At 64.2% G+C, this 54,057-nt stretch overlaps 3 protein-coding genes across 3 annotated transcripts; 1 reads left to right on the top strand and 2 right to left on the bottom strand.

The window, feature by feature from the left end:
• The first annotated feature begins 3,500 nt into the window (after positions 1–3,500).
• Positions 3,501–9,148, top strand: LOC114806201 (RIMS-binding protein 3-like). The gene is made up of 3 exons (XM_029049617.2): positions 3,501–6,141; positions 6,223–7,417; positions 8,430–9,148. Exons 1-3 carry the CDS (start codon positions 3,601–3,603, stop codon positions 9,059–9,061), a joined length of 4,368 nt encoding a protein of 1,455 aa, XP_028905450.1. The 5' UTR covers positions 3,501–3,600; the 3' UTR covers positions 9,062–9,148.
• A 12,579-nt stretch (positions 9,149–21,727) lies between these two features.
• TMEM191C (transmembrane protein 191C) lies at positions 21,728–28,153 on the bottom strand. Its single transcript, XM_039910081.1, has 11 exons — positions 27,958–28,153; positions 24,881–25,001; positions 24,735–24,785; positions 24,536–24,616; positions 24,378–24,434; positions 24,232–24,291; positions 24,076–24,140; positions 23,176–23,242; positions 23,018–23,067; positions 21,986–22,037; positions 21,728–21,955 (listed from the first exon to the last, which is right to left on the bottom strand). Exons 1-11 carry the CDS (start codon positions 28,110–28,112, stop codon positions 21,785–21,787), a joined length of 930 nt encoding a protein of 309 aa, XP_039766015.1. The 5' UTR covers positions 28,113–28,153; the 3' UTR covers positions 21,728–21,784.
• A 6,056-nt stretch (positions 28,154–34,209) lies between these two features.
• HIC2 (HIC ZBTB transcriptional repressor 2) lies at positions 34,210–53,456 on the bottom strand. Its single transcript, XM_039915062.1, is given in 3 exon segments — positions 34,210–35,103; positions 35,106–35,887; positions 53,391–53,456. Coding segments are annotated over 2 exon segments (1,626 nt in total). The 5' UTR covers positions 35,848–35,887; positions 53,391–53,456; the 3' UTR covers positions 34,210–34,219.
• Positions 53,457–54,057: the final 601 nt, after the last annotated feature.

The raw sequence follows: 54,057 nt of genomic DNA, 5'->3' as shown, positions 1-54,057 counted from the left end.
GCGCTTACTATGTGCAGAGCACTGTTCTAAGCGCTGGGATATACAGGGTAATCAGGCTGTTCCACGTGAGGCTCACAATCTTAATCCCCATTTTACAGATGAGGTAACTGAGGCCCAGAGAAGTGAAGTGACTTGCCCACAGTCACCCAGCTGACATGTGGCAGAGCCGGGATTCGAACCCATGACCTCTGACTCCCAAGCCCGGGCTCTTTCCACTGAGCCACGCTGCTTCTCTGGTTCACAGGCTCAATGGGAGGAAGGACAGAGCTTAACGCAACGCTTTGCACGCGGTAAGGGCTCAATAAATTCCATCGAATGAACAGGTTTGCCCCATTTTACAGTTGAGGAAACGGACACACGGAGAAGTCAATTGACTTGCCCAAGGTCACACAGCGAGCAGTTGGCAGAGCCGGGATGAGACCCCGTCTGTCTCCCCCGTGTAGACCGTGAGCCCGTCATTGGGCAGGGATTTTCTCTATCTGTTGCCCAATTGTACATTCCAAGATCCTCCATTCCTGGAGCGCATGACAGGGGAAGCCTGGGAGGCAGGTCGTGGGGTCGGGGGAGCGATAATAAGCAATAATAATAATAATAATAATAATAATGTTGGTATTTGTTAAGCGCTTACTATGTGCCGAGCACTGTTCTAAGCGCTGGGGTAAACAGGGGGGAATCAGGTTGTCCCACGTGGGGCTCACAATCTTAATCCCCATTTTACAGATGAGGTAACTGAGGCACAGAGAAGTTAAGTGACTTGCCCACAGTCACACAGCCGACAGGTGGCAGAGCTGGGATTCGAACTCATGAGCGCTGACTCCAAAGCCCGTGCTCTTTCCACTGCACCACGCTGCTTCTCAGCATGTTTCAGTGAAAAGAGCACAGGCTGGGGAGGCAGAGGTCATGGGTTCGAATCCCGCCTCTGCCACTTGTCAGCTGGGGGACTGTAGGCAAGTCACTTGACTTCTCTGGGCCTCAGTGACCTCATCTGGAAAATGGGGGTGAAGACGGTGAGCCTCACGTGGGGCCACCTGATGATTCTGTATCCACCCCAGCGCTTAGAACGGTGCTCGGCACAGAGTAAGCGCTTAACAAATACCAACGTGATTATGACGACTATTACAATGTCAGGCGAGCGAGCACGTGACAAGGGGGGGCGGCCACGTGCGGGGGGAGCACGTGACTGACGGAGCCCTCATGTCCCTCTCGCCCGCCAATCACGTGCTGGGGATGGGGACCACGTGACAGGTGGGGGGGGCGGCCTCGTGCCGGTGGGCGGGAGAACGTGCTAGAAAGGAGGAGCCCCACGTGCTGGCGTTGGGGAGCACGTGACAGACGGGGGAGGGGGAAGGGGGCTTCCTCGTGTGGATGGGCGGGGGAGGGATTACGTCACTAATGATAATCATTCCAAGCGCTTAGTACGGTGCTCTGCACATAATAAACGCCAAACAGATACAAATACCAGCGTTACTATTAATGAATACTATTGAATGAATGAATAATAATAAGGATGGCATTTGTTAAGCGCTTACTACGTGCAAAGCCCTGGGCTAAGCGCTGGGGAGGATAGTAAGTAATCAGGTTGTCCCACGTGGGGCTCCCACTTTTCATCCCCATTTGACAGACGAGGTCGCAGAGGCCCAGTGAAGTGACTTATTGATAATGTTGGTATTTGTTAAGCGCTTACTATGTGCAGAGCACCGTTCTAAGCGCTGGGGGAGATACAGGGTCATCAGGTGGTCCCACGTGGGGCTCACAGTTAATCCCCATTTTACAGATGAGGGAACTGAGGCACAGAGAAGTGAAGTGACTCGCCCACAGTCACACAGCTAAGTGGCCGAGGCGGGATTCGAACCCATGACCTCTGACTCCCAAGCCCGGGCTCGTGCCACTGAGCCACGCAAAGTTTCTCTAATTGGGGGGGGGGCTCCTCGTGGGGGGGAGGCTGCAGAGCACGTGACAGTTGGGGGGGGCCTCGTGCCGGGGGGGGGGGGCGGGAGAACGTGAGGGAAAGGAGGAGGTCCACGTGCCGGGGTTGGGAGGCACGTGACAGGCGGGGGGCGGGGCAGGGGGCGCCCTCGTGGGGATGGGCGGGGCAGGGAATACGTCACTAATGGGGGGAGCGGGGCCTCCGCGTGCCGGGGTTGGAGAGCACGTGACAGTGGGGGAAAGCGCTTAGTACAGTGCTCTGCACATAGTAAGCGCTCCATAAATACTGTTGAATGAATGAGAACGTGTGAGAAAGGGGGAGGTCCACGTGCCGCGCTGGGGAGCACGTGACAAGGGAGGGGCTCGTGCCGGTGGGTGGGGGAGGGAATACGTCATTAATGGAGGGGGGGGTGGGGGATCCGCGTGCTGGGGTTCGAGAGCACGTGACAAGCGAGGGGGTGGGGGCTTCGTGCGGGTGGGCGGGGGAGGGAAGACGGGAGAGAAGGAGCAGGCCCACGTGCCGGGGCTGGGGAGCACGTGACGGGCGGGGGGCGGCCTCGTGTGGGTGGGCGGGGGAGGGAATACGACACTAATGGAGGAGTTGGGGGGGATCCGCGTGCCGGGGCTCGAGAGCACGTGACGGGGGAGGCGGCCTCGTGCCGAGGGGCGGGAGAGGGAATACGTCACCAATGGAGGGGGTGCGGGGGATCCCGCGTGCAGCGGGGGCTCGAGAGCACGTGACAGGAGGGGAGGGCCTCGTGCGGGTGGGCGGGGGAGGGAATACGTCACTAATGGAGGGGATGGGGGGAATCCCGCGTGCCCCCGGCTCAAGAGCACGTGACAGGCGGGGGGGCGGCCTCGTGCCGGTGGGCGGGGTGGGGGGAGAGGGAGAACGGGAGAGAAAGGAGCAGGCCCACGTGCCGGGGCTGGGGAGCACGTGACAAGCCGGTGGGGGGCTCGAGCGGGGGGGGGGGGAACGTCACCAATGGAGGGGTTGGGGGGGGATCCCGCGTGCAGCGGGGGGGGCTCGAGAGCACGTGACAGGAGGGGGCGGCCTCGTGCGGGGGGGGGGGACGTGAGAGAAAGGAGGTCCACGTGACGGGGCAGGGGAGCACGTGACAAGCCGGTGGGGGGCTCGAGCGGGGGGGGGGGAGGGAAGACGTCACCAATGGAGGGGGTGGGGGGGGATCCCGCGTGCAGCGGGGGTCTCGAGAGCACGTGACAGGAGGGGGCGGCCTCGTACGGGGGGGGGGGGGGACGTGAGAGAAAGGAGGTCCACGTGACGGGGCAGGGGAGCACGTGACCAGTCTGTGAGGGGGCTCGTGCGGGTGGGTGGGGGAGGGAGAACGGGAGAGAAAGGAGCAGGCCCACGTGGCGGGGCGGGGGAGCACGTGACAGGCGGGGGGGGCGCGGACACGGCCTCGTGCCGGGGGCCGGGGAGCACGTGACAAGCCGGTGCCGGGGGGGGGGGGGGGGGGCTCGAGCGGGTGGGGGGGACGGGAAGACGTCAGCAATGGAGGGGGGTGGGGGGGGGATCCGCGTGCCGGGGCTGGGGGAGCACGTGACAGGCGGGGGCGGCGCGTGCTCGGGCGTGTCACGCGGAGCGGCCACGTGCGGGGGAGCGGTTGGGCGCCCGGGGTCAGCGGGAGCGGGGCGAGGGCGAGGGCCTCCGCCATGGCCAAGGGCGCCCCGGGAGCGGCGGGGGCCGGGGGGCGTCCGGCCCCCAAGAGGTCGGCGGGCCCCAACCCCCTGGCGCTGCTGGAGGAGCAGAAGCGCGAGGCCGAGGCGCTGCGGGCCGAGCTGGAGGCCGAGCGGGCCCGGGCCCAGGCGGCCCGCCGCCAGTTCTCCGCCGAGGCCCGGGAGCTGCGGGAGGCGGCCGAGCGGGAGCGGCAGCAACTGTCCGACCAGCTGCGGTCGCGCTGGGAGCGGCAGCGGGCCCGCGACCTCCACCGGCTGCAGGAGGCCACGCTGCGGGCCCGGGAGGCCGAGATCCGCCAGCTGCTGCGCTGGAAGGAGGCCGAGATGCGGGAGGTGCGGCACCTGCTGCGACACGAGCGCGACGTGGCCGTCCGCCAGGCCCGCGAGCTGCAGCGCCAGCTGGCCGAGGAGCTGGTCGGCCGCGGGCGCGGCGGGCGGCCCGGGCCCGGCCCCGACGCCCGGGACCCCGAGCCCGCGCCGGCCGCCGAGGCCTCGGCCCTCGGCGGCGGCCGCCCGCAGGACCAGGGCCCCGTCCAGCCGCGCTGGGAGACGGACGGCGAGCAGGCCGCGCGCATCCGACACCTCCAGGCCGCCCTGGAGCTGGAGCGCGGCCTCTTCCTCAAGTACATCCTGGAGCACTTCCACTGGGACCCGGCCGCCGTGCTGGCGCTCCCGCCCCTCGGCCCGGGCCGGGCCCGCCGAGGGGGACCGGCCCCCGGCGCCGTCCGCCCGGCCTCCGCCGCCTCCCGCGCCCTGGCCCTGGTCCGGCCGCGCCCCGGCCCGGCCCGCCGCCGCCGCCGCCGCTCGCTGGAGAGCCTCCGGGCCCGGCCCAAGGCCGGCAGCCCCGCCGCCGTCCGGTCCCGCTCGCTGGACAGCTGCCCGGGCTCCGGCCGGGCCGGGGACCCCCCGCGCCAACCCTGGGAGCCGCCGCGCCGCCGCGGGCCGCGCCGCCCGGGAGAGGAGGGCGAGAGCCGGGGGCCCCAAGCCAAGGGCCACCCCGACCGTCCCGACGGCCCCTTCGACAACGCCGCCCGGGCCTCCCCGGAGCCGGCCGACCGGCCGCGGAACGTGGAGGACGAGGTGCGGCGCCTCGCCGGCCTCGCCCGGCGCCTCGACGACCACGCCCGGGCCCTGCACGAGGCCGGCCTGGGGCTGCCCGGGCCCGCCCCCGGGCTGCTGGCCGGCGCGGCCGACCTGGACCTGCTCGCGAAGGCCTTCGCCCGCCAGCGGGCCCGGGACCTCGCCGAACAGGCCGCCGTGCTGCTGGCCCGCGACAAGGAGATCCGAGCCCTGCGGGAGGAGTGCGGGGCCCTGCGGGCCCGACTGGAGACGAGCCCGCCCGGCCCCGCCGCCGCCTCCGCCGCCCCGGACGCCGACCGCCTCCTCTGCGAAGCCCAGAAGGAAGTGCTGCGCCTGCAGAGGCAGGTGATGCTGCAGACCCTGCGGGGCCCGCCGCAGGCCGGGGAGCCCGCGACGGGGGCGGCGCGGGACGGGCCTCCGCCGGGCAGCCCCGACCCCGGCCCCGCCGAGCGGCAGGTCCTGCAGCGGGTGCGCTGCCTGGACCTGGAGCTGGGGGAGAAGCGGGGTCAGTGCGAGAGGCTGGAGCTGGACGTGCGGGCCGCCCAGGACCGCTGCCGCCAGCTGGAGGCACAGCTGCGGGAGGCGCTGCGGGAGAGCGCCCGCCTGGCCCGGGAGAACGCCCGCCTGCGGGAAAGAGCCCGGACCAACCACCGGACGGACGGCGGGCAGCCGAGCCGAGGGGCCGAGGGGCCGGAAGGCGAGGACGAGGAGGAGGAGCAGCAGGAGGACGACGGGGAAGACGACGGCACCGGCGGGGGAAGCCCGCCGGAGCGGGACCGGCCCCGGGCCCCCGACGGCCTCCGTGGGCGGGCGACGGCGGGGCCGAGACACCGGGCCGGCCCGGCCCACCGCGCTCCATCGCCGGACCCCGGGGCCCCCGCCGCCCGCGCCCCGCCCCCCACCAACCCCCGACTCGCCCCCGACTCGCCGGAGGGCCCCGGGCCCGAAGAGTCGGGGCCGGAGGCGAGGCGCCGCCGCCCCGGCTCGGCCCGGCTCAGGGTCTTCCTGGCCCGGCACAGCTACGACCCCTTCCTCGGCCCCAACGAGAGCCCCGAGGCGGAGCTGCCGCTGACGGCGGGCGAGTACATCTACATCTTCGGGGAGGTGGACGAGGACGGCTTCCTGGAGGGGGAGCTGATGGACGGCCGGCGGGGGCTGGTCCCCTCCAACCTGGTGGAACAGGTGTCCGACAGCGACAGGGCCTCCTTCCCGCCCCCGGAGCTCAGCGACTTCGCCGCCGTCTCCGGCCGCGGCGCCGGCCCCCTCGGGCCCTGGGACGAGTGCAACTACCCGGAGGACGGCCCGTGGCCCGAGCGGGCGCCGAGGGGTCCGCGGGTGCCCGCGGAGGCCCCCGGCGCGCCCTGCCCGCGGTGCCCGCTCCAGGCCACCCGGCCCCCACGCCGTCAGCCCGTCGGCGACCCCCGGGCCCGCGGCGAGGCGGGCCGGGCCGGGCGCAGGAGCCGGCTCCCCGGCCCGGTCCCGCGGGCCCCGGGTCGGCCCCCGGCCCGGCTCGGCCGCCCCGGCCTCTCGGGGGGCAGCCGGGCCTTGCCGGGCACCCCCGGGAGGCCGGCGGGCCTCAGGCTGTGCGGCGTCGCCGCCACCTCCGCCGAGATCACCTGGTCAGGCGACGGCATCTCCCCGCACGCCGTCTACCTGGACGGCGAGCAGCAGGCGCTGACCGGGGCCGGCGTGGGCGCCTTCTCCTTCCGCGGCCTGCGGCCCCGGACCCGGTACGGCGTCAGCGTGGAGGCCTGGCCGCTGGCCCGGCGGGAGCGGCCTCCGGCCCCCGGGCTGACCTTCACCACCCTGGCCCCCGGGCCCCCGGACCCGCCCCTGGCCGTGGCCGTGGAGCCGCTGCCCACGCCGGGGGCCGTGGCCGTCAGCTGGATCCCGGTGACCATCGACGCCGCGGGCTCGTCCAACGGGGCGCGGGTCACGGGCTACGCGGTGTACGCCGACGGCCTGAAGGTGGCCGAAGTGGTGTCCCCCACGGCCGGGAGCGCCCTGCTGGAGCTGCCCTGGCCGCACGCCCCGCGGCCCCCCCACGCGGTGTCCGTGAGGACCCTGTCACGCTACGGGGAGTCCCCGGATTCGGTGCCCGCCCAGATCCCCGCCGGCCTGGTGCCGCGCCCCCCTCCCGCCGCCAGCCACCCCTGGGAGTGGACGCCCCCGGCCCGGCCCGGCCCGCCGCCCCCGGCATCCCCTGCGAGACCGGCGTCCCCCCCGCCCCCTGCCCAGCTCGCCGCCCAGCCTCCGGTCCTGGTCACCGCCCAGCCCGCGGTCCTGCTCACCGCCCGCGCCGCTGCGGTCCAGCCCGCGGCCCACGCCACGGTCCAGGCTACCGTCTACCTGGCCGCCCGGCCCACGGTCCAGCCCGTGGCCCCGCCTGACGCCCAGCCCGCCGTCCACCCCGCAGGCTGGCCCCAGGTCCACCTAACGGCCCAGCCAGGCGGCCGGCCTGCGCTCGGCCCCGCCGGGCGCCTGGCAACTCAGCCCGACCCCCAGGCCGCGGTCCACCCCGCCGTCCACCCCACAGTCCGATCCCCTGCCCGCCCTGAAGCCCCGACTGACACCCGGCCGCCTGCCGACCCCACGGCCCGGTCTGCCAACCGGTATGAGGTCTACCCCGCCGCCCAGCCCGCGGTCCACCGTGCTCCGGCCTCGGAGGGACCCCCGGAAGTCGCCCCGGAGAAGAGGACGGAGACCTCGGCAGGTGAGCCTCGGGGCTCGGGAACGGGCCGGCGCGGAGGGCCCCGGGCCCTGGGCGTGGGCTCACGGTGACGGTGGCTGCGGGTGAGCGGGGCCGGAACCGGCCGGGAAGCAGAGCGGCCGCCGGCCCGGTCCCCGCGCCCGGCTCTGTGCCCGGCGAGGGCGTGGCTCGGCACTAAAAGCTGGGGAAGAGGAGAGCGTGGGGCCGGAACTGAAGTTCTTTCCTCCAGGGAACATCTGCTCCTCTCCGAGTGCCGAGCTGGTGCCTTCTATGCCTCGAGCTCGTCTGAGCGCCCGCCTTCCCGCCGGCCCTCTCCTGAACCCCAGCCGGCCTTTTTTCCCTTCAGTGGTATTTGTTAAGCGCTTACTATGCGACAAGCACCACTCTAAGCGCCGGGGTAGATACGAGTTAATTGGTTTGGATACGGTCCCCGTCCCACACGGGGCTCCCAGGCTAAGGAGAAGGGAGAAGAAGAGAAGGGAGACCCAGAGAAGTGGAGTGACTCGCCTACAGTCACGCAGCGAGGCGTTGGCAGAGCCGGAACTAGAACCTAAGCCGTGCTTGGCCTTCCCAGTGTCCTTTCGAGGGTCTCGGTACAAAGGCACCACCCCTCGAGCGGCTGCTTACTCTTCTTCTCCCTTCCCTTCCCGCATTTTTCTGATCTCTCCGGCTCCCCTTGTTGCCCGTGGGACTTCCCGGGGGTTGCCCGGCCTCCTGGCTCCCGCGGGCAGCCCCTCCTCTTCCTCCAATCCTGCTTCCCGTCGGAGGAGAAGGGCTGAGGGAATTTGGGTCCAACGGGAACCCCATCCGGAATCGAGCCCGGGAGAGGGGGTCGCGACGCCCCCCCCCCCCCCCGCCACCCCACCCCCCAAAACCGGGCTCGGGGGAAGGAAGCTTGGAGAGGAGATGGTCCTGCTGGAGAAGGACCCAGAGGAGAGGAGGAAGGGGCGAGAGCGAGGTTTGGAAAGCACATCTAAGGGCCCTTGCTAAGCCGGGCGCATTTCTGACCTTGTAGATGGCTGGGAGGAGGAGGAGGAGGAGGAGGAAGAAGAAGAGAAGGAGGAGGAGGAAGAAGAAGAGAAGGAGGAAGTGGAGGAAAGTCTGCGTGAAGGTGTTGGGGGCTCTGACCTGCACAGCCTGAAGGATAAACCGGGCAACCCAAGTGCTAGAGGTGGCGTTTTGGGAAAGAGAGAGCCCCAAGTCCCCGGCCCCAGAGGCCGCTGGGAGTGCCAACCACCATCGGGCCAGGAAACCCAATCCCCGGCGGAGAGCCACGGGGCCCAGCCCCCGGGATCTCCGGGAAACCCTGGCCCGGAGCCGGCGGTGGCCAGCGCCGCTGACGGTCCCCTGACCGCGTCGGACGCCCCCCCGGGGGCCGCCGGAGGGCCGGGGGCGGAGGCGGAGGGATCGCGCTCGGGAGAGCGATGTGGCCTTGGCTCTCCACGCGTTGGGGGCCCGGCGGGTGCAGGCCCCCCACCCGCCAGGTCCCCGGCGGCCACGGCGGCCTCCGGGCCCGGGAACGACCGCCACCCCACCGCCGCCGGCACCCCGGGCCAGCCCACCTCGAGCCCGGGGCCGAGAACCAGGAGGGCCCCTCCCCCGGGGAGTAAAAAGACCAGGGGGGCCTCGACCCCTCAGCCCTGCTGAAGGCCGAGACCCCCCGGACCGACAGCGAGGGGCCTGGAAGCAGAGAGCGTGGAAATCAAACAACCAATAAAACATCTTTCTTCCGTAGACGTCCCTCCTGTCCAAACAAACCCCTTTTGCAGGACATTGTTGCCGGGGCCCTCCGAGGTCTTCCGTGGGCAGGTTTTCACAGAGAAAGACTTGGAAATCGTACAACGGGGATGGGGCGGGTCCACCGGCCTAAAGGGGTCAGTTTGGGCAAGCTTTAGGTCACCTCTAGCTCAACCCCCCGCTTCCTGCCAGACACTCATCATCAGCGGTATCCATCGAGCGCGTTCTGCGAGCAGAAAGAACGCTGTAATGACTGCTCGGGAGAGGACGATACAACCGAGTTGGCACACAAGACCCCCGCCCACCAGGAGTTTACAGTCCAGAGGGGTCTGTCGGGGAGAAGGCAGGCGGCCAGCGGAGATGTCCTCTTGGGCTCCCGGGCCCCACCTACAAGGGCGCCGGAAGACCCCCAGCCGCGCGGACACGCTCGTGGCGAGAGGGAGCGAGGCCGAGGTGTTTTGGAGCGCGTACGGTGGGATACCAAGGAACGGCTGGTTGTGCCTCGGTGGCTTGGGGGTGGGGCGGTGGCTGGAGTGAGACGAGAGGGTCGTCTCTTGGGCGGGACCCCCGTCCCCCCCCCCCCCCCCGCAAGGCCGGGGTCCCCCTCGCCGGCCGGCTCCGTCACATCCACCGGGCACTCCCCAACACAGTCGCGGCCGCCAGCTCTCCGAGTTAGAGATGGGAGCCGTTGGGCTAAGATTCCCCCCTTCCCCGCCCCGCCCGGCCCCCTCCTCTGCCCACACTGTCCTGGAGCGCCCCCCACCCTGACCCCCCCCAAGCAGGTTCCCACCCAGTCAGAGTGAAACACTTTCAGAACACCCTTCCGGCCCAATCGCCGTTGGGACAAAGAGCAAGCCCCGATCTCGGACACGGCAGGGGATCCAGGGGAAGAGAAAAGGAGGACGGGGGCCGGACGGGGAGGAGAAAAGAAAGGGGGTGGGGGACGGAGGGGGAGACAAGGGGAGGGAGGGGTGGATGGAAAAAGAGTCGACCGGCCTGGACATCCAGCTGCTCGTGGGAAACGAGACGTGAGGCCGGCGTTCCTGCTCGTGACCCGGTGGGCCCTTCCAACTTTCCCGCAGGCCGCCGCCCGGGTTGGGACCCTCTGGGCCGCGCGTCGCCGGAGCCAGGCCTGCCCCAGCAGAGACTCCAACTGGCTGGCGAACGTGGGCGGTGACTTGCAAAGAATTTTTTTTATATGGTGTTCGGTAAGCGCTTACTACCTGTCCAGCAGTGTCCTAAGCATTGGGGTAGATAGAGTGAGGTTGGACACGGTCCCTGTCCCGCATAAGGCTCACAGTCACGGGAGGGAGGAGGGCTTTTGAATTCCCATTTTAGAGTTAAGGAGACGGAGGCGCAGAGAAGCTAATTGACTTGCCCAGGCTCACACAGCAGATGGAGAGAGCCGGTATATGAATCCAGGTCCTCTGACTCCTAGGGCCAGGCTCTCTCCACTAGGCCACACCGCTTATCAACGACGACCTGGCCGGGGATGGGGAAAGTTGGGCACGGGGCTTTGGTGGGGCCGAGGGAGGGCAGCCAGGGGAAAGAGCGTGGGGGTGGGAGTCTCGACAAATCATTTCATAACTGCCGTGGGCCTCAGTTTCATCATCTGTGAAATGAGGAGATAAGTCCCTGGTTCTCCCACCTCAAACCCGGGATGTGGTGAGAACAAGGTGAGGGTGAGTGGTGTGGAATAACAATAATAATGGTATTTTTTAAGCACTTACTATATATCAAGCTCTGTTCTAAGCGCTGGGGTTGATAGAAGCTAATCAGGTTGGACACAGTCCCTGACCCACATGGGGCTCACTGTCTTCATCCCCCTTTTACAGATGAGGGAACTGAGGCGCAAAGAAGTGAAATGACTTACCCAAGGTCACCCAGGAGACAGGTGGAGGAGCCGGGACTAGAATCCAAGTCTTTCCGTCTCCCGGGCCCGTGCTCTATTCACTAGGCCACGCTGCTTTTGCGAGAAGAAGCACCTTGGGGGAAAGAAAGGGTCCTCCAGATTCAATAACAACTCAATAATGGTCATGGCAGTTGTGGTAGTGAGTGCTCATCCCCTGCCAAACAGTGTATTAAGCGCTGAAATAAATACAATATAGGCAGGTGAGATACCGTCTGACACAGAGATCCATCTAACGGGGGAGCGGAAACGAGCCTTTCGCCTCACCTTCCAGATGAGGACTCGCGACCGTAAACCTGGGAACGTAACCACTTATTCCGGTGGACTGTGCTCTCCCCAAGTTTAGTACGGTGCTCTGCACACAGTAAGCTCTCAGTAAATGCCATCGACTGATCGAGGAAAGGGAAGCTCAGGAAAGCGACCCGACTCGTCCCAGGTCACAGAGCGGGCACATGGCACAGCCGGGATTAGGACCCGGATCTCCCGACGCCGGGTGTCGCGCTCTTTCCGTTAGGCCGCTCCGCTCCTCCGCAACGTTCCTCCTGTCGGCCGGAAAGGCGGTCGATCGGGCGAAAAGGGTCAAGACCGAGCTGCCTGGACAGGAGCGGCCCGAGACGGGGCAGGGTGGGGACTAACTGAACCGGGAAAGGGGTGGGCTGGGCAAACACCAGATTTTTGTTCCCTTAATCCCTCCCCTCCAGCTGGAGGGCGGCAGGTTCGGGCAAACGGGAAACGTGCCCTCTTCCCCGCCACACGGTGAGCCCAGGGAATGGGTTCAGCGGGGAGCCGCGCAGCCAGGAACACCGCCCGGTCCAGAGGGGCTCGGGGCGATCCGTGGATGAGCGCCCGTGCCGGCTCGCTGGGGGAGAGTTGGGATCGGGGAGGGGAAGAGTCAGGGGTGTGGGACGGTCTGCGCCAGGTCACTAGGGGAGAATCGGGGACGGAGAGGGAGAGTCGCGGGCGTCGAATGGCTTGGACGGGGTGACTGGGCTGGTCCGTGCTGGGTGACCGAGGGAGAGTTGGGGTGTGGACTGGTCTATCTCTAACCATCCTGGCGGCGGAGAGCGGACGTGGGTTGCCTCGGGGACCGGGTGGCGTTGCGCAGTCCGCGTTCCATCCGTAGTGGGGCTGGGATGGCGGGCGGCAGCCTCCGCGCCAAACCGGAGGTAAAACGGGACACGAGAGACGACGGTCGGGTGAAATCTGGGAAAGGAAACGGAAACTGTAGTGGGCACCCAGCCGACCGGCCAACTGCCCTGCCCTCCTCCCTTTCTGCTCTTCTCCATCTCTAATACTCTCCGACTCTCAGGCTCTGTCTCCTCTCCAATTTTTCTCATTTCCCCGCCCCTTCTCGCTAGAGCACAGGCTTCTGGAAATTAGAAGGCCCAGGGTCCTAATCCCGGCTCCTCCGCTTGTCTGCCGTGTGACCCTGGCCCAGTCACTTCTCTGGCCGCAGTCACCTCATCTGTAAAACGGGGATTATGACCGCGAGCTCCAAGTAGAACAGGGACTGTGTCCAGCCGGATTTGCTTGGATCCACCCCAGCACTTAGTACAGAGCCCGGCACGTAGTAAGCACTTAATCACGGCCACAGTTATTATTATTGTCGAGAGAGGTGGAGCGCCGTCCGACCTCCTCCACAGCCCGCGAGACATAGGCGACGCACACCGCCTCCCTCACTGTCTCCAACGTGGCCATAGGCGTCATTTACAGGCCAATCGTTAAGGGGTATTTACTGAACACTTACCGTGCGCAGAGCCCTGGGCTAAGCGCTTGGGGGAGTACAACAGAATTAGAAGACTCATTCCCTGCCCCCATTGAGCTTAGAGTCTAAGGGGCTCAACACAAAATGGCAAGATGGGATCGCAAACGACACAACCCTGGAGTCTTCCACCTCCAGTATAAAAGCTCTGTTCACCAGAAGCCATTCCTTTATTCAGTCGTTTTTACCGGGCACTTACTATGTGCAGAGCGCTGCGGAGCCGCTCTCTGGGAGCAGGAGTTCGGAGAGGGGCACGATCGGTGGAAACGGCAGCTCCATCGATCCATCGTATTTACTGAGGGCTTACCGTGTCAAGAGGACTGTACTCAGTTCACTTCTCTGTGCCTCAGTTACCTCATCTGTAAAATGGGGATTAAGACTGTGAGCCTCACGTGGGACAATCTGATTACCCTCTCCCCCAGCGCTTAGAACAGTGCTCTGCACATAGTAAGCGCTTAACAAATACCAACCTTATTATTACTAAGCACTTGGGAGAGGACAATATAACAATAAACAGACAAATTCCCTGCCCGCAATGAGTTCGTGGTCGGCGGGGTGGGTGGGGGGGAATAGATGTTAATGAAAATTACGGATATGGATTTAAGTGTTGTGGGGCTGAAGGAGGGGTGAAAAAGGATGCGGACGCAATTCCAAGGATGACACGGGAAGGGGTGGGGAGAGAGGAAAGGAGGGCTTAGTCTGGGAAGGCCTCTCGGAGGAGATGGGCCTTCAGTATGGCTTTGAAGGTGGGGAGAGCCCACGTCCGTCGGATACGAAGAGGGAGGACGCGGGCGAGAGGTCGGCGGAGAGACAGACGAGGTCGAGGTGGAGTGAGGAGGTTGGCATCAGAGGAGCAAATTGTGCGAGCTGGGCTGCAGCAGCAGAACATCCAAGTGAGTTCATTCATTCGATAGCATTTATTGAGCGCTTACTATGTGCAGAGCACTGGACTAAGCGCTTGGAATGGACAATTCGGCAACAGATAGAGACAATCCCTGCCCATTGACGGGCTTACTACAACGGGGCGAGGTGACCGATTGCTTTAAAAGCGACGGTGAGGAGTTTCTGTTGGATGCGGAGGTGGCTGGGCCACCCCTGGAGGTTCTTGAGGGGCGAGGACACATGGACTCAACGTTTTGGGGGAAAAACCACGGGGGCAGAGAGCTCGACGGGGACGGTAGGTGAGCGTGCGGGGCCAGGCCGGGGTCATTCCAGCGTGAATCCCACCGCTCGGCGAAGGGAGAGGCCGTGGATTCCCCCACACAAGACCCATTCCCGCCGAGACATCGCACCCCGTGGGATAAGCGTTTACCTCTTTGCCCGGTGACTCGCCTTGATGTCCGTCTCCCCCCTTCCAGACTGCGAGCTCATTGTTGGGCAGGGATCCATTCATCCAATCGTATTTCTTGAGCGCTTACTATGTGCGGAGCACTGGACTGAGCGCTTGGAATATACAATTCGGCCACAGGTAGCGACCATCCCTGCCCAATGACGGGCTCACAGTCTAACCGGGGGAGACAGACGGCCGAAAACAGAACAACATAAACACGATCAATAGAATCAAGGATATGGAAAGTGCTTGACACATCGAAAGCCCTTACACCATCATTATGACGATTCTGATGGTCTCTGTTGGTGAAATGGACTTTCCAAGCGCTTAGTACAGTGCTCTGCACACAGTAAGCGCTCAATAAGTAGGAAGGAAGGAGGAGCCTCGCCACCAGGGGGAGCCAGAAGGCAGGGCCTTGCTCGCTGGGTTTGGGCCCCAACTTTTGCCTTTTTCTTTTTAAAATTATTTCATAATAATGGCTTTGGTGAAGCCCTTACTCTGTGCCAAGCCCTGTCCTAAGCGCTGGGGGCAGCAGCGTGGCTCAGTGGAAAGAGCCTGGGCTTCGGAGTCGGAGGTCATGGGTTCGACTCCCGGCTCTGCCACTTGTCAGCTGTGTGACTATGGGCGAGTCACTGAACTTCTCTGTGCCTCAGTTACCTCATCTGTAAAATGGGGATTAACTGTGAGCCTCACGTGGGACAACCTGATCACCCTCTATCTACCCCAGGGCTTAGAACGGTGCTCGGCACATAGTAAGCGCTTAACAAATACCAACATTATTATTATTATTTTACAGATGAGGGAACTGAGGCCCAGAGAAGGGAAGTGACTTGCCCAGAGCCACGTGGCCGATGAGTGGCGGAGCGGGGATTAGAACCCACGACCTTTGACTCCCAGGTCCGGGCTCTTTCCAGTAAGCCATACTGCTTCCCTGCTATTTGTTAGGTGCCTACTATGTGCCGGGCACTCTGCCAAGCACCGAGGTAGATACGAGACAGAGTGGACACCGGATGGGACACTCCCAAGTGCTTAGTACAGCGCTCTGCACATAGCATGCGCTCAACAGATATCACAGATTGATTGATTCATTCAAATGTATTTATTGAACGCTTACCGTGTGCAGAGCACTGTGCTAAAGCGCTTGGGAGAGGACAAGAGAACTATAAGCAGACACATTCCTGTTAATTCTGTTGCTTGGGACACTCAAACCTAAGCACTCAGAGTGCTTAGGACAGCGCTCTGCACATAGCAAGCGCTCAATAAAATACCACAGATTGATTGATTCATTCAGTCGTAATTATTGAGCGCTGTGTATAGAGCCCTGTACTAGGCGCTCGGGAGTGTAGCGTAGAACAATAAACGGATCCTTTCCTGCAACCTCTCCTGTATTGGACACCCCCAATCGCTTGGAACAGTGCCCTGAACATAGTAAGCGCTCAATACATGCCACCGATTGATTGACTGGGGGAGGGGAGGCAGATCGGACACTCCGGCCATAAGCGACCCCTTTCCTCCATCCCGCGTCACCGAGGGAGGGGGTCTGCAGGCCTTGGGGGTCCCTGCCGTTGGGGCGAGGGGAGAGTCCGGGCCGGAGGGTGGGCCGGGGCCAGGGAAGGGGGGTGAGGCCCAGGCCGGTTTTACCACATTCCGGCCCCGAGGTCCCCAGGCAAGCGTGACCCCTGCCCTCCGCCGGGGCCGGGCACCGCCGAAGGGAGAGCAAACCCTTAACTTCCTCCTCCTCCCTCACCCACCCCCAGCCCCGATCTCCTTCCTTCCCTCCTTCGGTCACTCAATTCAATCGGTCGGATTTATTGAGCGCTGTGTCCAGAACCCTATACTAAGCTCTTGGGAGAGGACGACAATAAACGGACCCGTTCCCTGTCCACAACCAACTTAGGGTCTAGAGGGGGAGACCCGTTAACGGAAATAAATAAATGACAGAGATGGACATCGGTGCCGTGGGGCTGGGGGGGGGGAGGGATTTAGGGAGAAAGTCGGGGGACGCAGAAGGGAGTGGAAGAAAAGGGAAAGGGGGGGCTTAATCAGGGAAGGCCTCTTGGAGGAGATGTGCACGGTGGGTGGGAGGGAGAGGAATTATCTATCTCCTGTCCGTGCTCTCCTCCCCCACCCCTTCTGCCCCTTCCTCCCCCGGGGAACCGCTGAGCCCGAGCCCACGGCCACCAAGCCCACAGCCACTCCGGGCTGGGCGGGCCGGCGGGTGGACTCATCCACGGAGTGTTATTATTACGCTCCAGCACAGTTATCATCATTATCATCCGTATTCCTGCTGCTAGTGATCCTAACTGTGGGTATTTGTGCCGCTTCCCCGTGTACGACTGCGGACGCAGTTGTGCCCAGACACGTCCGCGTATACCTGAGCACGGGGGAAGGCACTGACGAGCACCTACGCGGCGTCTCGGGTTTATCAACCGCTTACGACAGCGCTTCGCATTCATTCAGTAACAGGTATTGAGCACTCGCCGTGTGCGAAGCTCTGTACTAGAGAAGCAGCGGGGCTCAGTGGAAAGAGCCCGGGCTCGGGAGTCGGAGGTCGTGGGTGCTAATCCGGGCCGTGCCACGTGTCAGCTGGGTGACTCTAGACAAGTCACTTCTCTGGGCCTCAGTTGTAAAATGGGGATTAAGATTGGGAGCCCCACATGGGACAACCCGATTACCTTGTATCTACCTCGGTGCTGAGAACGGTGCTTGGCGCATGGTGAGCGCTTAACCCAAACCATCATCATTATCGTCACCGAGCGCTTGGGAGAGTACAGTACAATAACAGACACATTCCCTGCCCCCAACGCCACTTGTCAGCGGTGTGACTGTGGGCAAGTCACTTAACTTCTCTGTGCCTCAGTTACCTCATCCGTAAAATGGGGATGAAGACCGTGAGCCCCACGTGGGACAACCTGATTCCCTTGTGTCTACCCCAGCGCTTAGAACAGTGCTCGGCACATAGTAAGCGCATAACAAATACCAACATTAATTAACGAGCTCATGGTCTAAGAGGGGACACAGTAAGCCATCGACTGATTGTTCACACAAGCGTGAACATTTGTGAGCACGGGTTGGGGCAGGGCGTGCGTGTGCACACGGGTTCCTGGTTGAGTCTTTCCCAAGCGCCTTCACACGACTCGCATTATCGGGTCTTCCCAAAAGGCCGGGGTTGGGAGGGGAAAATAACCGTGGTACTTGTTAAGCCCTTACCACGTGCCAGCCGCCGCGTTAAGGACGGGGGTAGATACAAGTTCATTACGTCGGACACGGTCCCGGTCCCCTACAGGGCTCACAGCTTCAGGTGAAGCCACTGAGGCGCAGAGAAGTGAATTGACTCACCTGAGGTTACGCAGCAGATGTGGCAGAGCAGGATTAGAACCCGTGACCTCCTGACGCCCAGGCCCCGGCTCGAGCCGCTACGCCGCGTTGTCTAAGAGAGGCCAGTGTTTCACCCCGCTGTGCAGAAGGGGAAACTGAGGTCCACTGTGGCTAAGTGACCTATCCAAAGTCATCCAGCCGCAGAGGGCATAGCTGAACTCTGATAATAATAATAATAGTAATTTTTTTAAAACCCCCAATAATAGAATTTGTTAAACTTTTACTCTGGGACAATCACTGTACTAAGGGCTGGGGGAGACACCAGTTCCTCAGGCTGGACTGGGACCCACGTGGGGCTCACAGTCTAAGTAGCGTGGCTCAGTGGAAAGAGCCCGGCCTTGGGAGTCAGAGGTCATGGGTTCAAATCCTGGGCTCAGCCACTCGTCAGCTGTGTGACTGTGGGCAAGTCACTTCACCTCTCTGTGCCTCAGTGACCTCATCTGTCAAATGGGGATGAAGACTGTGAGCCCCATGTGGGACAACCTGATCACCTTGTGTCCTCTGCAGCGCTTAGAACAGTGTTTCTTGGCACATAGCGAGCGCTTAACAAATGCCATCATTATTATTATTAAGTAGGAAGGAAAACAGGTATTGGAGTCCCATTTTACAAATGAGGAAACCGAGATACAGAGAAGTGACTCGTAGCAGGAAAACGAAGGAGCCGGAATTGGGATCCAGAGCCTGTAACTCCAAGGCCTGTGCTCTTTCCGTAGACCACGCCGTTTCCCGCCCGTTGGAAGGTCACCCGGACCATTCCCCCGCCTCCAGGCTGGATCACGTGGAAAACCCTCCTGGGCAGACGGGTACGTCCCGGCCCCGTGCAGCATTCTCACCTGTTCCCTGGCCGGAGGACTTACCTTAGGCCTGGCACAAAACCCTCTTCACCGCAACCTCAGGGTCTTCGGAGGCTTAACGAAGGCACATCGCTTCCAAGAGACCTTCCCCCGGCTTGGCCCTCGGTTCTTCTTCCCCCACTCCCCTCTGCCCCCGCCCCGGCACTGGGATTTGCTCCCTTGACTCACCCCTCCCTCGGCCCCTACGTGCCCAGCCGGAATTTATGTATTTATGTCTTTCTCCCCTGGTTATTCCGTACCCTCCCGGACGCTCAGTACAGCGCTAAGCCCACAGTAAGCACTCGGGGAGTACGAGCGATCCATTCAGTGATGCCAGTCCCCTCCCCCTGCCCGAATGAGGCCTCACGGCCTACCTGCCCCGGCTGGGGACCGGGCAGACGGTTGGATGGACCGGTAGCCATTCGGAGAGATGGGCCGGGAGCCTGGGAGTCAGAAGGACCTGGGTTCTAATCCGGACTTGTCTGCCGTGTGACCCTGGGCAAGTCACTTCACTTCTCTGGGCCTCAGTTACCTCATCCGTGAACTGGGGCTGTCGGCCCGATGTGGGACAGGAACTGCGTCCGACCCGATTTGCTTGTGTTCCCCCCACCCGCCCCGCCCGTAGTATTCATTCATTCAATAGTATCTACCGAGCGCTTACTATGTGCAGAGCACCGTACCAAGCACTTAACGGATATCACAATCATTATTACTATTATTAGGGGCTTCTCTCCCTCCCCACGTCAACCCAGGCACGGCGGTCTGCTGACCTCGGGGTTGCCATGGCAATCGTCCACCGGGGATGGGGCGGAGGGTGGCCGGGGCTAGGCAGAAGGGGTGGCGGGCTCTGGCAGGGAGGGTATTTTCTTCCCCACATGCCCCTAGGCCAGCAGCCGGAGCCCCCGCCTCTCCGCGTTGCCGGCCCCTTCCCCAGCTCCCTCCTCTCGGAGCCCGGACGCCCCCTCCCCACACCTGGACATCTCCCCCCCCCCCGTCGACCCCAAGTCCGGTGGCGCCCCTCCACCGGAGAGGGAGCACGCAGATGAAGGTCTGAACATCTGGGTGGGCGGGCGGGCGGCCTGGCGGGGAGGCCCGGGGCGGCCCGGTGCCCCCCGCCCCCTCCGTCTCCCCCCAGCCCACCATCACCAGGGTGGAGCCGCCCGGTCCCGGCTAAGCGGGAGGGGACCGCGGTGTTGCGGCCCAGCGGAGGCTCACGGGTGTCCATGGCAACCGCTGCCTCCCGCCAACGGCCCTACCGTGGCCTCCCCGACTCGGCCCGTGACGGGTCACCGATGGCAAACGCGCGGACCTTGAGGTGCGGGCAGGGGAAGACGGGGACCGCTCGGTCACCCACCTCCCCCTTCTCCACACGCGCCACACACGCGGACGCACAACACAGAGAAACAAGGTGTGACCTATCGAGACCCAGATGCACACACATGCCCTAAAACGTGCACACGCACTCACCAAGCCCCTCCAACACATACAGCGCGCACACACGGTCTGACATCGAGAGGCCCAGATGCGCACGCATGCCCTAAAACATACACACCCAATCACACATGCATTCACCAAGCCCCTCCCGACACACACACACACACACGATCCGACACATGGAGCCCGACATGCACACGCACGCCCTAAAACATACACACCCAATCACAGACACACTCCCCAAGCCCCCCAACACAAACACATACGCGACCTGACAGACCAATGGAGAGGCCCACATGTATACACACAGACACACACGATCTGACAGACACACGGAGACCAACATGCGCATACAAGCCCTGAAACATACACACCCAAGCACAGACGCACTCCCCAAGCCCCCCAACACGCACACACTCGTGCGACCTGACAGACAAATGGAGAGGCCCACATGCACACACATGCCTTAAAATATACACACCCAATTACACATATTTTCACCAAGCCCCCCCAACACACACACGATCTCGTGGTCTCGGAGCTGCCCCCCCACCCTGCCAGAAGCGGAACGCCCCCTCTCCGGTGCGCGATCCCCATACTCGCAGACACACAGACACTCTACCCCCGGGGTAAATGGGGTGGGGGGTCCTGAGCCCACCCCCTTCCTCCTCTCCCCAGACCCCTACACCTGATGAAAGTCCCGGGTTGGGAGGGATCTGTGCAGAGACCCTTCCCCACCTTGGAACCCCTCCCTGCCTCTGACCGAGGGGGTGAGAGAGTGAGGTGGGGGGTCTCGCTTCCTGGGCCGGGGCTGAGGGAGTGAAGGGGTGAAGAGGTGAGGGGGTTGCGGCCTTCGGGAAGACAGATGTGTGGGGGTCACATCTGGGGCGCAGCTCTCACCGCAGTGCTGCAGACCCAGGCCCCCAGATCCCCCCGCCTGCGTACAGCCCCCTCCCCATCCCACTCCACCCCGACGGGGCAAAGGTGGGCACCACCAAGTGCCCGGCGGGGCCGGCGCAGGGTACGTTGTACAGAGAGAATAATAATAGTAATAATTATTATGTTAGTATTTGTTAAGCGCTTACTAGGTGCGGAGCACTGTTCTAAGCGCTGGGGTAGACACGGGAGAATCAGGTTGTCCCCCGTGGGGCTCACAGTCTTCATCCCCATTCGACAGATGAGGTCACGGAGGCACAGAGACATGAAGTGACTCGCCCACGGTCACGCAGCTGACAAGTGGCCGAGCCGGGATTCGAACCCATGACCTCCGACTCCAAAGCCCGGGCTCTTTCCACTGAGAGAAGCAGCGGGGTCAGGGGGAAAAGCCCGGGCTCGGCAGTCACAGGTGGTGGGTTCTAATCGCCGCTCCGCCGCTTGTCTGCTGCGCGGCTTGGGGCCGGTCCCTTGACTTCTCTGGGCCTCATCTGGGAGATGGGCATGGGAGGCAGCGTGGCTCAGTGGAGAGAGCCCGGGCTCGGGAGTCAGAGGTCATGAGTTCGACTCCCGGCTCTGCCGCTTGTCAGCTGTGTGACCGCGGGCGAGTCACTTCACTTCTCTGGGCCTCAGTGACCTCATCTGTCAAATGGGGATGAAGACTGGGAGCCCCACGTGGGGCAACCTGATGACCCCGGATCTCCCCCAGCGCTCAGAACAGCGTTCTGCACATAGTAGGCGCTTAACAAATACCGACATTATTATTGAGACCGCGAGGCCCACGTGGGGCGACCTGATGACCTCGTATCCCCCTCCAGCGCCGGGCACGTAGCGAGCGCTTAAGCAACACCGTCACTATTAGCGGCGGGCAGTGTAGTGAGCGTCGAGGGGGTGGGCAAAGGGAGAGGAGCAGCGGGCGGGGATGGAGGTGCGTGTTTCCCCCCCGGGTTTCCGCGGCCCGCAAATGAAGAGGACGAGACTGAGGCGTGCGGGGGTCAAAGCCGCCGGGCGGCTCGTTGCGGGAGGGTCCGGGGGTGGGGGGTCGGGGGGCTCCCTAGGTGGGCAGCAGGCGGTGGGCGCGCAGCTCCAGGGCGGGCGACAGGGCGTAGCGCAGCTGGCGGAGGGCGGCCGGGGGGAGGCGGCGCGCCAGGGCGCGCGGGAGCCCCGGGCCCGGACCCATCAGCACGAGCAACAGCGGCGGCAGCGCCGGCAGCAGCAGCAGCAGCAGCAGCGGCACCAGCAGCAGCAGCAGCACCGGGAGCAGCAGCAGCACCGGGAGCAGCACCGGGAGCCGCCCGCACAGCGCCCTGCGGGACCCGGACACCGCAACGGACGGTCGGGCGGCCGCCAGGGGGCGCGCGCGGGGCAGGCGGGAGGAAGGGGCGGGGCCGCCAGGGGGCGCGCGCGGGGCAGGCGGCGGGGGGGGCGGGGCCGCCAGGGGGCGCGCGCGGGGAAGGGCGGGGCCGCCAGGGGGCGGGGCCGAGGACCACGAGGGCCGGGGCGGGGCCAATCAGGGGCGGGGATAGCGGTCTGGGGGCGGGCTCAAAGGCATCAGGGGCGGGGCTAAAGACCATAAGGGGAGCTACGACCAATCAAGGGGCGGGGCTAAAGGAAAGGAGGGGCGGGGCTTAGGGCGGAGAGGGCGGGGCTAGGACCGGGGAAGGGCGGGGCGCGCGCGGAGCAGGCGGGAGGGGAGGGGCCGCCAGGGGGCGGGGCCGAGGACCACGAGGGCCGGGGCCAATCAGGGGCGGGGATAAGCGTCAGGGGGCGGGGTCAAAGGCAGGGGCGGGGCTAAAGGAAGGGAGGGGCCAAGGCCAGGAGGGGCGGGGCTAGGGAGCTGCGAGGGGCGGGGCTAAGATCGGAATGCGGGCGGGGCTGTGACGTATAGGGGAGGGGCTAAGGACCAGCGAATGGGTGGGACTATGACCTTAGGGGGAGGGGCTAAGGACCAGCCAGTGGGCGGGGCCATGACATCTGATGGAAGTGGCTAAGGGCCATTCAATTGCCGAGGCGATGACGTCTAAGGGGAGGGGCTAATGACCAGTCAATGGGCGGGACTATGACGTATCAATCGGGGGAGGGGCGAAGGACCAATCAATGGGCGGGGCTATGACGTCTAAGAGGAGAGGCTGAGGATCAGCGAGTGGGCGGGGCTGTGACGTAGGAGGGTGGGTGGGGGCTGGTGGCCCCGCCCCATCCTCTCCCCCCCCATCTGCAGCGGGTCGTTGGGGGGCTCGGGGTCGATGGGGAAAGGCCCCTCCCCCCTTCCCCCACCCCCACCACGCACCTGAGTCCGGTCAGCGGGCTGCCCCCTCCTCTCCCTGGGGTCCAGCACTTCTGCGGGGGAAAAAACTGGGGGGTTCTTTTGGGGGGGGGGATGGGGGGAAGAATTGGGGGGGATGGGGGGCAGGGGTCGGTGCGCCCCCCGCCGGGCGCTCCACTCACCGGACTGACCAGCACCACCTCCTCCATCAGGGACCCCCGGGGGGTGGGCAGCGGCCGCTCCGCCCTGCTGGGGCGGGGGGGGGGGGGTCACTGACACGACCCCCACCCCCCATCCCACCCCTCCACACCACTGCCCTTGATGCCCCTCCCCCCTTCTAATTATGATCATGTCGGTATCTGTTAAGCGCTTACTATGTGCAGAGCACTGTTCTAAGCGCTGGGGGAGACACAGGGTCATCAGATTGTCCCACGTGAGGCTCCCAGTCTTCACCCCCATTTTACAGATGAGGGAACTGAGGCCCAGAGAAGTGAAGTGACTTGCCCAAAGTCAGCTGATCGGTGGCGGAGGGGGGATTAGAACCCATGACTTCTGACTCCTAAGCCCGGGCTCTTTCTATTGAGCCACGCTGCTTCTCTGGACTGTAACCCCGTTGCGGGCAGGGATGGCCTCTCTTTAGTGCTGTCCCGAGCGCTCAGTACAGCGCTCTGCATACTCTAAGCGCTCAAGAAATAGGACTGAATGATTGGAAAAGGAGGCACCAAGCTGTGGGGGGGTGGGGGGCGTCTGGGAAGAGGGGGCAGGGAAGGTGCCTCGAATGATGTAGAGTCCTCTACCGAGCGCTGCGCACAGTGCTCCGCACACGGTAAGCGCTCAATCGATGGGAGTTGGTTCATCCGTTCAATCGTTACTGAGCGCCTACGGTGTGCGGAGCACCGTACTAAGCGCTCGGGACGTGCAATTGGGCAACAAAGAGAGACTGTCCCTACTCCACAGCGGGGAAACGGTCTAGAAGCGGGGAGACGGACGGGAAAGAGGACAGAGCCCGGAGGCGGGCATCGATAGCGGGGGAATAGATAAAGAGAATTCGAGCTATAATAAATAAAATTGGAGAATCTTACGGATCCTCGGAGCCGTGGGAGGGGTCCCGGACGTTCGCCATCTCCACCACTTTGGCCTGCAGAACCTGGGGTGGGGGGGACGGTTTCAGTAGCCCCCCCACCCCCCATCGCCCATCCCCGCCCCCCCATCGCCCCCACCCCGAGCCCGGCTCCTACCCGCAGAGCCCCCGCCTGCTCCTGGAAAGTGGCCATCGCCTCGGCCCGCAGTTGCCGCCCCTGGGGAGGTGGAGGGGGGTCGTGGGGTGTGGAGAAGCCCCCCGGCGATGAGCCCAGACGCCCCCCGCCGCCCCCAGCCCCCTCACCTGGTGGATGCGGGCCTCCCGCCCGGCGCACTGGGCCTGCAGCACATCGAGGTCCCCCTGCGGGCGGTGGGGAGGTCGGCCTCGGCCCCGCTGACCCCCGGGACCCCCGGGGACCCCCTCCCCAGGTGCCCATGTCCCCTGGGGCCCAGGTCCACCACCTGTAGCCGCCGCAGCTGCCGGCTCAGCCGCCTCCTCTGGCTCGGGTCCTGCGGGTCCTCTCCGCCCGCCGAGTAGAAGAGCTGCGAGGGCAGGGGGCACGGGGCTAGGGGCCGGGGAGCCGCGGTTGCCCGGCCTGGGGGAGGGGAGCGGGAGGACCCCCCCCGCCACACCCCCCCCCCCCATCAGAGCCGCCCCCACCTCACTCTCCAGCTGCTCCTCCTCTGCCCGGAGACCCTCCTGCTCCAGCTCCTGGCCAGGGCCGCAGTCAGAGGAGAATGGGGAGGGGGCAGGGCGGCCAGCCCCCTGCCCCCCTCCCCACCCCCGATCTACCGCCGCCCCCTCACCAGGCTACGGCGGAACCCTTGGGCCCGGGCAAACTGCTCCAGATGGTCAGCGTCGGTGGTCCCGGAGTCGCCGGCCTCGCCCCTCGGCCGACTCGGGGTCTGGGGCAGCCTCCTCTGTAGGCTGGACGCAACACGCGCCGTCACGTTGGGGGGGGTCTCGACCTGAGCTATGTGGTGAACGCCCACTGTGGGCCGGGGCGCTGCTGGGTGCAGAGGTCGGTACTCCCCCCAAATAGCCGCCCGAGGTCCGGTCGTATTTGGCCTCCTCCCCCGGAGGCCACGGGATCCTATTGAAAGGCCGCCGGGATGGCCCCAGTGGAAAGACCCCGGGGACCTGGGTTCTCATCCCGGCTCTGCCACCTGCCTGCCGGGTGACCCTGGGCGAGTCACTTCCCTTCTCTGGGCCTCCGTCACCTCATCCGGAAAATGGGGATTAAAGCTGTGGGACCGGGACTGTGTCCAACTCGATGATCTGTATCTACCCCGGGGCTCAGTACAGTGCCCGGCACGTTCATTCAATCGTATCTATCGAGCGCTTACTGCGTGCAGAGCACTGTGCTAAGCGCTTGGAAAGTACAAGAGAGCAATAAAGACTGACCGATCCCTGGCCAGGGCGGGCTCGGAGTAATAATAACAATAATGATAATATCGATGGTGTTTCTCAAGCGCTTACTATGTGCCAGGCACTGTACTAAACGCTGGAGTGGATACAAACAAATCGGGTTGGACATTAAGTCCCACACGGGGCTCACGGTCTCGAACCTCCGATGAGGGAACCGAGGAACAGAGAAGTGAAGTGACTAGTCCAAGATCACACAGCAGACAAGTGGCAGAGCTGGTCTAGAAGGGGGGGGGGAAGAGACATCGATACAAATAAACAGGCATCGAGAGAAATAAATAGATATAAAGATATAAACAGAAGTGCTGTGGGGCGGGAAGAGGGCACCGGGAAAGTGCTTAACAAATCCCACTACAAAAGAAAAAGCAGAGGAGAAGGCCTCAACCACGGAGGGAACAATTTAAAGACGGTGGTGAGGGAAGCCGGGGTGGGTGAGTGCCAATGTTTTTAGAAGGGGTGGGTCAGAGGAGCAGTGGAAGGACAGCGAATTTTGAAATTTTGAGATCTTTTGCAGAGCGACGGCCCGGAGGGATGAGGACATAGGTGGGGTTGAGGAGGCGGGTGAAGGATCAGGCTTTGAAGAGCTGGTGCCCCTTGGTTTTGATTCTGGCAACCGAATATTTGGCAAGATGACGGGGGTTGAGAGAGGGGGAAAGGTGGGGGCACTGAGGACTTCAGGGAGGGGTTAAAGATCTAGAAGAATGGGGGGGGGGGGGAACGACGACGGACATCTGAGGGCGAGGTGCGAATTTGTCCCCTCCTCTATTCTCCAACTGCCTTCACTTCTTTTGCACCATCTAATGTGGTGTTGAAGAAGGCCCCCCGAAGCCAAATGGATTTTAGAGCAAATTGTCTTTACAGCTTCCATTGTTCGCTCCTAAGTGATTAGTACAGTGCTCGGCACACAGCGGCTGCTCGATACATATAAACGACTGATGGAGCCCAAGAGGCAAGTTGAGAACGTGAAGGGAGAAGAGCAGGTGACAATGAATTTGAGCTCCATCAGCGGTAGTTATTGAACCCCTCCCCTGCTAAACCGGTGGGAAAGTCCAAGACAACAGAGATGCTACATCAGTTCATCGATGGTATTTACGGAATTCTCGCTGTGTACCGGCCGTGTGGCACCGTGGAAAGAGAGTCAGGGGATCTGGGTTCTAATCCGGCCTCCGCCACGTCTATTGTGGGACTTGAAGGAAGCACTTAACTGCTCTGGGCCTCAGCTTCCTCCTCTGTAAAATGGGGATTCGACGTCTCCCTCCCTCCTAAAAGACTATCATTCGAACTGTGTCTTCCAAGCGCTTAGGACAGCGTTCTGCACACAGTAAGCGCTCAATAAATACGACTGAAATACGACTGAATGAATACAGAGCCCGGCACTAACTGCTTGTTAGGAATACAACACGGTGGGCAGACCCGTTCCCCTCCCACAAGGAGCTCACAGTCCGGAGAGGAAGGCGGATAAATAAATTACAGATATGGGCCCAAGTGCCGGGGGGCTGAGGGAGGAGTGAATTTCCAAAGGAGTGAACTTCCAGTGGTTAAAGGATATGGATCCGAATACACGAGCGAAGCAGAAGAGAGAGGGAGGAGGGGAAATGAGGGAAGACCTCTTGGAGGAGACGGGATTTTTAACCAGGATTGGAAGGGAGGGGAGACGGAGGGGGGGTCTGTAGTAGATGGAAGGGGTGGGAATTGCCGATGGGATTTTTAACCAGGCTTGGAAGGGAGGGGGCTGGGGGGGTCTGTAGTAGATGGAAGGGGTGGGAATTTCCACGTCAGAGAGAGGATGGGGGATAAGGATATGTCACGACAGTGCTGTGGAGCTGGGGGTGGGATGAGTGCTCAAGGGGTAATAAGAAGAAGAAGAATTAATGTGGTACAGGGCTCAGTGGAAAGAGCACGGGCTTAGGAGTCAGAGCTCATGGGTTCTAATCCCGGCTCCGCCACCTGTCAGCTGTGTGATTTTGGCCAAGTCACTTCACTTCACGGTGCCTCAGTTCCCTCATCTGTAAAATGGGGACGAAGACTGTACGCCTCACGTGGGGCAACCCGATTACCCCGTATCTGCCCCGGCGCTTAGAACAGTGCTCGGCCCATAGTAAGGACTTAACGAATACCAACGTGATCACTACCAGGCATCGCACTAAGCGCTGGGGTGGAGACCAGCAAATCGGGTTGGACACAGTCCCCTGTCCCACGTGGGCCTCCCGGTCTCAATCCCCGTTTTACAGATGAGGTCGCCGAGGCCCAGAGAGGTAAAGTGACTCGTCCAAGGTCTCGCTTCCCTCGGGAAGGAGACAGCGCAAATCTCCGGGGTGCCAGGACTTGTACCCTCGGTGGCCCGGGCGCCAGGGAGGAGGAAGCATGGTGATGCAGGGCAGGGGGATGGGTGGAGATGGGGGGGCGGGTGAAAATTTAGGGCAGGGGGTGGAGAAGGTGGGAGGAGGGGGGTGGGCACCTCCTGGTCCTCTGGCGGGCACGGCCCAGGCCCGTCCGCAGTTGGTCTCTCTCCAGCTCCAGCTCTCTGACCAGGGCCTCCAGCTGCCTCTTCCTCCGCCGCCCGTCTCCCGTGTCCTTCAGCAGCTGCAGCCGCCGCTCCTCCGCCTCGCCCATGCCCACGGGCCCGGGCACCGCCACCGACTGGGCTCCGGCCTCCAGGCCGCCTTAGCCCCGCGGCCGGGATTATGGGGTCACCCGGGGTCACAATGCCTCGGCCTCTCCCGGGGGGCGGGGACGAGGGGGTTCCCCCACCCCCCATTATTTGCCCCCTCCTCCGATTCCGCCCGGGGCACCCGGGCTTTCCCCCGCGAAGGCTGGGAGGGTCGCAAGGAGGGCCCCGAAACTTCTTTCAGTGCTCCAGCGCTTCGAACAGTGCTTGGGCACATAGGAAGCGCTTCGCAAATACCATTATTTATTTGGGGGGATGAGCCCCACAGAAACGGGGGTCCGGCCACGACTCGAGGGAGGGGGGAACGCGTCGACCGACTGCTGTATGGTCTCCTCCCAAGCGCTTACCACAGTGCTGTGCACCCAGGAAGCGCTCAGTAAATACGATCGACTCATCAGTTGACCCGACAGGCACCCCCTCCCCACGGCCCTGCTATGGTGTTCTCTTTGTAAATGCTATTTGTTGATGATGATGATGGTATTTTGTTAAGCGCTTACTATGAGCTTACGCTTACTAGACTGCGAGCTCGTCGTGGGCAGGGACGGCACAGTGGATAGAGCTCGGGCCTGGGAGTTAAGAGGTCATGGGTTCTAATTCCAGTTCCACTACTTGCCTGCTGGGTGACCTTGGGCAAGTCACTTTACTTCTCTGGGCCTCAGTCCCCTCATCTGTTAAATGGGGGTCGAGACGGTGAGCCCCATGTGGGACAGGGACCGGATCCAACCCGCTTTGTATCCACCCCAGCGCTTAGAACAGTGCCTGGCACATAGTCAGTGCCTAATAAATAGCATTATTATCATCATTATTATCGCTGTATGGTACTTTCCCAAGCGCTCAGTACAGTGCTCCGCATACAGTAAGCACTCAATAAATACGACTGAACGAAAGAATGAATATTGCGGTCTCCCAAGCGCTTTAGGACAGTGTTTTGCCCACCGTAACCGCTCAATAAATACTATTATTATTATTTATCGCTGTATGGTAGTTTCCCAAGCGCTCAGTACAATGCTCTGCACACCGTAAGCGCTCCATAAACACGACTGAACGAAAGAATGAATACTGCGATCTCCCAAGTCCTTTAGGACAGTGCTTTGCCCACCGTAAGCGCTCAATGAATACCATTATTATTATCGCTGCATGGTACTTTTCCAAGCGCTCAGCACAGTGCTCCGCACACAGTGAGTGCTCAATAAATACGGCTGAACGAAAGAATGAGTATTGCGGTCTCCCAGGCGGCTTTAGGAACAGTGCTTGGCCCACCGTAAGCGCTCAATAAATACGAGGGCAAGAATCACTGCGTCAAACACCGTTCTCAGCTCAGTTCAAGCCACCCACGTCCCCCACCCCGGAGGCAGCCCCTCCCACGGACGATTCCCCTAGCGCGACCCCCCCCCCCCCACTTCCAGACGGTGAGCTGGTTGGACGTGTGGGGAATCCATCTGCTCATGGTTGTGTCCTCGCCCGAGCGCTTAGTAGAGGAGGAGGCGCTCAGTAAATCCGCCCGAAGGGACGGACCGACGTTCGCCCTTGACCCGAGGCCTCCTTGGGCCGCAGGCCTTCCGGTCCAGCCGGGGCCTCCTCCCCGGTCCGCCGGCCACCCCGCCGAGGGTCCCCGGGGGAGGTCGCGGCGCGGGGGACCCCGAAAGAGGACGGCGAGACCCCCCCCGCCCCAAGGAAGGCCGGAGTCGGTCCGTAGTCCATCCAGCTTTTAATGAAAAGATCATAAAATAACAGTATCTCGTCCCTGTACATTAAGACCGCACGTGTCTGGATGCTGAACCGGCCCGGGCCGAGGGGCATCGCGGTGACCCCTTGGGGGGGGGGGAAAGGGGCGGCCGGAGCGGAGTGGCCGCTATGACACTTGGGGGGGGGGGACGGCGACCACCGGGGACGGCGACCCTCGACCCCCAGATTCCAGTTTCACTTGGGTAACGGCCCCCTCCCGCCCTCCCCGAGGTATTTCTGCAGGGGGTGGGGCGGGGGGCTCTGACCGGCCCCTCGCCCCACCCCCCGCCGGGCCCGGGGGCGCCGAGGGTCCCGGGCCGAGCTGCCGGGGTGCGGGGGGAGGGGGCCTGGCGACCCCTCCCCCTCCGTGAGGTTTGTGATGCAGCATGTCTGAGGTCAATAAATTACAGCAATAAATAGCGGGGTGAGGGGCGGTGGGTTTCCTGGTCAGAATGAAAGACGAAGGGCAGGGCGGGCGTGGCGGTGCACCACGCCGGGGGCCGCCCCCTCCCCCACCGGAATGTCCGACCGCCCCCCCCCGTCCGGCCACCTTGATTGAGTGACCCCCCCTTTCCCCAATCCCCCCCTACCCCCGGAGGCCTGGATGCCGGGGGCGGGCCGGGGAGGAGAGGACTGCCGGGAGGACCCCCGGCCCCTCTCCCCCCCGGCCCCGGGGACTCTTTGGCTGCGGGGGGAGGGGGCGGGGGGTCCCCCAACCCCTCCCGCGGAGAATCTTATTGCTTAGCGGGGTGGGGGGCCGGGGGGGGGGGCTCAACCTGGGCCGCCCCCCTTCCCCACCCCGTCCTGGGTTGGGAACCGAATACTGACAAGTCCGGGCTGGGGGGTTGGGGGGAGGGTCTGAGGAGGCCGGGGGTGGGGGTTGGGGGGGGCGCAGGGCCCCCTCCCCCACCGCCCCCCCGATCCCGGAGACCCGGGAACATCAACTAGGCCGAGGCCTCCCCCCCGGGCCCGGGTCTTGGGCGGGCGGGCCGGGCCCGGGCCTCTCGGAGTTCCGCCTCCTCGGCATCCGGGGTGGGTGGGCGGGCTGGGGGGGGTCGGGGCGGGGGGCGTCCGGGCCCGGCCCCGCGCGGAGAAATAAATACATTCATCCCTGTGTACTGTACATACATATTGATACAAAAACAACACTGTCCAAAGAGTGTCTGCACCATGGCGGCCGGGAGGCCGGCCTAGGCCCCGCGACCCTTCCCCGCCCCCTCCCACGGAGACCCCGCGGGGGGAGGGGGCGGGCGAGCGGGGTGGGGGTCCCCGGCGCCCCCCCCCCCCACCCCCCGGGCCGGGGGGGGGGTCTCTTTGGTGCGGGGCAGGCGGGACGGGGACGGGCCCCCCCGGGTGTGGGGAGCCGGGGGGACGGGGGGCGGCGGCTGGCCCTGCAGGCTGTGAGGTCTGAAACTGTAAGTTTATGTAAACAATGAGATAAATATATTAGTATTTTCTTTTCTGAGCCGAGTGAAGTTCCGCCCTCACTCCAATGTGCTTTGGTTTAAAAAATAGGGTCGTGAATTTGGGTATGAGCTCAACTCTCGCTCGCTCGCTCGCTCGGCCACGCACGCTCCCTCGCCTCGGCCTCCTCCCTCTCCCTCGGCCCCACGCGGGGCTCGGGGGAAAGCAGGGAGGGCCGCCCGGCCTGGGTCCCGCGGCGGCCCGGTCCCTCTTCCTCCCCGGGCCCCGCGGGTGTCCGTCCCTCCGCCGGCCCGCCCGCTCGCCTCGCTCGCTCGCTCTCGCGCACTCCCACACACGCTCGCACACACACTCAGGCCAACACAAAATGAAATTACAAAAGAAGTAAAATCACAAAACAAAAGTGTAAACCCTCCCCACCCCCACAAACCCTTAAAATCTTAAATATGAAACTAGTGTTTTGTTTTTTTTTATCATTAAAATACAGAAAATGTCCGATACAATACTATGTCGTAAAAACCTGGCTGAGCGCCTCTGTCCCGGGCCCCAAGCCATCCCTGAAGTTAAAGAGCCTGCCGCCCCCTCCTCGCCCCGTCCCCCGGTCACCGCCCCGGCCCCCGCCGGACGCCCCCCTCCGCGCCCCCGGCCCCCTCGGCCACCGGGCCGGGCCCGGCCCCGGCCCCGCGCCGGCCCCGCGTCTCGCGAGGCGACGCCGGGGGTGGCGGGAGGCCGGCGTGGCCGAGCCGGCACCCCCCCGGTCCACCGTCCAGAAGCGTGTGGTGGGGGGGGGGGGGCGCGGGGGTGGAGGAGAGGGGCCGCACGGGGAGGACCGGGGTCCCCCCCGGCCCTCGAGGGGTCGGCCCGACCCGTCCGCGGCCTCCTCTCGGGGGGCCTCCCCCACCCCGGGCTCCGGCGGCCGGGGACGAGGAGGCGGGGGGCCGACGGCGCGGTGAGGGAGGATGGGGGGGCGGAGGGGGTCCCTGTTTGTTCCCTGAACCAAAACACAAGCGGGGAGGCCACGCCGCGTCCGCCGGCTGGCTCCCCGGACATAGAGACTTCATCTTGGTTTTAGCTGACTGTGTTCCCTGGGAGGGAAAGAGGGGGGCGGGGGTGAAGGGCGGGGGACGGACTGACAGACTGACGGAAACACTGACTTTTTCTATTTTTTTTTTGGTCTAAACTTAAAAAAGAGACGGACGGTATCCAGGACCCTGGTTCTGGGCAGAGAGGGAGAGAGCGAGAGACCCGACGGGCCGCCCCGCGCCGAGGGAGGGGGAGGGTCCTGCCTGTTCTCTCCCAAACTATCAGCAGCTGTTGGCCCGAACGCCTTCTGCAGATGTTGCGAGAACATCGCGTTTCTTCTTCGAGAAACGTCTTTCTTTCTTCGCACTGTCTCCCCCGGGGGAAGACTGTATGAGACCCCGCCCGCCGGCTCACCCCTCCCCGGCCTCCGCTCCCAGCCTCCGGCTTATTGCACTCTGGAGGCTGCCGGCCCCTCCGCCCGCTGGCACCGGGCCGGACGAGGTGCCCGGGCGCCAGCCCCGCCGCGCGGCTGCGCGGGCCGGGCCGGGTCCGTTCCCACACCACCCGGCCTCGAGACCGAGCGGCTCCCCCGTCACCGCCATCCATCGAAGCTTCCTTCCTTCTCGGGGTGTGTGTGTGTGTGTGGGGGGGGGGTCCGGTCGCCCTCTCCTCCTCCTCCTCCTCCTCCTCCTCCTCCCCCGGACCCACTTAAACCGGTCAGCGAGGACCCTCGGACGAGGGTCCGGCCCCACGGGGAAATCCAGAACTACACCTGATCTGTCGCGACTATCTTATTGTTCTCGTGAATATTTCAAGAGGTAGCAAAGGCCGCGAGTCTCCCCCCACCCCCACCCCCCCAACCCTCCCCCGCCCCGCAGACTCGCCGGTTCGGTGGAGGTGCGGGGCTCGCGCGGAATAAAGGAATATCGAAAACGTACCTACAGAACCTGGGACGTGTCCAGCCTAACTCTAACCCTAACCCCCCCCCCACCCCCGCCACGATTCGACTCCCCCAACTTCCGGTTCCAACATCCACATAAACGTTACGACCGCATCTCCGTGAATAAAACGAGTACCCTCTACGGGGACTACCGTCCCAGAAAGTCAAGAAGCCCCGGCCCCGGGGCAGAGCGTGGAGAGCCTCCCTCGGTTCTGGGGGGGTGGGGGGGGGGGGGGGGGGGGACGGGGAGGGGGCCGCCGGCGGCCGGGCTGGGGTCTGTCCTGCCTCGGACCCCCGGCCCGCCCCGCCGCTCCCCCCCCCCCCGACCCCATCTCACCTGGGTTTCCCCAGCCTCCTCCCCGGCAACTTTCCTCGAGGTGGAGGAGGTCCGGGGGGAGGGGGGTGGGGAATCTGCCCCCCCCCCCCCAATCCCATCACATTCAGTCCACGGGCCCGGGCTGCAGACCCCCGGGGGGGGGGGGGGGGGAGTCCGGGCGGGGCGCCTCGGGGAAGCAGAACGGGGCGGTTTCTTTCCCACCAACCGAACCGAGGAGAAGCGACCGGAGGGAGAGCGGGGCCGAAGGCAGCGGCCCCCCCCGTCCCGGCCCCCGTCGACGCGCACGCGCGAGCTCGCACGCCGGCACGCTCCCGTACACGCACGCGCCCGGGGGGGGGGGCCGGGGGCCGGGGCCCCCCCCCCCGCCCCCGGCCCCGGCGACCCCGCGCTCCGGGGAGGCCGGGAGAGGGGGCGGACGGGGGCGGGAGGCGGGCCCCGGGGGTTTCTCTTGGTATACACTGTCGATTAAAGCTCTGCGGGGTGGGGGCGCCGCGCCGGGGACCCCCCCGCCGGGCTCCCCGCCGCCTCGGGTGGGCGGGAGGGAGGGGGGGAGGGCGGGAGGGGGGGAGCGCCGCCCCTCCCGCCCCCCCGGAGTCTTTGGCTGGCTAGGACGGGGAGGTGTGCATACGCAGGTGGCTGATGAGGTTGCGCTGCTGGGTGAACTTGCCGCCGCAGAGCTGGCACTCGTAGGGCTTCTCGCCCGAGTGGACGCGCATGTGCTCGGTGAGGCGGTACTGGCGGGTGAAGCGCATGCCGCACTCCTCGCAGGCGAAGGGCTTGAGGCCCAGGTGGCTGCGCATGTGGCGGGTCATGGTGCCGCGCTGGGTGAACATCTTCCCGCAGATGTTGCAGGGGAAGGGGCGGGTCAGCCAGTGCGTCTTCTCGTGCTGCCGCAGCGTGGCCGGGTCCTTGTAGCCCTTGTCGCACACGGGGCACTTGAAGGGCCGGGGCTCGGCCGCGTAGGCGGGGCTGGGGGCCGACAGGTCCTCGGCCTCGTCCTCCTTGCCGTAGGTGCCCTCCTCCTTGATGAACAGGTCCTCCTCCTCCGTGTGCGTCTCCACGTGGGCGTTGAGCTGCTCCGAGCTGGGGAAGCCCTTGCCGCAGGGGATGCAGACGTAGAGGTTGTCGCCGAAGGGCACCGCCTCGAAGCCCTCCTGCCGGTAGACGTAGCGGGCGCCGGGCCCGCCCCCGTCGCCCTCCTCGCTCTGCCCGCTGTCGTCGCTCGGCTCCCGCCCGTTCTCCTCCCGGCAGGCGAAGGGCGGCTCGCCCGCCGCCAGGCTGCCGTTGGGCAGGCCCCCGGGGCCGGCCTCCTCGCCGGGCCGGCCGCCCGGGGGCCCCGGCTCCTTCTTGGCCCAGTCCCTCCGGCGGGCCGCGTGCCGCAGGCTCTTGCGGGCCGGTCCGCCGGGCCCGTCGGCCGGCCCGTCCTCGGGCCCGCCCGCCCCCTCCGCCTCCATGGGCTCGGGGCCCCCGGCGGCGCCGGCGGGGGACCGGCCGCGGCCGCCGCCTCCTCCGGCGGGGCCCCGCGGGGCGAGCGGGCCGGGCCGTCGCCCGGCTGGGCCGGGTCGTCGGGGCCCAGCGGGGGCCCGGGCAGCGGGGGGCTCTTCTTGGACAGGTCCAGGCCCAGCTCCTGCTCCCCGGCCCCGCAGCCGCCGGGCCCCTCGCCCCCGTTCCGGCAGCCGCCGCCCCGGCCCGGCGGCGGGTGGGCGCTCTCCGGCCCCGACCCCCCGGGGAAGAGCTCGTCGTCCGGGGCCTTGGCCGGGGGCGGCTCCTCGGCGGCCTTGAGCTCGGGGTCGGCGTAGCGGGCCTGGACGGCCGAGGCGGCCGAGAGGCGCTGCCCGCGGGGCGGCCGGCCCGCCCCGAAGGGCTTGCCCGCCCGCTTGAGGCGGCGGCGGCACAGGCCGGCCAGGTCGTGCAGTTGGAGGTAGCTGGCGGCGGTCAGCAGGGCGCTCAGGTTGGGCTCGGCCGGCGGGTCGCCCGGCTGCAGGAGCTTGCCCGTGTAGATGAAGTCCAGGATCTGGCGGAACACGGCCGGGCTGACCATGTCCGTGTCCAGGTTGATGAGGTTGTCGTGGAGGACGAGCGACTTGAAGTACATGCTGCTGGCGGCCAGCACGCTCTTGTGGGCGCGGAACAGGGCGTTCTCCACCACCACGATGACGTCGCACAGGAACCCTTTGGCTCGCTGCTGGTTCAGCTGCAGCAGCAGCTGCTTGGCGTGGTTGGGCAGCTCCATGTCCGGCCTGGGGTGCCTGCGCCCGCGCCGCTCGTGCCACCTGCGGGAGACGCCACACGCCGTCAGCCCGGCCCCGCCGCCCCCGCGCCCCTCCGTCCAGTCCCGTCCCGCAACCCGGACTCTCCCCTCCGTGACCCGGCGCCGGCCGTCCCGCGCCCCTGCCTCTCCCCTAGTGAGCCGGCACAGACCTCCGGACCCCCCGACAGTCCCCCGGCGAGGACCGTCCGACACTCCCGACTCTCCCCGCTCCGTTCCCGGCTCTCGCCCGGTGACCCGCCACGGACCGTCCGACACCCCCGACGTCCCCTAGTCCGTTCCTGGCTCTCCCCCGGTGACCCGGCGCCGACCGGCCGGTGCCCCTGACTCTCCCCCAGTGACCCGGCGTGGACTGCCCGGCACCTCCGATATTCCCTACTTCATCCCCGGTTCTCCCCCAGTGACCCAGAACGGACCGTCCGACACCCCCGACTGTCACCCCCGACTCGGCACGGACCGTCCCGCACCCCTGACTCTCCCCCGGTGACCCACCGGGGACCACCCGACACCCCCGATACTCCCTCCCGTCTCTCCCCTCCGTGACCCGGCAAGGACCATCCGACAGCTCCGATGTCCCCCGCCTCCGGTGACCCAGCACGGACCCCCCCCCACGACCCTGACCATCCACCACCTCTGACTCCCCTCTCTCCATCACCGACACCATCCCCGCAACCTAGTGCAGCGGCGGGACGCTCGCCTACGGATCGGTCCCCTCCCGTCTGGAGCAGCCGGTGTGGCCGGTGGCATCCCTCCCCAAGGGAGAGGATTCCCAGTGCTCATTCCCTGCTGTTTCTCTGAACCCGCCCCCACCTCCACCCCCGGTTCCAGCGGGGGCCTCTCGCACCGGCCGGGGGGGGGGGGGATCCGGGGCCCAGCAGTTCCCGGTGCGCTCCGTCCACCCCGGTGTTCCCGGGCCCGAATACCCCGATCCTGCCCGGTCTCGGCCTTCGGGCACCCAGCCGGCCGAGCCCTGCCCCTTCTGGCGGATCATCGTCTTATTATTAATACATAGAATAACAACAGCGGTATCTGCTAAGCGCTTACCCTGTGCCAAGCACCGTACCGAGCGCTGGGGTGGAGATAAGCAAATCGGGTTGGACCCGATCCCCGACCCACCTGGTGCTCACAGTCTCGATCCCCATCTGACAGATGAGGGGACTGAGGTCCACAGAAGTGAAGTGACTTGACCAAGGTCACGGAACAGACACGTGGCGGACCCGGGATTGGAACCCACGACCTTCTGACTTCCCGGCCTGTGCTCTCTCCACGGTGCCCTGATCTTGGGGACGTGGAGAAAACGACTAGGTAAAGGGACCGGGAGCGGCAGAGGGAAAGACCTTTCCCTCCAAACCTGGGGTGTGCGGCCTTCTTCTCCCCACTCCATCAACCGTTAAACCTAGACTGTAAGCTCACTGTGGGCAGGGAATGTGTCTGTTATTTTTCGATTGACCTCTCCCAAGGACTTAGGACAGCGCTCTGCACCCAGGAAGCGCTCAATACGATGGATCGACCAAACCGTTTAACCAATCACTGCATCAGCCAGCCGCCCGTGCAATCAGTCCAGTCCCGGGCGAGCGGCAGCGCCTTCCGACGTAGCCACGGGTCCCAGGTGGAGCCGGCTGGTCCGAGCCGGGCCCGGCCGGACCCCGGCCCCAGCTCCGGTCGGCTTCCCCGGAGGGAGCGGGAGGCCACGTCCACCCCGGGATCCGATCCCGACCGGACCCGACTCCGCCTCGGGAGAAGGGGGAGCGAGGCCGCCGGAGGAAGAGAGACCGAGAGACCGGCCGGAGGCAGGCTGTGCGGCGGGCTCTCCGGTGGCTGGGGTCTAGGACGGTAGGAGGGAGGGGGCCTGGTCACGGGCCGGTTCCCGGCCACCGTCGGCTACTGGCCCACAGGGCAACGCCTCTTCCCGCTCGGCGCTGGGTCATTTTCGACTGGTTGGGCCGCAAGCCTGCTGCCCGATCAATCCATCGATGGGATTTACTGGGTGCCTACTGTGTGCCCAGCGCCGTACAAAGCAATTGGGAGAGTACGGTGTAATGACCGTGGTATCTGTTAAGCGCTTACTGTGTGCTAAGCGCTGAGTTGGATGCAAGCAAATTGGGTTGGGCACAGTCCCTCCCCGACAGGGGACTCACGGTCTTAATCCCCCTTGGACGGATGAGGTGACCGAGGCCCAGAGAAGTGACGTGCCTTGCCCGAGGTCATACGGCGGGCAAGTGGGAGAGCTGGGAGTAGAACCCGGGCCCGTCTGACTCCCAGGCCCGGGCCTTCGCCCCAAAATAAAAGGGTTGGTAGACCCGGTTCCCTGCCTGCAACGAGTTTACAGTCCAAAGGAGGTGTTTACAGCGTAGACCTTACCGTGGATTTGCGGCAGGGCAAGGGTGATGCCGGGGGCGGGGCCGAGGGTGGGGCAGAGCGTGGGATTTTGAAAGAGGCCCCGGGGCCGCGGTCCCACGCTCCCATCGGCCCAGAGCGGGGGGCCTTCGGGGCCCAGACTGGGCTCGCCCACCTGTTCTCGTTGGCACGGGACCACCGCCGTCCTCGATCCCGTGCCGGCCCTGACCCGGCTCAGCTGAGGGCGGAGATCGTGCCTCCCAACTCTATTGCGCTCCCCAAGCGCTCACTACAGTGCTCGGCAGTGAGTAATAATAATGATACTCGTAGCTTTGGTAAGCGCTTACTAGATGGCGGGAACCGTGCTAAGCGCTGGGGTGGACACGAGCAGCTCGGGTTGGACAGAGTCCCTGCTCCACGTGGGGCTCACGGGCCTCAATCCCCATTTTACAGAAGAGGTCACTGGGGCCCGGAGAAGTCCACCGACTTGCTCAAGGTCACACGGCAGAAGAGCGGTGGAGCCGGGATTAGAACCCAGGTCCTTCCGACTCCCAGGAGAGTGCTCTCTCCCCGACGCCGCGCTGATTCTCGCGTGCTCGGTCATAACCGTCCATGGATTGGGGGAAGCCGGGGGACTGTGGCCCGGCCTGGAGGGTCACCTCCCGCCCTCTGGGTCACCCGCACCAACAAGTAGCCAACAGATCGCGTGGCTCCGCCTCTCGACTCTCCCTCTCGGACCCCCGGGCCCCCCTCCGCCCCAGCCCCTTCCCGTCCGGGTCTCACGCCCCCCCCCAACCTCGTGTTCTCCCGGGTCCCCCCAGCCCCCTCCCCGAGAGCGGCTCATCGGGGGCCGGGGGGCCGGCCTCGTCAGCTCACGCAGCCGGACGCTGGCTGCTCCGGACCCCCGATCTCGGCTCCTGGGACCCCCAGGTGGGAGACAGACTAGACTATAAGATCGTTGCGGGCAGCGAATGTGTCTGTTTCTCGTTATACTGTACTTCAGAGATGCAGCACGGCTCGGCGGAAAGAGCCCGGGCTCGGGGGTCAGAGGTCACGGGTTCGAATCCCCGCTCTGCCACTTGTCCGCTGTGTGACTGTGAGCAAGTCACTTAACTTCTCTGTGTGCCTCAGTGACCTCATCTCTACAATGGGGATTAACTGTGAGCCCCACGGGGGACAACCCGATGACCCTGTATCTCCCCCAGCGCTTAGAACAGTGCTCTGCACATAGTAAGCGCTTAACAAATACCGACATTATTCGTTCGTTCGTTCGATCGGACTTACGGAGGGTTTACTGTGTGCAGAACACTTCACAGAGCGCTTGGGAGAGTACAACAGACACATTCCCTGCCCACAGCGAGTTGAGGGTCTCCCAATCCGCTCCCGCCCCCTCCTCCCGCCTGCGAAGTCACCGGGGTCAGGAAGCCCGTCCCCTCCCCGCCCGGGCCTCTCCCGCTCCGACCCGGAGCCCGGGAGGGAGGGTGGGGGGTTAGGTTAGGGTGGCGCAGGCCCTGGCTGGCTGCCAACCTGCCTGCCCCGAGGGCACGGGGGGGCGGGAAGCCCAGTACCACCCTCCGCTCCCCTCCCCCCCGCCACCACGGCCCCCGGGAGAGGGGGTGGAGGGGATGGGGGGCGCCGGCCCGCGGGGAAGCTTCCTGGGGGGAATCCCCCACTGTCGTGAGCGCCCCCGGGACCCCGAGGGGTTGGGCCCTGTGGGGTGGGGAGAGGAGATGCAACAGGCCCCAGCCAAGCCCGCGCCTCTGAGGCGTGGAGGCTCCCGGGGGGCAAGGAGCTGGCGGACCCCGAGCTCCCACCCCTCTGGTGCCCCACCCACGGCGGCCTGTGCCCAGCGCCCCCCTTCTCCAGCCCGCCCCGCCCCAGAGGGGCGGGGGCAGAGTCGGGGGGGGGGGGGGACGGCGGCTGGCCCGGCTCCAGAAAGAGGGTCTCGATGCCGCCGCCGGCCCCTCCCCATCCGTGCCTCCGCCCCGACGCAGCCAGCGGCCCCGCGGGGGTCCCCGCACCCCGACCGCACGCTAGGTCCGGCCCCGCGCCACCCCTCACCCACCGGGAGTCAGCGTGGCGGGAGGGCAGGGGGACGCGCCTGCCAGGCGCATGGGGAAAGAGCAGAGCGTGGGTGCAAGTGAGCTGGAGGCCGCGAGGGTAACGGGGTCAGGGGGAGCGGGAGGGACGGGGGGCTGCCCGGGGGGCCAATCCCTCATTCCCCCCACTCCGCCCTCCCCTTGTTGCCCCTTGAGCCCTCTGGTCATCATCTCCCCCCCAGCACCACGGCATTTATGTCCTTAGAGGAACTCGGAAGCCGCGTGGAGTAGTGGAAAAAGAGTTCGAGCCTGGGAGTCGGAAGGACCTGGATTCCGATCCCGGCTCGGCTACTTGCCTGCTGTGTGATCTTGGGCAAGTCACTTCACTTCTCTGCGCCTCAGTGACCTCATCTGTAAAATGGGGATTAAGACCGTGAGCCCCACGTAGGACAGGACTGTGCCCGACCTGGTTTGCTCGGATCCACCCCCAGCGCTTAGCAGCGTGCCCGGCGCGTAGTAAGCGCTTAAAAAATACCATTATTATTATTATTATTATTATAATATCCGTACTCTTATACTCCATTTCCCCAGTTGGTCATTATTCTAAACGTCCGTCTCCCCCTGTAGACCGAAAGCTTCCTGAAGGCGGGGATTGCGTCTATGTTGTATTTACTTTGCCAAGCGCTCAGCACAGTGCTCTGCCCGCCGTAAGCGCTCGATAAATAACTTCGATTGAGTGACGGAGGAGGACGGAGAGGGGAAGGAAGAGGGGATGGGTGAGAAAAGAAACGGGAAAGGGAAGGGAGAGGGAGGAGCATGGAGAGACCGAGTAGGGGAAAAGAAAGGAAGGAGGAAGTAGGAGGCTTAGAAAAGAATGATAACGAGAAGCAGCGAGGCTTGGTGGATAGAACCTGGGCCCGGGGGTCAGAGGACCTGGGTTCTAATCCTGGCCCCACCGCCAGTCTGCTTTGTGACCTAGAGCAAGTCGACTTACTTCTCGGTGCCTCGGTTAGCTCATCCGTAAAATGGGGATTAAGACTGTGAGCCCAGTATGGGACAGAGATCGGGTCCGACTCGATTATCTTTTATCCACCCCAGTGCTTAGAAAGGTGTCTGGAACATGGTAAGCGCTTAAATATCATTAAAAATCATCATGAGTAACGGTAAGTGATTGCCGTATTCCAAGGATTGAACTAAACTCTGGGTTAGATATAAGATAATCGGGGGTCCCACGTGGGACTCACAGTCCAAGTAGGAAGGAGAAGAGGTATTGTACCCCCATTTTGCAGATGAGGAAAGAGCCGCAGGGAAATGATGTGACTTGCCCAAGGTCACGCAGCAGGGAATTGGAGGAGCTGGGCATAGAACTGGCCCCCACTTTCAGAGCCTTAAATGAAGGCCCATCTCCTCCAGGAGGCCTTCCCAGACCAAACCCCACTTTTCCTCACCCCCCCACTCCCCTCTGCGTCACCCTGACTCGCTCCCTTCGCCCTTCCCCCCGCCCAGCCGCACGACGCTTAAATCTCATTCTATTTATCGGTATTGCTGTCCGTCTCCCCCTCTCTCGACTGTAAGCTCGTTGTGGGCAGGGAATGTCACTCTTTATTGTTGTATGGCACTTTCCCAAGCGCTCAGTACAGTGTTCTGCACCCACTAAGCGCTCAGTAAATACGACTGAATGGATGAGTGAACTCGGCTCCTCCGACTCCCAGGCCCGGGCTCTTTCCACTAGCGGTGAAGGAGGGAGGGAGAAAGGAGGAGGAAGTAGGGGGCCTAGAAAAGGAGGGAGGGGGATGGAGGGTGTGTGTGTCGGGGGCATTCTTCTGGGGGGGGGGGCACAAGTGGATCGCAAGAGAAGCCACCCCCGCCTCTCGCAGCCCGCTCTGGGGGGCTCGGCGCCCGCGTGAGGTCAACGCCCCGGGGAGAGGGAGGCCAGGAGGGTCCGCGCGGCCTCCAGGGGCCTGGGCCCGCTCCTCCCCTCCCGCGGACCACCGCCCGCCCGCCACCTGCCCGGCCCGGAGCTCTGCACACTCAGCTCCGGGGAGGATTGGGGGCTCCTCCCTCCTTCCCGCGCCCCTCCCTCCCCCGCCGACCCCCCCACACCGCCCGGTGGCCCCGCAGCCCAAGGGCTGGGGGAGAGGCCGGCCGGGCCCGTCGAGCCGGTTTCCCGGCCGGGGGCTCGGGGGGCCGGGATCCAGTTGGCTCCGGGTCGGGCTACGGCGGGTCCGGGGGGGAGGTGGTCCCCGGGCCCATGTCGGGGCCCGCCGTGGCTCCCGGGACCGGGCCCCGGCTCGCCCCTAGAGCCCCGAGACCCACAGGATCCCCCCCGCCCCTTCGCGGCCCCCACCCCAGGGGTCTCCGGGCCCCCGGCTCGGAGCGGGAGGGGCAGTCGGTCGGTCGATCATATTTATTGAACGCTTACTGAGTGCGGGGCAGCGTACTGAACGCTTGGGAGAGTGCAACCGAACCCCACACAGACCCATTCCCTGCCCACAGTGTAAAAGGACCTAGGAAGCAACGTGGCTTAGCGGAAAGACCCCGGGCCTGGACGTCCGGGCTCTGTCGCCTGTCTGCCGCGTGACCTTAGGCGGGTCATTTCACGTCTCTGGGGCCTCAGTTCCCACGTCTGTAAAATGGGGATTGACAGTGTCAGCCCCACGTGGGACAGGGTCCAACCCCATTTGCCTGTATCCACCCCAGCGCTTAGCGCAGTGCCCGGCACCTAGTAAGTACTTAACAACTACCGCAATTATCATTATAACTGCCGCCTCGCGGGGGGCTCCCAGAGGGTCTACCGGAGCCGGGGTACCCCAAGCTGGCTCGCCGCCAGCCGGTCGCGGGCAGGGATCTTGGCTCTGAGGGGTGGGCGGCCCGGCTAGGAGGCCGCCTGTCTTCCCGCAGCTGCCGGGCCCCTCCGCCACAGCAAGCGGGAGGAGGTTGGCAGTGTAGGAGACGTACCCGGCCGGGGGACACCTCCGGCCGGGCACCGACCGCCCCTCTGCCCCCTCGAGATGAGGAGACCCCGGATCCTGCTCTTCCTCTAGACTGTGAGCAGGGAACTCATCAACCAGCTCCGTCGTACTGCGCTCTCCCAAGCGTTCAATACAGTGCTTGGCCCATAATAAGCGCTTAGAAAACACCGCCGACGCTATCATTACCACCCGGGCCTCGGTTCCCTCGTCTGTAAAAATGGGGACGGAGACTGAGAGCCCCAGGAGGGACAGGGACTGAGTCCAACCTGATCAGCGGCGATTAGAAGGGGTGCCTGGCACCCAGTAAGCGCTTAACGAATACCACGGAAAAAAACTCCTTCCGTAGACCGATCGGTGTTATTTACGGCGCGCTTACTGCGTGCGGAGCACTGGGGCCGCGCTCTCGGGAGGGGCCAACGCAAGGTTGACGCGTTCCCTCCGCCGCTTCTGTGTTCACTGACAGGAGATTCTACTACTTCGGTGCTTACTCATCCGCCTATCTCTCTTTTCTTTTTATGGTATTTGTTAAGCGCTTACCATGTGCCTGGCACTGTACTAAGCGTCTTCCTGCTCCCGTCTGTAATGTACGCTGTGTCCGATGCTCCCCCTCCGCCCAACCCCGGGAAGCTCCTCCAGGGCAGAGGTCACGTCTTCCGGCTCCACTGTCCTCTCTCCCCAGTGCTCCATAAAGTGCTCCGTGCCCAGGAAGCGCTCAGTAAAAAGTATTTATCCCCGTGGGAAGGGACCTTTTCTGCTCTATCTACTGTCCTCCCGGTCAGTGGTATTTTTTGAGCACTTCTGGAACGCAGAGCTCTGTACTGAGTGCTTGGGAGAGTACAATATAACCGAGTTGGTAGACGCGTTCCCTACCCACAGTGAGCTTCCTGAGACGGAGCATGGCGTTAGTGGCGAGAGTCCGGGCTGGATTCCACTCCCGGTTCTGTGCCCGTATTGGTCAAGCGCCTACTCTGTGCCGAGCGCTGTTCTAAGCGCTGGGGTAGATACAGGGGAATCAGGTTGTTCCACGTGGGGCTCACAGTCTTCATCCCCATTTTCCGGACGAGGTCACTGAGGCGCCGAGAAATGAAGTGACTCGCCCAGAGCCACACGGCTGACAGGTGGCGGAGCCGGGATTCGAACCCATGGCCTCTGACTCCCAAGCCCGGGCTCTTTCCGCTGGGCAAGTCACTTCGCTCCTCTGGGCCTCAGTTTCCTCATCCGTAAAACGGGGATTGGGAGTGTGAGCCCCACGAGGGACGGGGACCTCTGTCCAACCCGATTCGCTTGTATCTACCCCAGCGCTTCGCAGAGTGCCTGGCACATAATGAGCGCTCAATAAAAACACCAGCATTATCACTATTATTACTCTTCCAGTCTCGTCCTCTCAAGCGCTCAGTTGTTCAGGGCTCTGCCCGCCTCAGGTTCCCAGGACCCGCGACTGGTTTTTTTTCTTTTTCAAGGTATTTCTTAAGTCTTTCCTACATCCCAGGCGCTGTACTGAGCGCTGGGGTCGATCCAAGCTAATGACGTCCACCAAGGTCCCTGTGCCGCACGGGGCTCACAGCCTCCATCCCCATTTTTAAGGCTGAGGCAACCGAAGCACGGAGAAGCGCCCGAGGTCACCCGGGTCCTCGGACCCCCCCCCCCCCCCCCGGCTCCGCACTCCTCCCGCTAGGCCGTGCCGCTGCTCCGGCCGACCGGCCGGCTCGGTCCCCGGACCAGCCAGACCGCGGGAGGGGCGGTAGTCCCGGCAGCGCCCGGGAAAGGCCGACACCCGCGTGGGAGCGCCCCGGCTGGGCCGGGAGACAGGGGGCTGCCTCAACCTGACTACTGTTGGCACGGCCCCGGCCCGGCCCAGCCCCCCGGGATCTGGCGGGGAGGGGGAGGGGAAGCGTGAGAGCTTAAAAACCTCAGTCCTCGGAGGGACGGCCCCCTGGATCCGGGGCCGACGAGGCCCGGCCCCCCGGCTCCCCCCCTCGTCCTCCTCCAGGTGCCCCGCACCCCGCTTCCCACCGGCTGGCTGCTCTCTGGGCCCCGGGCGCAAGGGTGGGCGACGGGTTCCCCCCGGGGCGGTGGGGAGCCGGTCGCCCCCGCCTCCCCCCTCCTGCCCCCAGGGTAAACAGCTGCGCGCCCCCGTGCCCCCGACGGGCTCGCTGGAACCGTTCCCGTGCCAGGGCGGGGGTGGGGGGAGCCGGGAGGAGGCGCGGGTGCTTCGGGAAACAGGGCGCGGAGGGAATCAGAGCGGCAGAGCGAAGAGGGCAGGGCCACGTGTCTCGTACCTGGCCCCGGGGACCCCCCGCGGACCCCTCGGAGGCCTCGGCCAGACCTCCGAGCCCCCCGCTGCCCATCCGCCCCCGTCCGCCCGTTCCCTCGCCCGGCTCCCTTTGCCCCGTCTCACCTCGCGGCCACCCCCGACGCCCACCAATGGGCGATCACTTCTCCGCCCGCCCGGCTCTCCCGCTTTTCCCGGATGCTCAGCACAGTGCTCGCACATTGCTCGGTTAACCAGGTTGGTCGACTGATCCCTTGATTGGCGGGAAGGGGGCTGAGCCCCTCCCCTCGCGCCCCCCCGGGCCGCGCCGGCCTAGGGGACGGAGCCCGGGCCTTGGAGTCGCAAGGACCTGGGTTCTAATCCCGGCTCTCCCACTCGCCTGCTGTGTGACCTTGGGCTAGTCACTTCACACCTCTGGGCCTCCTATATAACGGGGAAGAAATACCCGCCGCTTCTCCTGCTTGGACAGCGAGCCTCACGAGAGACCGTGTCCGATCCGGTCATCTTGCATCCGTCCCAGTGCCCGGCCACGGGGAGCGGCGCGGCCTGGTGGAAAGAGCCCGGGGCCCAGGAGCCAGAGGACGTGGGTTCTAATCCTGACTCCGCCAACTGCTTGCCGTGCGACCTTGGGCGAATCACTTCCCTTTCCGGGCCTCCGTTCCCTCCACTGTAAAATGGGGGTCAAATACCTGCTCTCCCTTCTTCTTAGACTGTGAGCCCCAAGCGGGACCGGGTCTGTGACCGTCCTGATTAACCTGAATCCACCCCGGCGCTTAGAACAGCGTCTGACACCTAGTAAGCACTTAAAAAAGCGCTTAAATAGATACGACCATCAGGGGAGCGGGCTGGGCCGGGGCTGGAGTGAAGATGGCTACCACTTGAGGTTCCTTGGGGGATAAAGTCCAGCGGCCCGGCCATCTGACAGGCCCGCACAGAATCCCAGGGCCTCGATGAACTCATAAAACCATAAAAAGGGTTTCTAAATGACACGCTCAAAAGGCCAGGCAGACGGGCCGGGGAAACGAGGCCGCCACCCGGGGCGGGGGGGAAGGGGGCCAAGGGGCACGGGGAGCCCCGGGGGGGGGGGGGGCTGTGCCCCAGCGGACCCAGGGGGCAGGGAGGGCTGCCGGTACCACCCAGAGCCCAGCCGGTTCTTCCCTTGGGACCGTAAGCTCACCGAGGGCAGGGAGCGGGTCTACCACCTCTGCTGTACTCTACTCTCCCAAGAGTTCAGTACACTGCTCTGCGGGCAGTAAGGGCTCCATTAAACACCATCGACCGACGGACTGATTCCCGAACAGCATCTCCCGGGTCTGCCCCGGGCTCCGGTCACCTCCGGATCGCCGCCGGTCTCCCCGCCTCCGGTCTCCCGCCCCGCACGCCCACCTAAAATCCGCCCCGCTGCCCGGATCACCTTCGCGGCTCGGCCTTCGATACCTCCCGTCCCGCGGACTCACCGATCGACCCCCCGAAACCTCCCTCCGGCAGGTAAAAACTCCTCGCCCTTGGCTTCCACGCCCTCCACCGACTCTCCCAGTCCATCAATCTATTTAGTGGGCGCTGGCTGTGCGCAGAGCACTGTGCTGAGCACTTTGGAGGATACCGTCTGCTGGAGAGGGTAGACGCCAACTCCGCCGTCAGGGAGCTTAAGGTCTACAGAGGGGCAGGGAAGTAAATTAGACAGAGGCCAAGGGCAAAGCCCAAGGATGGAGGCTAAAAGCGCTCTGGGGCTGGTTCGACCGCCCCCCCTCCCCGGGCTCACTTCCTAACTGACCCTCGCTCCCGGCTCTCCCGCCTCCGGCCCTTTCCTCCGTCAGTCGTATTTATTGAGCACCTACTGTGTTTAGAGAGCTGTAGTAGGCGCTTGGGAGAGTACCACAGGACACTGAACGGACACGATCATGGCCCACAACGAGCTGACCGTCTAGAGGGGGAGGCAGACGCGAACAGAAATAAATAAGTTACAGATACGGACGTAAGCGCTGTGGGGCTGGGAGGGGGGCGATGAATAAAGGGAGCAAGTCAGGGCGACGCAGGAGGGAGTGGGAGAAGGGGAACGGAGGGCTTAGTCAGGGACTAACAGGCCCCCACCCCCTACGGCCGTCCGGCCCCTCGGAGCGGAGCCCGAGAGACGTCACGCAAACTGCTCCCGGGGGCCGGGGAACGAAAAGGGTTTTAAACCCCCCGGCCTGGAGCCCCCCGCCCCGCCGCCCTCCTAAACCCGTCAGGGCACACCTCGCCCACGGGGCCACCTCCCCCGACTCATTCCTCAGCCCCACGGTGGGCTAAATCCAGCCACGGGAGCGGGGGCGGGAGGGCCGGACGGCAAAGGAGCAGCAAGCGCAGGCCTCCCTCCGGTCCTTATCGACGTCCTCCACTTGGCCCTCTGGATACAGACGCTATTCAGCTAGAGAAGCGGGGGGGCCTCGCGGGAAGAGCCCGGGCCTGGGAGCCAGAGGACCTGGGTTCGAATCCCAGCTCTGCCGCCTGCCTGCTGGGTGACCTCGGGCCAGTCACTTCTCTTCCTCTGAGCCTCAGGTTCCTCATCTGTAAAATGGGGATTCGATCCCCGTACTCCCTCCTATTTGGACCGTGGATCCCATGTGTGATAGGGACGGGGTCCAGTCTGATGATCTGTGCATCTGCCCGGGGCTCAGAACAGGGATGAACACACAATATTTAACAAAACACAATAATAAGAATAATAAGAATAATAAATGTCCACTCCATTTTCTTATTATTAAATCAGCCTTATTAAAATCACATCTCCTCCAAGAGGCTTTCCCCAACTGGGCTCTCATTTCCTCTTCTCCCACTCCCTTCTGCCTCATCCTTGCCCTACGATTTATCCCCGATACTCACCCCTTCCTCAGCCTCACACCACTCCATGTCCGGATGTGTATTTATTTACATCAATGTCCGTCTCTCCCTCTAGACTGTAAAACCGTTGCGGGCAGGGAACGCGTCTACCAACTCGGTTCCGCTGTCCTCTCCCGAGTGCTCGCTACAGTGCGTAAGCACTCTATAAATACCATTTGTTGAGCTCTCGAGCTCACCCCGTCTCTAAATGATTTTACACCCATCTTCCCGTTGGAGTGGGCAGGGAACCGGGGGGTGCTGCTGCCGTGTCTTCCCGGGCTCCCGGTACAGAGTTCGACCGGCAGGGCCGTCCGGGCCCTCTCCCCGGACCGGCCGGAGGTCCTGGGGGCGGGGGGGGGTCCTGAGGGGAGCGACGCTCGCCCCCAAAACGCGCAGGGTCGGAGAGCTATTCCCGAGCCTGCCCGGGTCCACCCCAGGCCAGGCCGTCGACGCGAAACGGGAGGGCTGGGGAGAGGGGAGGGCCTGCAGAAAATGTGGGGGGCAACAGAGACAAGAGTAATAATAACAGCAATTGGGGTATTTGTTAAGCGTTTACTATGTGCCAGACACTATGCTAAGCACTAGGGAAAGCAGCGTGGCTTAGGGGAAGCAGCGCGGCTCAGTGGAAAGAGCCTGGGCTTCGGAGTCAGAGGTCATGGGTTCGACTCCCGGCTCTGCCACCTGTCAGCTGTGTGACTGGGGGCAAGTCACTTCTCTGTGCCTCAGTGACCTCATCTGGGGATGAACCGTGAGCCTCACGGGGGACGACCTGATGACCCTGGATCTACCCCAGCGCTTAGAACGGTGCTCTGCACATAGTAAGCGCTTAACAGATACCAACATTATTATCATTAGGGAAGATAGCAGCTAATTGGGTTGGACACAGTCCCCATCCCCCATAGGGCTCCCGGTCTTAATCCCCGTTTCCCAGAGAGACACAGAGCGGCGAAGTGACCCGCCCAAAGTCACGCAGCAGACGAGGGGCAGAGCCGGCGTTAGAACCCAAGTCCCTCTGAATCCCAGGCCCCGGTTCTTTCCGCTAAGCCGTGCCGCTTCGCACAAGAAGGCAGGGGAGAAGCTGCCGGGACAAGAAGGCAGGAGAGAGGGGAGGGGCTGCAGGCCGACCCAGCGGCCCCCCCCCCCGCCCCGCCTCCCCCCCCCCCCGGCGGCCCCCGGCTGCCCTGCCCGGCCCCTCCGAGCGGAGCCCGAGAAATGCCACGGAAACCGCTCCCAGGAGCCAAGGGCGCGGGCTCGGGGCCGGGAAATGAAAAGGGTTTTAAACTCTCTCTGTAGAAGCAGCTCCCCAGAGCAGGGCGCAGGGCACGGGGCCAAGGGCACGGGGCCAAGTCAGGGCCGGGCATGCCAACGCCCAGGCTTCCTGCCCGCCCCAACCCAGCGCCTCACGGGCCTCCCGGCCCGGCCGGGGCGGGCAGATGGATGGCGGACGTGGGCTCGGGCCAAAGGTCCGGGGGGGGGGGGGAGGAGGCGCAGGCGGGTCCTGGGCCCGGGGCCTCAGTGGGTCACACGGCTCGCCCTCGGCGGGGGCGGCGGCACTCGGCCCATCCCCCCGCCCCACCCCTCACGTCACCTCTCCCCTAGCCCGGCTCCGGTCCCCCCTTCCGTCCCTCCCCCACAGGGTCCCTAAGACGGGGTGGGGGGGGGTCACCCGGCTCCCTCCGCCCGCCCTAAAGCTGCCCAACCTGGCGGTGCCGGGCCCGGCCCAGGGGCAAACACCCGTGCACACACGTACACACGCACACGTGCGCTCGTCCTTTTTCCCTCTGCCCCTTCCCCTGCTGCTGCCCGCGGTGACCTGGGGGGGGGGGGGGCCTGGTGCCAGATCGGGCCAAGGGGACGGTTCCCAGCAGCCCCGGGGGGGTGACACGACATCTCACACACACACAAAACACACAACGCGCACACCGGCCCCCCGCCCTCACCTCCCGCGAGCTGAGCTTCGGCAGGCTCAGTGGGTGAGCCGGGTGTTGGCTTCTTTGGTATCTGTAAAGAGTCTACCGCGCGCCAGGCACTGTACTAAGCGCTGGGGTAGGTACAAGCGAATCGGGCGGGGCACGGCCCCTGTCCCACACTGGGCTCCCAGTCTCCATCCCCATTTTTCAGTCGAGGTCGGAGGGAATAATAATAATAATGATAATGTTGGTATTTGTTAAGCGCTTACTATGTGCCGAGCACTGTTCTAAGCGCCGGGGTAGACACAGGGGAATCGGGTTGTCCCACGTGGGGCTCACGGTCTTAATCCCCATTTTACAGATGAGGGAACTGAGGCGCAGAGAAGTGAAGTGACTCGCCCACGGTCACACGGCCGACAAGTGGCAGAGCTGGGATTCGAACTCATGAGCCCCGACTCCAAAGCCCGTGCTCTTTCCACTGAGCCACGCTGGGAAGCGACGTGCCCGAGGCCACCCGGCAGACAGGTGGCAGGGGAGGGATTAGAACCCAGGTCCTCTGACTCCCGGATCCAGGCTTCTTCCCTAGGCCGTGCTACCCCCGATCCAGATTCGGCGCAGCCTCGCAGACGGTTAGATTGCGGGCCTGGGAGTCGCAAGTCACGGGTTCTAATCCCGGCTCTGCCACTTGCCCGTTGTGTGACCTCGGGCAGGTCACTTCACTGCTCTGAGCCCCGGTGACCTCATCTGTAAAACGGGGATAAAGACTGTGAGTCTCCCCGTGGGACAACCTGATTATCTTCTATGTACCCCAGGGCTTAGGACAGTGCCTGGCACATAACAAGCGCTTAACAAAAACCATAATTATTATTATTATTCATTCAGTCATTCACTCATATTTATGAGAAGCAGCGTGGCTTAGTGGCAAGAGCCCAGGCTTGGGAGTCAGAGGTCGTGGGTTCTAATCCCGGCTCCGCCCCTTGCCAGCGGTGTGACTTGGGGCAAGTCACTTCACTTCTCTGTGCCTCAGTGACCTCATATGGAAAATCGGGAAGGAAGACTGTGAGCCCCAGGTGGGACGCCCCGACGACCTTGGATCTCCCCCAGCGCTTAGAACAGTGCTTGGCACAGAGTCAGCGTTTTGTGTATATTTTGATTGCCCTATTTATTTTGTTAATGAGATGTACATCCCCTCGATTCTATTTCTCGCTACTGTTTTCGCCTTAGACTGTTGGACCGTCAATGGGCAGGGATTGCCTCTATCTGTTGCCGGAATTGTCCATTCCAAGTGCTTAGTACAGCGGTCTGCACATAGTAAGCACTCAATAAATACTATTGAATGAATGAACGAATAACAAATGCCATCATCATCATCATCATCATTTACTGAGCCCTTACTATGTGCCGAGCACTGTACTAAGTGCTTGGGAGAGGACAATAGAACAATAAACAGACACATTCCCTGCCCACAAGGAGCTCACAGTCTAGAGAAGCAGAGGGGCTCGGTGGAAAGAGCCCGGGCTTGGGAGTCAGAGGTCATGGGTTCGAATCCCGGCTCTGCCGCTTGTCGGCTGTGTGACTGGGGGCAAGCCACTTCTCTGGGCCTCAGTTGCCTCATCTGCAAAATGGGGATGAAGACTGTGAGCCTCACGTGGGACAACCTGATCACCTTGAATCCCCCCCCCCCCCCCCCCCCCCCGGTGCTTAGAACAGTGCTCGGCCCATAGGAAGCGCTTAACAAATCCCAACATTATTATTATTAGAGGATTAATACCCTCAACGGGCCTGGGTGGGGGAGGGTCGCAGAAGACACCACCCCCCCCGCCCCCCCGGGGCTGCCCGGGGGCACCGAAAGAACAGGGCCTGGAGGGGTGGGAAGGGGATGGGGCCCCGAACCCGCCCCTCCCCCAGAGGCCGCCCAGGAGGCAGGACCCCCTTGCCAGCAGCTGCCTCAGGGCCCCCCCGTGAGGCGTGGCGAGACCCCCGCCCCTCTGGCCGGGGGCTTATCAGCCAGGTGCCAGCTGCAGCCTGGGGAGAGGGGGAGGGTAGGGAGGAGGGGAGAGGGAGGGGGAGGAGGGCAAGAAGAGAGGAAGAGACCCCTCTGCTTTCAGTCCCTTCTGAGACCGCTCCCTCCCCTCCAGCCTCGTGGCCCTCTTCCAGGGGAAGCCCATGGGCCAGGGACCCCTAAGAGCGGGAAGAGGAGGGGGAGGGCAACCCAGGCCCCTCCCTGCCTCAGCACCAAGAGGTAGAAAGTCCTCACGCTTCTTCCTCCTCCGTCCCCATCCCACACGCGGGCACAGGCGGAGTTTGCCCTTTCTCAGGTCTCAGGTCAGGTCCGTCCATCCCCGGTCACGGGGAGACGCAGGTGGGCCCCCCACCCGCGCAAGCCGACACGCACACACCCACCCCTCATCGCACGGTTACCCCGCTCCCTCCTAATCCGCCCCGAGAACCGGTTTCGAAGGCCGCGGCTCGGATCGACGCGCCCCGGGGAGGCACAGAAAGAATGGAGAGGCGGCCCCGAAGCCCCGCGCCTCCAGAGGCCAGGCGGGCACCGGGCGCTGGGCAGCCCCACCTGATTTCCTCCCCGCTGCAAACCCCCTGAGCCCGCCCCCCTAAAACCCCCATCTGGGGCGGGGCCAGTCTAAAGAGCTCGCTGTTGTCCGTCCGTCTCCCCATTCGACGGGAAGGGACAGTGCTCCTCGCTACCCGCCACCAAACACGTTCCGACCTCAAGCCCCTCTGCCTCCTCGGGAGTCTCGCCCCCGGCCCGTGGGGTCTTGGACTAAAAATCCTTTCCAACCGACACCCACGCCCTCCCTTCCGCTGATGCCGTTCTCGACCCTGGGCGCAAACGGGTCCCCTCGCCCCGCCGATCACCCTATCGCTATAAAAGCGCTCGGTAAATACGAATGATTCGATTCCTCCTCCCACAGAGCGGGGAAGATGGCCCATCCTTCCCCAGTCGATGGCATTTCCTGAGCGCTTACTGGGTGCAGAGCGCTTGGGAGAGTACCACAGAACAGATAAGAGACATTCTCCACCCACAAGTACGGGGGGGCCGTCTCTCCCCCCCCCGGCCCAACCCAGACCCCCGGCCCACCGGGGCCACGCGACTTACCGAGAGAGAGGGGCACAGTGACCATACGGGCGGTGGCTCGTGGGGAGCAGTTGATCTGGCACAGCATCAAAGCCCGGGTACCTGGGGGAGAGGAGAGTTTGAGGGTGGGCGACAGACTGAGCTCCCGTGCCCCCCACCCCAGGGCCCAGCTGGTTGGCAGGGGGCACAGCGGGGGTGGGGGGGGGAGGGGATCCTCAGCTCTGGCCCCGGGAGCCCCCAGGGGGGCAGAAGGGACTGAGAGATCTCAGACAAAGAACAGGCCGGGGGCCAGGCAACAACTGGTCAGTCGGCCCTTCCCCGGGCCCCCGGTGCCGCCAACCCCTGTGGGGCCGCCGCTGCCTGTCCACCGGCCAGCCGGTCCACCTGTCACACCACGCCCACCCGGCCCGATACGGCTCAGGGACTTGGGGACCCGGGAGTGGTGGGGGGAATCGCCCCGGCCCCGGCGGGCACCCGGCAGACGGGCCTGCGGCCCTCCCCCACGGGGTCAGGGCTGGAGACTCTGCCCACCATTTCCTGGGGGTCCTCGGGAGGCCCCGGGGGGGGGGGGGGGGGAGCAGGCAGGGCGGGCAGGCTCCAGGGTCTTCTGGTCATTTCCATAACAAAAGGGCAAAGTTTGAGCTGCCGCCCCGCAACAACTCCTCCTCCTCCTGTCCTCTCGCCCCCC

Source organism: Ornithorhynchus anatinus, chromosome 21 (assembly GCF_004115215.2).
Source record: "Ornithorhynchus anatinus isolate Pmale09 chromosome 21, mOrnAna1.pri.v4, whole genome shotgun sequence".
Classification (NCBI taxonomy): domain Eukaryota; kingdom Metazoa; phylum Chordata; class Mammalia; order Monotremata; family Ornithorhynchidae; genus Ornithorhynchus; species Ornithorhynchus anatinus.
Note: the sequence above shows the minus strand (reverse complement) of the source record. Positions and strands in the feature narration are given on the sequence as shown.

What these genes read in the sequence shown, in the direction of transcription:
- LOC114806201 (XM_029049617.2), top strand. Translation starts at nt 3,601, where the DNA reads ATGGCCAAGGGCGCCCCGGGAGCGGCGGGGGCCGGGGGGCGTCCGGCC. An exon ending in ACCCCCGGGCCCGCGGCGAG is followed by an intron (nt 6,142 to 6,222) that starts GCGGGCCGGGCC and finishes CGGCTCGGCCGC; the next exon opens with CCCGGCCTCTCGGGGGGCAG. An exon ending in GAGGACGGAGACCTCGGCAG is followed by an intron (nt 7,418 to 8,429) that starts GTGAGCCTCGGG and finishes CTGACCTTGTAG; the next exon opens with ATGGCTGGGAGGAGGAGGAG.
- TMEM191C (XM_039910081.1), bottom strand. Translation starts at nt 28,112, where the DNA reads ATGGGCGAGGCGGAGGAGCGGCGGCTGCAGCTGCTGAAGGACACGGGA. An exon ending in AAGGGTTCCGCCGTAGCCTG is followed by an intron (nt 24,786 to 24,880) that starts GTGAGGGGGCGG and finishes GGCCCTGGCCAG; the next exon opens with GAGCTGGAGCAGGAGGGTCT. An exon ending in AGGTGGTGCTGGTCAGTCCG is followed by an intron (nt 23,068 to 23,175) that starts GTGAGTGGAGCG and finishes TTTCCCCCGCAG; the next exon opens with AAGTGCTGGACCCCAGGGAG.